At 39.5% G+C, this 72,089-nt stretch overlaps 1 long non-coding RNA gene across 2 annotated transcripts; it reads right to left on the bottom strand.

Moving 5' to 3' along the window:
* Positions 1-55,004: 55,004 nt before the first annotated feature.
* Positions 55,005-56,696, bottom strand: LOC145156219 (uncharacterized). 2 transcript variants are annotated; one of them, XR_013736544.1, is made up of 3 exons: positions 56,616-56,696; positions 55,712-55,775; positions 55,005-55,093 (listed from the first exon to the last, which is right to left on the bottom strand). It is a non-coding gene; the product is annotated as an uncharacterized LOC145156219 (long non-coding RNA). The 2 variants fall into 2 exon arrangements; XR_013736545.1 differs by having other exon boundaries at positions 55,712-55,806; positions 56,616-56,680.
* Positions 56,697-72,089: the final 15,393 nt, after the last annotated feature.

Raw genomic sequence — 72,089 nt, 5'->3', positions numbered from 1 at the left:
TAAAAGTTGTTCAAACCCATTGTAAAATTGTAATGATTTTTAATGCTATGGTTGGTGTTGTCTTTTAACTTTTGCTATGAAACCCTTTATACTGCCACGCCTCGTGTTTCCGCTTTAGCGGGGTGTGACAATACGTGTAGACGGGGTTGAAGGTGGTCAGCGGTTACGGTGGAAGGAATATCTACAATATCTGAAGATTCTGCGGTTGGGGACGGCAGTTCCCCTTGGACATGTGAGGAGCGCGCTGAATTTTCTTGAATTGGAAAGGTGGGATTTGGATCTTCTTGGACACATGATGGAGGTTCCCCCTGGATTGCGGACGGGAGTTCCCCTTGAACCTGAGAAGGTTCCCCCTGGATTGTTGGAAGTGTGATAATCCTTGGGTCAGTTCTTGTGTCAATGTTTTCTACATCTTCTTTAGATTTGGAAGAAACATTTGATGGTAAGGATTCTCTGCGGATAGGAACTAGAACTGCATCATCAAGTACTGGAACCTCGATGGTTGTCACTTGATCCGGAGTAGAGCTTTCCCCCTCAATCGGTGAGGTGGAGGTATTGAGTGATACTTCATTGGATAGAGATGGACCTGATAAGTCAGCATGCTGCTGTTGAGCTTCATGGGACAAATGGACTCCGGATAACTTGGCTGTTTCTACAGGATCGAAGAGATCGTCATAGTTTACTTCAACTATGTTTAGTGGACCCGAAGAGGCAGGAATATCACTTTCGAGGATTGCTTTGGTTTTAGTTGAAGGAGCAGTGTTGCGGACGTAATAGTCATCGAATATGACATCGAAGCTTTCGACTATTAGCCTTATGCGTCTAATGAGAACCCTATAAGCAACTTTGTTTGTTGAGTATCCAAGAAAGATGCCTTCATCAGACTTCGGTGCGAACTTGTTAAGATGATATCTGTTGTTGATCAAAAAACATCTACATCCAAAGATGTGGAAGAATCGGACATTTGGCTTGTGGTTGTTAAGGCCCTCATAAGGAGTTTTACTGAGACGCTTGCAGATGATGCTTCGGTTTTGAACAAAGCAAGTTGTGGCCACTGCTTCGGCCTAGAAGTGGAGAGGAAGGTGTGCGAAGTTAAGCATAGATCTGAATGCTTCTACCAGAGTTTGGTTTCTTCGCTCTACTACACCATTTTGTTGTGGTGTGTAGGGAGCTGAGAAATTGTGAGTGATACCCTTGGAAACCAAGAAATTGTTTAAGAGATGGTTGGTAAACTCGATTCCATTATCACTTCGGATGCGGCGTACTGGTAACTTGATTTGAAGTTCAATTTCTTTGATAAATATGATCAGTATCTGCGGTGTTTCAGATTTGAGTCTTAAGAAGAAGACCCAGGTGAAACGAGTGAAGTCATCGACTATAACCAGTATGTATTTCTTGTGATGAAGACTGGCTACGGTGGATGGACCGCAGAGATCAATGTGCAATAGTTCCAGTGGTTCAGAAATCGAGGAATCAATTACCATTGGGTGACTTTCTTTGGATTGCTTGCCACATTCACATGTAGGACAAAGTGTATCATTGCTGAATTTGAGAATTGGAAGACCTCGGACGAGTTCTCCGGTGACCAGATTATTGATGTATCTGAAGTTAAGATGCGCTAGCTTGCGGTGCCATAGCCAGCTGACTTCAGATACTTCTTTTGATAGAAAGCATAATTGCGGTTTCCCAATGATCAGAGAGTCGTCCAGAGGATACATGGTCTCTTCGTACTTGGATTTGATCAAACAAGTGCTTCTATCGCTGGTCATAACATAGCAGTATTCATTGTCAAATTCAACCATGTGGCCTGCTTTGCATAGTTGGCCTACACTGATGAGATTGTGTTTAAGGCTTTCTACATAAGCAACCTTTTGAATTGAGAAGTTTCCCGTAGTAAGAATACCATAACCTCGTATTATCCCATTCGCATTGTTGCCAAATGTAACGTTTCCACCGTTGCAAATTGGCCTAAAATCCTGAAGGTATTCTAACCTTCCGGTCATGTGCAAGGAGCAGGCACTGTCGATTAACCATTCTTCTTCTTGTTCCTCCTTGCACAAAGCCTGAGAATTACATGGTTAATTTAGGCATCCAAACTAGTTTGGAGCCTAGGGTAACAGATGAGTTTCTGATTGATGTATGAACCGAGGTTCCAGGGACAGATTTCGTGTCAACTTTTAGGCCTAGTCCTGGGTGTTTGTGAGTGTTATTTTGTTTATCTGTGAGTACTCACCAACTATTTTTATAGTTGACGCTCGTTTTACATGCTTTTTCAGGAATCATCGAGTAAGTGGCACTTAGGGACACTTCACTTTTAGGAGCATTCGCATGTGTTGTATTTCAATTTACATTGTAATTTCTTTTAAAAGTTGTTCAAACCCATTGTAAAATTGTAATGATTTTTAATACTATGGTTGGTGTTGTCTTTTAACTTTTGCTATGAAACCCTTTATACTGCCACGCCTCGTGTTTCCGCTTTAGCGGGGTGTGACAATACGTGTAGACGGGGTTGAAGGTGGTCAGCTGTTGCGGTGGAAGGAATATCTACAATATCTGAAGATTCTGCGGTTGGGGACGGCAGTTCCCCTTGGACATGTGAGGAGCGCGCTGAATTTTCTTGAATTGGAAAGGTGGGATTTGGATCTTCTTGGACACATGATGGAGGTTCCCCCTGGATTGCGGACGGGAGTTCCCCTTGAACCTGAGAAGGTTCCCCCTGGATTGTTGGAAGTGTGATAATCCTTGGGTCAGTTCTTGTGTCAATGTTTTCTACATCTTCTTTAGAGTCGGAAGAAACATTTGATGGTAAGGATTCTCTACGGATAGGAACTAGAACTGCATCATCAAGTACTGGAACCTCGATGGTTGTCACTTGATCCGGAGTAGAGCTTTCCCCCTCAATCGGCGAGGTGGAGGAATTGAGTGATACTTCATTGGATAGAGATGGACCCGATAAGTCAGCATGCTGCTGTTGAGCTTCATGGGACACAAGGACTCCGGATAACTTGGCTGTTTCTACAAGATCGAAGAGATCGTCATAGTTTACTTCAACTATGTTTAGTGGACCCTAAGAGGCAGGAATATCACTTTCGAGGATTGCTTTGGTTTCAGTTGAAGGAGCAGTGTTGCGGACGTAATAGTCATCGAATATGACATCGAAGCTTTCGACTATTAGCCTTATGCGTCTAATGAGAACCCTATAAGCAACTTTGTTTGTTGAGTATCCAAGAAAGATGCCTTCATCAGACTTCGGTGCGAACTTGTTAAGATGATATCTGTTGTTGATCACAAAACATCTACATCCAAAGATGTGGAAGAATCGGACATTTGGCTTGTGGTTGTTAAGGCCCTCATAAGGAGTTTTACTGAGACGCTTGCAGATGATGCTTCGGCTTTGAACAAAGCAAGCTGTGGCCACTGCTTCGGCCTAAAAGTGGAGAGGAAGGTGTGCGAAGTTAAGCATATATCTTGATGCTTCTACCAGAGTTTGGTTTCTTCGCTCTACTACACCATTTTGTTGCGGTGTGTAGGGAGCTGAGAAATTGTGAGTGATACCCTTGGAAACCAAGAAATTGTTTAAGAGATGGTTGGTAAACTCGATTCCACTATCACTTCGGATGCGGCGTACTCGTAACTTGATTTGAAGTTCAATTTCTTTGATAAATATGATCAGTATCTGCGGGGTTTCAGATTTGAGTCTTAAGAAGAAGACCCAGGTGAAACGAGTGAAGTCATCGACTATAACCAGTATGTATTTCTTGTGATGAAGACTGGCTACGGTGGATGGACCGCAGAGATCAATGTGCAATAGTTCCAGTGGTTCAGAAATCGAGGAATCAATTACCATTGGGTGACTTTCTTTGGATTGCTTGCCATATTCACATGCAGGACAAAGTGTATCATTGCTGAATTTGAGAATTGGAAGACCTCGGACGAGTTCTCCGGTGACCAGATTATTGATGTATCTGAAGTTAAGATGCGCTAGCTTGCGGTGCCATAGCCAGCTGACTTCAGATACTTCTTTTGATAGAAAGCATAATTGTGGTTTCCCAATGATCAGAGAGTCGTCCAGAGGATACATGGTCCCTTCGTACTTGGATTTGATCAAACAAGTGCTTCTATCGCTGGTCATAACATAGCAGTATTCATTGTAAAATTCAACCATGTGGCCTGCTTTGCATAGTTGGCCTACACTGATGAGATTGTGTTTAAGGCTTTCTACATAAGCAACCTTTTGAATTGAGAATTTTCCCGTAGTAAGAATACCATAACCTCGTATTATCCCATTCGCATTGTTGCCAAATGTAACGTTTCCACCGTTGCAAATTGGCCTAAAATCCCGAAGGTATTCTAACCTTCCGGTCATGTGCAAGGAGCGGGCACTGTCGATTAACCATTCTTCTTCTTGTTCCTCCTTGCACAAAGCCTGAGAATTACATGGTTAATTTAGGCATCCAAACTAGTTTGGAGCCTAGGGTAACATATGAGTTTCTGATTGATGTATGAACCGAGGTTCCAGGGACAGATTTCGTGTCAACTTTTAGGCCTAGTCCTGGGTGTTTGTGAGTGTTATTTTGTTTATCTGTGAGTACTCACCAACTATTTTTATAGTTGACGCTCGTTTTACATGCTTTTTCAGGAATCATCGAGTAAGTGGCACTTAGGGACACTTCACTTTTAGGAGCATTCGCATGTGTTGTATTTCAATTTACATTGTAATTTCTTTTAAAAGTTGTTCAAACCCATTGTAAAATTGTAATGATTTTTAATACTATGGTTGGTGTTGTCTTTTAACTTTTGCTATGAAACCCTTTATACTGCCACGCCTCGTGTTTCCGCTTTAGCGGGGTGTGACAATACGTGTAGACAGGGTTGAAGGTGGTCAGCTGTTGCGGTGGAAGGAATATCTACAATATCTGAAGATTCTGCGGTTGGGGACGGCAGTTCCCCTTGGACATGTGAGGAGCGCGCTGAATTTTCTTGAATTGGAAAGGTGGGATTTGGATCTTCTTGGACACATGATGGAGGTTCCCCCTGGATTGCGGACGTGAGTTCCCCTTGAACCTGAGAAGGTTCCCCCTGGATTGTTGGAAGTGTGATAATCCTTGGGTCAGTTCTTGTGTCAATGTTTTCTACATCTTCTTTAGAGTCGGAAGAAACATTTGATGGTAAGGATTCTCTGCGGATAGGAACTAGAACTGCATCATCAAGTACTGGAACCTCGATGGTTGTCACTTGATCCGGAGTAGAGCTTTCCCCCTCAATCGGCGAGGTGGAGGTATTGAGTGATACTTCATTGGATAGAGATGGACCTGATAAGTCAGCATGCTGCTGTTGAGATTCATGGGACACAAGGACTCCGGATAACTTGGCTGTTTCTACAGGATCGAAGAGATCGTCATAGTTTACTTTAACTATGTTTAGTGGACCCGAAGAGGCAGGAATATCACTTTCGAGGATTGCTTTGGTTTCAGTTGAAGGAGCAGTGTTGCGGACGTAATAGTCATCGAATATGACATCGAAGCTTTCGACTATTAGCCTTATGCGTCTAATGAGAACCCTATAAGCAACTTTGTTTGTTGAGTATCCAAGAAAGATGCCTTCATCAGACTTCGGTGCGAACTTGTTAAGATGATATCTGTTGTTGATCACAAAACATCTACATCCAAAGATGTGGAAGAATCGGACATTTGGCTTGTGGTTGTTAAGGCCCTCATAAGGAGTTTTACTGAGACGCTTGCAGATGATGCTTCGGTTTTGAACAAAGCAAGCTGTGGCCATTGCTTCGGCCCAGAAGTGGAGAGGAAGGTGTGCGAAGTTAAGCATAGATCTGGATGATTCTACCAGAGTTTGGTTTCTTCGCTCTACTACACCATTCTGTTGCGGTGTGTAGGGAGCTGAGAAATTGTGAGTGATACCCTTGGAAACCAAGAAATTGTTTAAGAGATGGTTGGTAAACTCGATTCCATTATCACTTTGGATGCGGCATACTGGTAACTTGATTTGAAGTTCAATTTCTTTGATAAATATGATCAGTATCTGCGGGGTTTCAGATTTGAGTCTTAAGAAGAAGACCCAGGTGAAACGAGTGAAGTCATCGACTATAACCAGTATGTATTTCTTGTGATGAAGACTTGCTACGGTGGATGGACCGCAGAGATCAATGTGCAATAGTTCCAGTGGTTCAGAAATCGAGGAATCAATTACCATTGGGTGACTTTCTTTGGATTGCTTGCCACACTCACATGTAGGACAAAGTGTATCATTGCTGAATTTGAGAATTGGAAGACCTCGGACGAGTTCTCCGGTGACCAGATTATTGATGTATCTGAAGTTAAGATGCGCTAGCTTGCGGTGCCATAGCCAGCTGACTTCAGATACTTCTTTTGATAGAAAGCATAATTGCGGTTTCCCAATGATCAGAGAGTCGTCCAGAGGATACATGGTCTCTTCGTACTTGGATTTGATCAAACAAGTGCTTCTATCGCTGGTCATAACATAGCAGTATTCATTGTCAAATTCAACCATGTGGCCTGCTTTGCATAGTTGGCCTACACTGATGAGATTGTGTTTAAGGCTTTCTACATAAGCAACCTTTTGAATTGAGAAGTTTCCCGTAGTAAGAATACCATAACCTCGTATTATCCCATTCGCATTGTTGCCAAATGTAACGTTTCCACCGTTGCAAATTGGCCTAAAATCCTGAAGGTATTCTAACCTTCCGGTCATGTGCAAGGAGCAGGCACTGTCGATTAACCATTCTTCTTCTTGTTCCTCCTTGCACAAAGCCTGAGAATTACATGGTTAATTTAGGCATCCAAACTAGTTTGGAGCCTAGGGTAACAGATGAGTTTCTGATTGATGTATGAACCGAGGTTCCAGGGACAGATTTCGTGTCAACTTTTAGGCCTAGTCCTGGGTGTTTGTGAGTGTTATTTTGTTTATCTGTGAGTACTCACCAACTATTTTTATAGTTGACGCTCGTTTTACATGCTTTTTCAGGAATCATCGAGTAAGTGGCACTTAGGGACACTTCACTTTTAGGAGCATTCGCATGTGTTGTATTTCAATTTACATTGTAATTTCTTTTAAAAGTTGTTCAAACCCATTGTAAAATTGTAATGATTTTTAATACTATGGTTGGTGTTGTCTTTTAACTTTTGCTATGAAACCCTTTATACTGCCACGCCTCGTGTTTCCGCTTTAGCGGGGTGTGACAATACGTGTAGACGGGGTTGAAGGTGGTCAGCTGTTGCGGTGGAAGGAATATCTACAATATCTGAAGATTCTGCGGTTGGGGACGGCAGTTCCCCTTGGACATGTGAGGAGCGCGCTGAATTTTCTTGAATTGGAAAGGTGGGATTTGGATCTTCTTGGACACATGATGGAGGTTCCCCCTGGATTGCGGACGGGAGTTCCCCTTGAACCTGAGAAGGTTCCCCCTGGATTGTTGGAAGTGTGATAATCCTTGGGTCAGTTCTTGTGTCAATGTTTTCTACATCTTCTTTAGAGTCGGAAGAAACATTTGATGGTAAGGATTCTCTACGGATAGGAACTAGAACTGCATCATCAAATACTGGAACCTCGATGGTTGTCACTTGATCCGGAGTAGAGCTTTCCCCCTCAATCGGCGAGGTGGAGGAATTGAGTGATACTTCATTGGATAGAGATGGACCCGATAAGTCAGCATGCTGCTGTTGAGCTTCATGGGACACAAGGACTCCGGATAACTTGGCTGTTTCTACAGGATCGAAGAGATCGTCATAGTTTACTTCAACTATGTTTAGTGGACCCTAAGAGGCAGGAATATCACTTTCGAGGATTGCTTTGGTTTCAGTTGAAGGAGCAGTGTTGCGGACGTAATAGTCATCGAATATGACATCGAAGCTTTCGACTATTAGCCTTATGCGTCTAATGAGAACCCTATAAGCAACTTTGTTTGTTGAGTATCCAAGAAAGATGCCTTCATCAGACTTCGGTGCGAACTTGTTAAGATGATATCTGTTGTTGATCACAAAACATCTACATCCAAAGATGTGGAAGAATCGGACATTTGGCTTGTGGTTGTTAAGGCCCTCATAAGGAGTTTTACTGAGACGCTTGCAGATGATGCTTCGGCTTTGAACAAAGCAAGCTGTGGCCACTGCTTCGGCCTAAAAGTGGAGAGGAAGGTGTGCGAAGTTAAGCATATATCTTGATGCTTCTACCAGAGTTTGGTTTCTTCGCTCTACTACACCATTTTGTTGCGGTGTGTAGGGAGCTGAGAAATTGTGAGTGATACCCTTGGAAACCAAGAAATTGTTTAAGAGATGGTTGGTAAACTCGATTCCACTATCACTTCGGATGCGGCGTACTCGTAACTTGATTTGAAGTTCAATTTCTTTGATAAATATGATCAGTATCTGCGGGGTTTCAGATTTGAGTCTTAAGAAGAAGACCCAGGTGAAACGAGTGAAGTCATCGACTATAACCAGTATGTATTTCTTGTGATGAAGACTGGCTACGGTGGATGGACCGCAGAGATCAATGTGCAATAGTTCCAGTGGTTCAGAAATCGAGGAATCAATTACCATTGGGTGACTTTCTTTGGATTGCTTGCCATATTCACATGCAGGACAAAGTGTATCATTGCTGAATTTGAGAATTGGAAGACCTCCGACGAGTTCTCCGGTGACCAGATTATTGATGTATCTGAAGTTAAGATGCGCTAGCTTGCGGTGCCATAGCCAGCTGACTTCAGATACTTCTTTTGATAGAAAGCATAATTGTGGTTTCCCAATGATCAGAGAGTCGTCCAGAGGATACATGGTCCCTTCGTACTTGGATTTGATCAAACAAGTGCTTCTATCGCTGGTCATAACATAGCAGTATTCATTGTAAAATTCAACCATGTGGCCTGCTTTGCATAGTTGGCCTACACTGATGAGATTGTGTTTAAGGCTTTCTACATAAGCAACCTTTTGAATTGAGAATTTTCCCGTAGTAAGAATACCATAACCTCGTATTATCCCATTCGCATTGTTGCCAAATGTAACGTTTCCACCGTTGCAAATTGGCCTAAAATCCCGAAGGTATTCTAACCTTCCGGTCATGTGCAAGGAGCGGGCACTGTCGATTAACCATTCTTCTTCTTGTTCCTCCTTGCACAAAGCCTGAGAATTACATGGTTAATTTAGGCATCCAAACTAGTTTGGAGCCTAGGGTAACATATGAGTTTCTGATTGATGTATGAACCGAGGTTCCAGGGACAGATTTCGTGTCAACTTTTAGGCCTAGTCCTGGGTGTTTGTGAGTGTTATTTTGTTTATCTGTGAGTACTCACCAACTATTTTTATAGTTGACGCTCGTTTTACATGCTTTTTCAGGAATCATCGAGTAAGTGGCACTTAGGGACACTTCACTTTTAGGAGCATTCGCATGTGTTGTATTTCAATTTACATTGTAATTTCTTTTAAAAGTTGTTCAAACCCATTGTAAAATTGTAATGATTTTTAATACTATGGTTGGTGTTGTCTTTTAACTTTTGCTATGAAACCCTTTATACTGCCACGCCTCGTGTTTCCGCTTTAGCGGGGTGTGACAATACGTGTAGACAGGGTTGAAGGTGGTCAGCTGTTGCGGTGGAAGGAATATCTACAATATCTGAAGATTCTGCGGTTGGGGACGGCAGTTCCCCTTGGACATGTGAGGAGCGCGCTGAATTTTCTTGAATTGGAAAGGTGGGATTTGGATCTTCTTGGACACATGATGGAGGTTCCCCCTGGATTGCGGACGTGAGTTCCCCTTGAACCTGAGAAGGTTCCCCCTGGATTGTTGGAAGTGTGATAATCCTTGGGTCAGTTCTTGTGTCAATGTTTTCTACATCTTCTTTAGAGTCGGAAGAAACATTTGATGGTAAGGATTCTCTGCGGATAGGAACTAGAACTGCATCATCAAGTACTGGAACCTCGATGGTTGTCACTTGATCCGGAGTAGAGCTTTCCCCCTCAATCGGCGAGGTGGAGGTATTGAGTGATACTTCATTGGATAGAGATGGACCTGATAAGTCAGCATGCTGCTGTTGAGATTCATGGGACACAAGGACTCCGGATAACTTGGCTGTTTCTACAGGATCGAAGAGATCGTCATAGTTTACTTTAACTATGTTTAGTGGACCCGAAGAGGCAGGAATATCACTTTCGAGGATTGCTTTGGTTTCAGTTGAAGGAGCAGTGTTGCGGACGTAATAGTCATCGAATATGACATCGAAGCTTTCGACTATTAGCCTTATGCGTCTAATGAGAACCCTATAAGCAACTTTGTTTGTTGAGTATCCAAGAAAGATGCCTTCATCAGACTTCGGTGCGAACTTGTTAAGATGATATCTCTTGTTGATCACAAAACATCTACATCCAAAGATGTGGAAGAATCAGACATTTGGCTTGTGGTTGTTAAGGCCCTCATAAGGAGTTTTACTGAGACGCTTGCAGATGATGCTTCGGTTTTGAACAAAGCAAGCTGTGGCCATTGCTTCGGCCCAGAAGTGGAGAGGAAGGTGTGCGAAGTTAAGCATAGATCTGGATGATTCTACCAGAGTTTGGTTTCTTCGCTCTACTACACCATTCTGTTGCGGTGTGTAGGGAGCTGAGAAATTGTGAGTGATACCCTTGGAAACCAAGAAATTGTTTAAGAGATGGTTGGTAAACTCGATTCCATTATCACTTTGGATGCGGCATACTGGTAACTTGATTTGAAGTTCAATTTCTTTGATAAATATGATCAGTATCTGCGGGGTTTCAGATTTGAGTCTTAAGAAGAAGACCCAGGTGAAACGAGTGAAGTCATCGACTATAACCAGTATGTATTTCTTGTGATGAAGACTTGCTACGGTGGATGGACCGCAGAGATCAATGTGCAATAGTTCCAGTGGTTCAGAAATCGAGGAATCAATTACCATTGGGTGACTTTCTTTGGATTGCTTGCCACATTCACATGTAGGACAAAGTGTATCATTGCTGAATTTGAGAATTGGAAGACCTCGGACGAGTTCTCCGGTGACCAGATTATTGATGTATCTGAAGTTAAGATGCGCTAGCTTGCGGTGCCATAGCCAGCTGACTTCAGATACTTCTTTTGATAGAAAGCATAATTGCGGTTTCCCAATGATCAGAGAGTCGTCCAGAGGATACATGGTCTCTTCGTACTTGGATTTGATCAAACAAGTGCTTCTATCGCTGGTCATAACATAGCAGTATTCATTGTCAAATTCAACCATGTGGCCTGCTTTGCATAGTTGGCCTACACTGATGAGATTGTGTTTAAGGCTTTCTACATAAGCAACCTTTTGAATTGAGAAGTTTCCCGTAGTAAGAATACCATAACCTCGTATTATCCCATTCGCATTGTTGCCAAATGTAACGTTTCCACCGTTGCAAATTGGCCTAAAATCCTGAAGGTATTCTAACCTTCCGGTCATGTGCAAGGAGCAGGCACTGTCGATTAACCATTCTTCTTCTTGTTCCTCCTTGCACAAAGCCTGAGAATTACATGGTTAATTTAGGCATCCAAACTAGTTTGGAGCCTAGGGTAACAGATGAGTTTCTGATTGATGTATGAACCGAGGTTCCAGGGACAGATTTCGTGTCAACTTTTAGGCCTAGTCCTGGGTGTTTGTGAGTGTTATTTTGTTTATCTGTGAGTACTCACCAACTATTTTTATAGTTGACGCTCGTTTTACATGCTTTTTCAGGAATCATCGAGTAAGTGGCACTTAGGGACACTTCACTTTTAGGAGCATTCGCATGTGTTGTATTTCAATTTACATTGTAATTTCTTTTAAAAGTTGTTCAAACCCATTGTAAAATTGTAATGATTTTTAATACTATGGTTGGTGTTGTCTTTTAACTTTTGCTATGAAACCCTTTATACTGCCACGCCTCGTGTTTCCGCTTTAGCGGGGTGTGACAATACGTGTAGACGGGGTTGAAGGTGGTCAGCTGTTGCGGTGGAAGGAATATCTACAATATCTGAAGATTCTGCGGTTGGGGACGGCAGTTCCCCTTGGACATGTGAGGAGCGCGCTGAATTTTCTTGAATTGGAAAGGTGGGATTTGGATCTTCTTGGACACATGATGGAGGTTCCCCCTGGATTGCGGACGGGAGTTCCCCTTGAACCTGAGAAGGTTCCCCCTGGATTGTTGGAAGTGTGATAATCCTTGGGTCAGTTCTTGTGTCAATGTTTTCTACATCTTCTTTAGAGTCGGAAGAAACATTTGATGGTAAGGATTCTCTACGGATAGGAACTAGAACTGCATCATCAAGTACTGGAACCTCGATGGTTGTCACTTGATCCGGAGTAGAGCTTTCCCCCTCAATCGGCGAGGTGGAGGAATTGAGTGATACTTCATTGGATAGAGATGGACCCGATAAGTCAGCATGCTGCTGTTGAGCTTCATGGGACACAAGGACTCCGGATAACTTGGCTGTTTCTACAGGATCGAAGAGATCGTCATAGTTTACTTCAACTATGTTTAGTGGACCCTAAGAGGCAGGAATATCACTTTCGAGGATTGCTTTGGTTTCAGTTGAAGGAGCAGTGTTGCGGACGTAATAGTCATCGAATATGACATCGAAGCTTTCGACTATTAGCCTTATGCGTCTAATGAGAACCCTATAAGCAACTTTGTTTGTTGAGTATCCAAGAAAGATGCCTTCATCAGACTTCGGTGCGAACTTGTTAAGATGATATCTGTTGTTGATCACAAAACATCTACATCCAAAGATGTGGAAGAATCGGACATTTGGCTTGTGGTTGTTAAGGCCCTCATAAGGAGTTTTACTGAGACGCTTGCAGATGATGCTTCGGCTTTGAACAAAGCAAGCTGTGGCCACTGCTTCGGCCTAAAAGTGGAGAGGAAGGTGTGCGAAGTTAAGCATATATCTTGATGCTTCTACCAGAGTTTGGTTTCTTCGCTCTACTACACCATTTTGTTGCGGTGTGTAGGGAGCTGAGAAATTGTGAGTGATACCCTTGGAAACCAAGAAATTGTTTAAGAGATGGTTGGTAAACTCGATTCCACTATCACTTCGGATGCGGCGTACTCGTAACTTGATTTGAAGTTCAATTTCTTTGATAAATATGATCAGTATCTGCGGGGTTTCAGATTTGAGTCTTAAGAAGAAGACCCAGGTGAAACGAGTGAAGTCATCGACTATAACCAGTATGTATTTCTTGTGATGAAGACTGGCTACGGTGGATGGACCGCAGAGATCAATGTGCAATAGTTCCAGTGGTTCAGAAATCGAGGAATCAATTACCATTGGGTGACTTTCTTTGGATTGCTTGCCATATTCACATGCAGGACAAAGTGTATCATTGCTGAATTTGAGAATTGGAAGACCTCGGACGAGTTCTCCGGTGACCAGATTATTGATGTATCTGAAGTTAAGATGCGCTAGCTTGCGGTGCCATAGCCAGCTGACTTCAGATACTTCTTTTGATAGAAAGCATAATTGTGGTTTCCCAATGATCAGAGAGTCGTCCAGAGGATACATGGTCCCTTCGTACTTGGATTTGATCAAACAAGTGCTTCTATCGCTGGTCATAACATAGCAGTATTCATTGTAAAATTCAACCATGTGGCCTGCTTTGCATAGTTGGCCTACACTGATGAGATTGTGTTTAAGGCTTTCTACATAAGCAACCTTTTGAATTGAGAATTTTCCCGTAGTAAGAATACCATAACCTCGTATTATCCCATTCGCATTGTTGCCAAATGTAACGTTTCCACCGTTGCAAATTGGCCTAAAATCCCGAAGGTATTCTAACCTTCCGGTCATGTGCAAGGAGCGGGCACTGTCGATTAACCATTCTTCTTCTTGTTCCTCCTTGCACAAAGCCTGAGAATTACATGGTTAATTTAGGCATCCAAACTAGTTTGGAGCCTAGGGTAACATATGAGTTTCTGATTGATGTATGAACCGAGGTTCCAGGGACAGATTTCGTGTCAACTTTTAGGCCTAGTCCTGGGTGTTTGTGAGTGTTATTTTGTTTATCTGTGAGTACTCACCAACTATTTTTATAGTTGACGCTCGTTTTACATGCTTTTTCAGGAATCATCGAGTAAGTGGCACTTAGGGACACTTCACTTTTAGGAGCATTCGCATGTGTTGTATTTCAATTTACATTGTAATTTCTTTTAAAAGTTGTTCAAACCCATTGTAAAATTGTAATGATTTTTAATACTATGGTTGGTGTTGTCTTTTAACTTTTGCTATGAAACCCTTTATACTGCCACGCCTCGTGTTTCCGCTTTAGCGGGGTGTGACAATACGTGTAGACAGGGTTGAAGGTGGTCAGCTGTTGCGGTGGAAGGAATATCTACAATATCTGAAGATTCTGCGGTTGGGGACGGCAGTTCCCCTTGGACATGTGAGGAGCGCGCTGAATTTTCTTGAATTGGAAAGGTGGGATTTGGATCTTCTTGGACACATGATGGAGGTTCCCCCTGGATTGCGGACGTGAGTTCCCCTTGAACCTGAGAAGGTTCCCCCTGGATTGTTGGAAGTGTGATAATCCTTGGGTCAGTTCTTGTGTCAATGTTTTCTACATCTTCTTTAGAGTCGGAAGAAACATTTGATGGTAAGGATTCTCTGCGGATAGGAACTAGAACTGCATCATCAAGTACTGGAACCTCGATGGTTGTCACTTGATCCGGAGTAGAGCTTTCCCCCTCAATCGGCGAGGTGGAGGTATTGAGTGATACTTCATTGGATAGAGATGGACCTGATAAGTCAGCATGCTGCTGTTGAGATTCATGGGACACAAGGACTCCGGATAACTTGGCTGTTTCTACAGGATCGAAGAGATCGTCATAGTTTACTTTAACTATGTTTAGTGGACCCGAAGAGGCAGGAATATCACTTTCGAGGATTGCTTTGGTTTCAGTTGAAGGAGCAGTGTTGCGGACGTAATAGTCATCGAATATGACATCGAAGCTTTCGACTATTAGCCTTATGCGTCTAATGAGAACCCTATAAGCAACTTTGTTTGTTGAGTATCCAAGAAAGATGCCTTCATCAGACTTCGGTGCGAACTTGTTAAGATGATATCTCTTGTTGATCACAAAACATCTACATCCAAAGATGTGGAAGAATCGGACATTTGGCTTGTGGTTGTTAAGGCCCTCATAAGGAGTTTTACTGAGACGCTTGCAGATGATGCTTCGGTTTTGAACAAAGCAAGCTGTGGCCATTGCTTCGGCCCAGAAGTGGAGAGGAAGGTGTGCGAAGTTAAGCATAGATCTGGATGATTCTACCAGAGTTTGGTTTCTTCGCTCTACTACACCATTCTGTTGCGGTGTGTAGGGAGCTGAGAAATTGTGAGTGATACCCTTGGAAACCAAGAAATTGTTTAAGAGATGGTTGGTAAACTCGATTCCATTATCACTTTGGATGCGGCATACTGGTAACTTGATTTGAAGTTCAATTTCTTTGATAAATATGATCAGTATCTGCGGGGTTTCAGATTTGAGTCTTAAGAAGAAGACCCAGGTGAAACGAGTGAAGTCATCGACTATAACCAGTATGTATTTCTTGTGATGAAGACTTGCTACGGTGGATGGACCGCAGAGATCAATGTGCAATAGTTCCAGTGGTTCAGAAATCGAGGAATCAATTACCATTGGGTGACTTTCTTTGGATTGCTTGCCACATTCACATGCAGGACAAAGTGTATCATTGCTGAGTTTGAGAATTGGAAGACCTCGGACGAGTTCTCCGGTGACTAGATTATTGATGTATCTGAAGTTAAGATGCGCTAGCTTGCGGTGCCATAGCCATCTGACTTCAGATACTTCTTTTGATAGAAAACATAATTGCGGTTTCCCAATGATCAGAGAGTCGTCCAGAGGATACATGGTCCCTTCGGACTTGGATTTGATCAAACAAGTGCTTCTATCGCTGGTCATAACATAGCAGTATTCATTGTCAAATTCAACCATGTGGCCTGCTTTGCATAGTTGGCCTACACTGATGAGATTGTGTTTAAGGCTTTCTACATAAGCAACCTTTTGAATTGAGAAGTTTCCCGTAGTAAGAATACCATAACCTCGTATTATCCCATTCGCATTGTTTCCAAATGTAACGTTTCCACCTTTGCAAATTGGCCTAAAATCCCGAAGGTATTCTAACCTTCCGGTCATGTGAAAGGAGCAGGCGCTGTCGATTAACCATTCTTCTTCTTGTTCCTCCTTGCACAAAGCCTGAGAATTACATGGTTAATTTAGGCATCCAAACTAGTTTGGAGCCTAGGGTAACAGATGAGTTTCTGATTGATGCATGAACAGAGGTTCCAGGGACAGATTTCGTGTCAACTTTTAGGCCTAGTCCTGGGTGTTTGTGAGTGTTGTGAGATTTAGTAAAGTTACGAGACTTTTGAGAAGAACCAGATTTGACATGAGATGAACCCTTTTGACAATGACACTGACATACACAAATTTTGTCATTTACCCTGACATTTTGTTTGGTCAGCGGTCTAAATCACGAGGTAGGCTCGTGACCAGTCCGAGAGTGGTGAGATCTGACATTGTTGGTGTTGGTATTTGAAAAAGTACGTTTTGCAGATGTGAAAGTACGGAAGGATTTCTTGGAAAGTGATTTCTGAAAACTTTGATGTGATTTTAAAAGTGTTGGAGTTGGTAAAATCCCTTTCCATTTTGGGTTATCTGAGAAATAGATTTGAAAACCGTTACTGTGAAAAGACTTTACTTTCTTTTGTGTTGTGTCAGATGTTTTTGAAATGGCTGTTGAAACTGTACATTTCTTTTTGTTTATTTTCTTGATTGGAGAGTTTTTTGAAAAATAATGTAAGAAAACAAGCTTTTCTGGACTCTTAGACTTTGGAAATCTAACATGCTTTTTGTTTTTTGAAAAGATTTCCCGATTTTTGCCTCGGGATCGAATTTCCTCTTTGAAAGCCTTTTTGGCCTCGGTTTTTGGAGAACCGCAATCATTGGTGTTCAGCTGCGGTTTCCTGGAAACCTCTGAATTTTTTTGAAAACGAGGGCTAGATTCATCCGAACTAGAGGATTCAGAACTTTGAGAGCATTGAGCCACTTCAAAGTTTTCTATGTGTAATTCATGATGAATTGGCTGAAGAGTCACAGAGCTTTTGACTGAGGGTTGCGGTAAAGAGGATTTGACTACTGCAGAATAAGACTGAGTTGGGACTTCTGTGGAATCTTTGTGGGACTTCTGAGGTTCATGATTGCAGTAAGAGTCACTGCGATCTGAAGGCAGAGATGGAAAGTCCTCAGAGACTTCGGGACTCTCTATGACAATTTCCTCATCAACAACTGATGAAGTCTGAGAATCGGGGTTTTGATCACTAGAGTGACTAGGAAATTCAGGCAAAATTTCCTCAATGACACAGTTATTACTTAGATTATGAAGTCTACCAAAGTGAGTTCTGATGTCTTCGGGAAAGGTTTTTTCATTAACTGGGAAATGGAACTCTTGATCAGGAGGGACATAAAGTCGATCTTTGTTAAACCGGGGTGAGGAATCCTTTGCGGTAGGATATCCATTGGACCAACCCCAATTATAGGTGTTATCTACGGTTCCATTGTTCACCAAATTTTCAATAGCTTCACTTTCATTGAACAGTTTTTCTATTAAAAGATTTAGTCGTACAATATCACTCTGAGCTAAGTCTCTTTGGTTCAAAGCTATCTCTAGTTGTGTTTCACTCAACATTCTCGCATCTTTTTCTAACTCTATGTCCTTTTCTAACATAGCTAATTTGAGTCTTTTGTTATCCAGTCGTCCTCTTACATGAAACATCTCTTGGGATGTATGTTCTTCTCATCTAGAGCTTTGTTATAGTCTGTAAGGACGGCACCACATGTGTCATTAAGATTGTCTATGAAGGGTTGACAGTCATGCATGCTATAGTTTAGAGTTTGAATCATGAGTTTTACCTGTTCGACAATGCTTAGAGTTCCATCCTTTGCCATGTAGCAGTAGTTCTTTTCTAGCTTTATAGACCCATCGTCATCCGTAGTTTCCAGCATGCAAATCTTGCCTTTTCCTTTGATGTTGCTGATTTCCTCATCTTCATCTCCGGATGACCAAACTTGATGGTCTCTTTTTACGTGGGCTACGTATGCCCTTGCCTTTTCCTTTTCCTCCAATTCTTGAGCCATTCTAAGATAGAATGCTCTGTCTTTCACTATATTAGCCTTGAAGTCTTTTGCAAAATGATTCTTCTTGTTGCACTTGTGACAAATTACAAAATCACTTTTATCTTCTGAAGAGGTACCGGAGTCAGTTGGATTGATGGGCTTCGGTGCCTCTTTGGGTTCAGTAGTCTGAGGTTGCGGTGGTGGGTGAGAACCTTTGAGATATCGAGAGTGGTTGTTCTGCGGGTTGAAGTTGCGGTTGAATGGAGGTTTGTTGAACTGTTGATTCTTACGAAAAGAGGGTGGTAGCCGGTTGAACTGTTGGCTAACAAGAACAATAGCCTTCTGAAATTCTTCCTCATCATCATACTCTGAGTAAGATTCGTATGCCTGCGGAGGATTGTCATACGAGGGAGAGTAGGATTGAGTGTGTGGGGCTTGTGCTATAAGAGCAAGTGGTCCTCCGAAGTCAGCACAATCTTTGAGTACAGTGGATTCTTGTGCTTGCAATTCCCCGTAGAGCTTGTAGAGAGACAGAGAGTGAATCTTTCTATCTCCTTAGACTATCATCTTAGCAGTAGTCCAGTGTCTTCCCAAACCATTTAGAAACTAAAGATTTGTTTCATGGTTACTGCGGATGGTGCCAGCATTAGATAACTTAGTGACTATTATGTTGAACCTTTTGAAGGAGTCTTACAAACTTTCGCCAGTATGAGCTTTGAAGTTGTTGAACTCATTGAGTGCAGTTGTGAGCTTCTTATCTTGAGCTTGTTCTGAGCCTTCATACAGGTTTTTGAGAACATCCCATATCTCTTTTGCTGATTTGCAGTTTATGATAATGTCGAAGTTGTCAGGAGCAACTCCACAAGAGATCTCATAAAAAGCAACAACATCATTTTCCATTTTATCGAGATCGTGTTTGGTGGAACGATTCATGACTGGTTGACCTCCTCCTAGTCTGGCTGTGGCGCCGTCAGTTTGAACTGGTGTAAGAACAGGGACATGTGGTCCTTCTTCTACAGATCGCCATACATCTCTACCAAGTCTCCTTAAGTATCTTTCCATTCTCTGAGACCAGTGATGATATTCATTTGCCACTGAAATTGGGGCTCTATTAGAACCACCAACACTGTTGGAAACATTGAGAGATAAAGCTCGTGCCATATTTCCTTGTTTTTTTTAAAGATTTTTCTTGTTTTTTTTAAGAAGTGAGCTCTAGTGGTATAGAAGGCCTTTTGAAAATCAGAGTTTTGCTTCAAAAAGCAACCACTTTGGCTCTGATACCAATTGTTGAGAGAAAAACTTGAGAGACACACTTAAACAAACGTTAGAACAAGTTGATATTGCGGAAATTAAAGTTAATCTGAAAGGATCTTAAAGCTCAACAATAATATAAGTTAGAGTTAGAGAGTTAGATGATTAGTTGCGGAAAGATAAGGAAATATAAAAGACAGCAAGTATTATATCAAGTAAACACTTAAGTTGATTCTTAACAAGGAATGCAATCAGACCAAGTTAGTGAGTGAGATCAAGCTTAGTGATTAAGTCTAGAAAAGACTTGCTCTACAAGAGAGATTACAAGGAGTTAAGATTATGTTTGAGTGATAAGATAGTAAAGAGAGAAGAGTAATAAGATTCAAGATGCGTAAGAGAGGTGTTTTCATTGAGAAATGGAGAACTCTATTTATAGAGTCTCGAAGATTACATACAGCCTAATCAGTTTGAGTTGCCACGCAGGGCACTACGGATAAAAGAACGTACTTATACAAGGAACATATAAAAGACTGAATCTTAGAACTGATGACATTGACTACGGATGCTGATCTGACTACGGGTAGAAATTGATTGCGGTTCCATAAGCATCTTCAGATTTCTTCTAAGTTTAAGAGGGTCACTTTTAAAGTTCCAACAGTTCCTTTTGATCGCTAAATTAATTCTTGATCAATACTAATTAAATAATATGATTCCATATTAATATATTAGAACTGATAATATATTAATATAAATCATAAACATAGTATTCTCAAAAGACTGTCCATATAAATTGTTCCGGTGAAGTGCAACCCAAATGGACCATGCCAAATCGGGTCAAGTACATACCAATTATAGTTATGGGCTTAGACACTAATCCAACAGTCTCCCACTTGGATAAGTCTAAAACTATTATTGCGTATGACTTCAAAACCCGACTAGCAATCGTAGCTCTTAAAAGCTGTTGTCGAACTCTGAACAAATCAATGACGCGTCCATTAGATAAGGGATCATATATTCCTCCATTCTAGATATCATATGGACTGAGACATGGATTATAATCATTCTCTCTGTCCATTTGTTGTTTCCCGATTTCCGATTTATGACGACCGACTAATTGAACAAATCAAATCAGTCCAGGCTTGGCCAAGCACTTCGGGGTGTCATCACTAAATCATCGAGGGGCCCACAGATATCGCTTTTATCCCTTTAAGGGTAAAAGGAATGGATAAACTTCGACTCATATGCTTGTTCTACTAATTGTTGAATCATACACAAAGGCACGTTTTATAAAATCGAGTTACCAAATGTGTTTTCGTGCAATCAATGTATAACCAACTCATAGGCAATAGCTCATATCTCTAGGTTTGAAGAATATAAGATATTATCATCTCATGATCACTCATGAAAAAATCCATGAAGTGAGTCAAATGAGTGTGGGTTTAATCCAATACTCAGTGTTGGGTCAAAAATATGGTTTATACTTTACTTTTCTAGGCATTAATAGTTTTTGGTCGTGTAATATGTTTTTGCAGTTGTATTTACGGCCCAATGGGTGTTTACGGCCGTAAACCCATTTATGGCCCATATTCCCCAAGTATATATATAGGTGTTAGGTGGTTGAGGAGGGATTGATGAACAGAAAAGGAGTGTATGGCCAAGAGAGAAAGAAAGAAGCTTTAGTGTGTGTTAGTGTGTGTGAATCTTGTATCTGGATCTTTATTGTAATCAAATCATACAAGATTCATCATCTTCTTCTTCTCCTTCTCTTCTATTTTGATCTGACATCATCCAATTGATTGGGATTCCGCACCATCAATTGGATCTGATTGATACATAAGCATATTTGGGGACTTACAATTGGTATCAGAGCTTGGATTGTATCAGTCAATTTTGTCAGATCTGGAGCTTATTTGATCTTATTTCAAAGGGATTTTTGCGTTTTTGGATAGATCTTGGAAAAATAAGGGGGGTTTGTTCTTCGCTTTTTTGACAAAAACGAGTTTTTGATCGAGTTTTGGAGCAAAAAGAGGTGAAAAACGCTGTTTTTCACGTAATATGCGAAGAGTTTACGGCCTTTGAAGGGTTTACGGTCGGCGGCGGCGGAGTTTACGGCCGGTGAGTTTGCGGCCGGACTTTACAGTCACCGGAGTTTACGGCCAGTGTTTGCGGTCCTTGGAGTTTGCGGTCCAGCAGCTTTTACGGTTCACACCTCGCCTCGTTCAGCAGCCTCGGTCTCGCGCCTCGCACCTCGTCCTCGGAAGCAGAAGCTTCGTCCTCGCATCAGCTTCGCATTAAAAAACTAAGGAAATCGCATTGGAGGTGCCGGGGATCGAACCCGGGTCTATTGCTTCCTCAACAACACGCCTTACCAACTCAGCTAGGCTACCTGTTGATACTCCCCTCCCGATTTTAATTCAAAAATCCTCCTTCTCGCTTCTAGTTTCGCAAATTTGTCACTTCTGGCCCAAAATTCAAATTTCTTTTATTTTAAAATTACATTTTCAACCAAAAATTTTAGTTTTTAATTTTTGACTTTTATTTTTGACTTCTTTCTTAAAATTTTGACTTTGACTTTTAAACTTTGACCTTTGACTTTCTCATTTAACTTTTAAATTTTCAAATTTAGCTTTTCAGTTTGACTTTTGAGTTTTTAGTCAAAGAATTTAAAAAAAAATGAGTTCCGAATCCATTCCGGTAAATGAAGTTTCATGTACTCCAGCTTGTGAAACTACGATTAACTTTCTTCGGGAACAAATTGATTTATTAAAAAGAGAAGTTGAGGACCTGAGATATGATGGTTATCAACTCAGGAAAGGACAGAAACCCCTAAAGGCTCAGTTAGAAACAAAAATAAAGGACTTTAGGAAACTTCAGGAAGACTACATTAACAAATGTGAAAATTATGATTATATCAAGAGACAGAATGTTGAGGTAATTACTGAGCTTGATACATTAAAAGGGCAATTTGAAACTGCAAATTTGGATTTTAAAAGGTTTGATGTATCAAGCGAAGTAGTTGCGAACATGATAGACCATTTTTTGCAATTTAAAAATAACCAGCAAAAGGGTTTAGGATACGATAAAGTGCCTCCTCCTTTCAATCATACTTATCAGTATCACCCTGTGTCTAAAGAGGAGATTGCCAAAGAACCATTCATGGTTTATGGCAAACCAGCTGGTTTTGTTTCAGGAGGCATTATTAATGTTGAAAATACTAATGTTTCTACTTCCCATGCAGATCAATCCTTAAATCAATCAAAGCAAGAAGTTGTAGGATATGTTTTTGAAAATAAAAATGTTTCTGAACCTGTTGTTTCTGTTTCAAATGATAACTCTTTTGTTTCCGATGTTAAAATCAATGATACATCTTGTGATGCTTCTGCTCCGGATCATGTTGAGTTAAATTTTTTTGACATATTTGATGATTTGTTTGAAAATACTGATGTTCATGTTTCTAGCACATCTACTTCATTTGCAGGTAAAGTAGCAGAGGATGAGAACAAGGAGAACACCATTGAACAAACCACCATCTCCTTGAACTCTGAATCTGTTGCTTCGAACTCAGCTGTTTCTGATCAACCTGCTGTTGAGAAATACATGCCACCAATTCCAGTGAAACAGAGTGCCTGTTGTAATTATGCTTGTGGGAAAAATAAGAGACAAGGCAAGGACACGCCACCAGGGGCAGGAAGAAACAACTTCACAATGAAGAAAAAGACATGTTTTCACTGTGGAACACCTGGACACATTGCCAGAAATTGTCCTAATCGTGCATACGTTCCCTACTATGCACAAGGATGGCAAAACGCGCCAAGAGGGAGATACTTCAAAAGAAACCCCTCAAGGTCACATTCAGACCATGGTGACTGGAATGCACAGAAGGCCAAGAATCCAACTCAAGAAGGGATTGCCAGCCAAGAAGTCCAATCCAAGAGATGCTCCAGCGAAACCAAGACCGGCTAGGTCAAAGTCATCTCGGCGATCGGCTTCGAGTTCAAAAGCAAGTACTGAGCCACCCATCAGATCGAAAAAGAAATGGGTTAAACCCAACTACAAATGGGTTCCAAAGGCTCACTCTCCCAAATCTTCTAACAATTCTAATATTTCTTCATCTTCTGCTTGTGATAAACAGGATATGTCATGGGAGAGAGTACCGTGCAAAGATGAAAAAGGTCAACCCAGTTTCAAAATGGATTGGGTTCCAAAGACCAACTAATCCTGCTCTGTGTCGGAGCAGCTATGGAGGCATATCATCAGACTTCGGTTTGTTGGTAGTGGTTGTTCCTGGCACATGATTGGAGGCATCTCTCAACTGTGCAACACTCAGAACTTTGTTTGAGAGTATGTGTCCTTTTGCGGGAAAGGAGGAAAGGAAGAGATCACAAACGGGGTTAGTGCTTAACGATATGAAGAATTTTCGGATCTGTTCTGAGATTACGCGTGCGTTCTCAGAACTTCTGGATGCAAATTCAATCGGTGACTTACAGTTTGAGTTTTCTTCTCTATACTCCTGAATTTTTCTTAAGCTGATTCGCTTTAAAGACTAATTTTTGTTTTAGGATAGTTTAAATTTGCGCATTTACTTTTGTTTCTCTCCTATGCACAAATTTAGGGGGAGAAATAAAAACAAAACAAAAATTAGAAATTTTTTTAAAAAAAAAACATTAGAAAATCAGAAAATCTAAAAATATGGTGTTAATGAAATGTGCTTGAGGGAGATGTTTTGGGAAGTGATATAATCATGTGATAACAGGCAATTTGACTCTGTGTAAGGGTCTGAATCTAAATTGTCTAGGCTCTGTGTTCGATGCGCTGGTAGGCACGAAAGATTAAAATGGACTTGACTAGGCATTAATGAACTTATTGAATCTAGAGACTTGAAAAATCTTGACCTAGATAGATCCATTTAGCCTTACAATACAACGCCCATATAGGTTGAGCAGAGAGATATACATGATAATCCACCGGTCACACTAAAATAATCTGTATCTAGAACCGTGGTTTAACTCTTCCTCAATGTACGAACTTTGTCCATAATTCCGTTATTGATGGGGCGACTGGGGAATTCCGATAAAGTAGGTTTGTAGGAAATTATTTTCTTGCTTTCTTTCTGTTAGTCATATGTTGCCTCCTCTGCGTGATTGAAATACATTCGACCTGGACTGTAACATATACAATTCTATTTCTCTGCATCTTATATCTATGAAATTCTTCCTGTCTGTTAGTCATATGATGTCTCCTTTGCGTGATTGAAATACATCCGACCTGGTACACAGCATATGCACCATTTTACTTCTTAATCCTTCTAAATCTGGTTAGTCATATGTTTCACCCTCTGCAAGATTGGAAGAGATCCGACCTGGGTGTATAGCATATGCATTCTAAATCTGACTTCTCTCATAATAATTGTCTGCTCACCTAAAGTAAGGAGTACTTTGGAAGTTCCTGATTATTGGGGTATGTCAGGAAGCGGGAAACATGTTCTAGTACATTTAAAATTAAACAATCACTAGGTTGTCTGTAGATCTCGCTGCTCAATTTAGGTGGACAACAATATCTTTGGTCGTCGTCAGCTGAATGGTCCTTAAGGAATATTATCTAGGATCTTAGGATCACATTGTCTTGTCACTTATAGTATGTCCTAATTTTGTCACAATCTATCGTGTTTAAGTGGACCACAATATCGGCGATTGACCAGATCTATTCATGAAGGGAGAGGTACTGATAGACGGATAAAGGCTGTTTAACAACTTTGATCCCAAATATTTTTGTTTTTGTTAAATTTGGTCATAGTTTTTCTCTATGCACAAATTTAGGGGGAGAATTAAAAAATTCAAAAACAAAAAAACAAACAAAAATCAGAAATTTAAAAAATCCAAAAATAGTGTTATTTCTATTTTATTTCTTGTTCGGAAAAATCAAAAATCCAAAAATATTGTGTGCTAAGTTTTCTTCTAGTTTTGTTTTGTCTTGATAAGTGAATTCAAATGTAGATGAGACTCATGGAGACTGTATCGAGATTTTCTGAGCCAAGGCTTCATCCGTGAGCATCGAAGAATTCTCATTCGAAGGAACAAAAAATGAAGATTATTCTTTCAACATTCAATCTTTCAACCCTAGTAGCAAGGTCAAGCAATTGAAGATTATGTGACGGATTGCATTGAAGCCTCCTCAATCAGTCTGCTGCTATCTATGAACCTGCTGAAGTGATCCAGAAGATTTGTTCTCTCTAATATTCTCTCTGAAGATTCTCAAACTGAAAGCACTATCTCTCAGAATCTTTTCAAGAATCCTTCTCACCCAATGTGCGTTCAATGTCAAATTCTGAAGAAAATCCCAACTGCTCAAGATGAATTCATTCATTGAAGATTCATCAAGTTCATCTTGAAGTTGTGAAGAATTTGAAGATTAATGCTGACGCCAAGCTCTCGATGAAGATTGACAAGAAAAGTCAGCTACTTTTTAGGGGGAGCTTGTTGGGTCAATTAAGAAAAGAAAGCTATAAACCAAGGGGGGGATTGTTGGGTCAAAAATATGGTTTATACTTTACTTTTCTAGGCATTAATAGTTTTTGGCCGTGTAATATATTTTTGCAGTTGTATTTACGGCCCAATGGGTGTTTACGGTTGTAAACCCATTTATGGCCCATATTCCACAAGTATATATATATAGGTGTTAGGTGGTTGAGGAGGGATTGATGAACAGAAAAGGAGTGTACGGCCAAGAGAGAAAGAAAGGATCTTTAATGTGTGTTAGTGTGTGTGAATCTTGTATCTGGATCTTCATTGTAATCAAATCATAGAAGATTCATCATCTTCTTCTTCTCCTTCTATTCTATTTTGATCTGACATCATCCAATTGATTGGGATTCCGCACCATCAATTGGATCTGATTGATACACAAGCATATTTGGGGACTTACACTCAGAACTTATGAGCACTCATGAATGTTGCAGCAACTCTTGGTATGTCCAATACCTTGGACATCTATAAACCAGCTTCATGACAGTCTTGCCTTAATACATACTTCCAACGTATTATCGACTGTGGATGGTTTGAACAACTTAGTCATTCAGGAAGAACGACCTAGTTATTCTGGAAGTCAAAACATGCAAAGTGAAACACAAGAATAATCGAATCCAATATGGTCTCAGAACTTATGAATATAAATAGAACACCTTTTGTTTATCACCATATTGATTACACATTATTCACTGCATACTGTTTCAAATTATCAACTTTATACTTGAATTAAAACAATATTTGTCACATGCTCCAAGCATGTACACTATGTTTTCTAAACACTAGTCATGCCATACACCAAGTATGCACACTATGTTTGTCCAAACATTAGTTATGCCATACACCAAGTATACACACTAAGTTTGTCTATGATCTTTACTTTGTGAAATAGATCGATTGAACATAATTCCAATGATTCTCATTTCACAGTCCCAAATCCTTACCGCAAATGCAAGAATACCAAATTCCTGCCATTTACCGAAATCTGTTAGATTTTAAACTTATATGCACTGATCCTCTTGTAATAATTATGAACAAAGTCACAAAGACTTGTCAACAGTCATTACAGAGTATTCCAATGGAGATCAACTCCATGGAAACGAAGTCTCAAATTCAAAGTACATTGCTTTGAACATCCTTTTTGCATTAAGTTTCCTAATCTTACAAAAATTTAATGCATAACTTCCACCTATGGGAATATTTCCATATTCTCATTTTGACTATCATTTCTGAACAAGAGTTGCCTCTTTTCAGAATATGTAAATATGGTTCTCTCCAAAAATTTACACCATACTTCCAACTGTCCCTGAGCAACCAATCTTTGGTAAACCTTAGATTGTCCTCGACAGTTGCTTAATCAAATTAGTCATATCCAGTTCTAGTACTTTTTCCCTCTTAATGCTCTAGGCATTTGGAAAAATCTAGAACAGATGAATATTATAGCACACGCAATCGATCCTATATCCGAAGCATATGGGACACGATTCATGATGTCTTACATAAAGACATGATACTAGACCAGTCGTTTGCTACAATTTCTATTTCTATTTGCCATGTTCTCATAATTCAGATTATAAAAAGGGATGTCGTAAGCGCAATCAAATTTTAGAACGCATTTATTGTTCCCATATATAGAATTTCCTTATGTTGAACCATTCCAACATAACATTCATATATATACTTGACTAAATTTGATTAAAATCTCACGATCTAAGCTTTTAGATTTCAAATGAAGTATAATTTCCTCTGCCTTAATTATAGCAAAACAACTTTTCCCAATTGAAACTTTTTTTCTATAATTAACATTGCTAACTTGCAACACTTATCATAATTATCATGCTCCCACTAACATGAGAATTATCAGCCTAACACTTATGCTCCCACTAGCTTTGACATGTACTCTGAAATCAGCTGGACTTCTAGAAATCAATACTTTATTGACTTTCTTACCAAAGTTCAGACTTCTGATACGAGATGCTTTGATAAAAACTTATCAAAATCATACACCTTTCCATAGATAGCACGCATGTGTGTCTAAAAAATTTCATAACTATGAAAAAGGATGTCGTAATCATAGTCTCAATTGTTTAGACCTTTGCCATTCCTCACAAGTCCATGTTAGTGTGCCGGTTAACCACACACGCTCTACTAACGACTTTGAGAATGCAAATATCATAATTGCTATCTACTTAAAATCACTTAGTGAAAGCGTTTCCTCACCATCATTTTCATGAATCGGAGAGAAACCTTATGACACTTAGATTTTATGGTTTATGTGTTCCTATCCATGTGAATTTGTCAAAGCCATAATCACAAGACACAGTTAATGACAAATCCAAACTCATATGGACTGAACTTGTGCAGTCTTAACTTCTTGCCACCTGGCAGCACAAGGGCCTGCCATTGCTTCCAAGTTGTTATGCAACCATTTGAGAACTCTCAGAACTCATATGCAAAGCCAACTTTAACTAGAATGGGCATAGAAATAGGAATATGTCAACACGATAGGTTATAGACCTCACGTCGTGTGCTAGTGATAAACTACAGGTTTTTATTCTTGAATATATCTTGAAGCTTTTTCAAGATCTTTAAGACTCCCACTGTCCTCTTAACATATAAGACTCTCTTGCCAAGACCCATTCCTTGACAAACAAATATTCAAGAGATAGTGCAGATTCTTATTAAGATAAACACTTCACACAATTGGCCTAAGTTGGTCTCTGTTTTATCCAAGACATGACAACTTACCAGTTTCAAATGTATAAGAGTAGGATACATTTTACTCTTACATTTGACAAGTGATATAAACCTTTTTTTTAAGATGTGTCACTCAAGTTACAATCTTGGAGTATGACTAAGAATTGTTCTGGAACGAAGTATGACTCGTCTTCTTGATTTAACCATTTCAACAATTCACGATTCCTCTTCTTAGCCATAGGAATGCACTAAGATGTCCTTAGAGGACCAATTGTGATATGGTTTCTTAACCATTAAGATGATCACAAAACATGATACTATAGTACTCTCCCATCTTTTCATATTTGAGAAACTTTTATCTTTCTGCCTAATTTGATTCTTCTTATTCGTTCTGCCATACATCGAAACTTTTCCAATGTTCCAGAATTATACTTAAACTTATAAGTATAACCATATTTACTAAGCTTTAGTAAATCATGACGAATAGTCTTATCGATCTTTCGTGGTAGACTTGACCAGTGCACACGAATGTGTACTTGATCCCTTAGTCCTTCACTTGACTCATATATGCATATGAACAAGGAATTAGTCTTAATTTTCCAAAGATGAAAATTCTCATTCATCATACTATACAACTTGCATAATTCCAAGTTTTGGTCCAATTGAAAACTTGGGTGATGAGAATCTTTCCTTATTTGGTGAATTTAGACATTACCACAAATGAAAGAATCAAATTCACATTTCCATTATTGCTAGAAACATACAAACATCAATTTTCATAAATGCCATTGCAAGGAGATATAAAATAAAATAAAACAAAATTTTATTTATTTATAAAATGCGGAAAAAACTTTTTCCTTACAATGCAAATTTAAATGAAAACAATGATATTACATATTTTCTAGCAATCTATCATAACTCCTAAGTAGTAGCTCAAGAATCCGATCTTCGAACGATGCGATTGAAATCCATCTTCGCGATCAGATTCAGCATACTCTTCCCTTAACTTTCCTTCCCTTTTATTGATCCTTCCATGCATCAAAATGTATTAATAATCTTCAAATAGGAACTTAAGAGAGTTAGATAGTGGACTTACTTGAAGTAGAGTCAAACTTTTTGACTTGACCTTCTCTCAGAACTTTCAGGTAGTTAGGGCAGCTTCGCAACCAATGCCCCTTCCTTTGGCAACAGAAACATATGGACCCTTTAGGAATGGTACACGGGACTATCTCAGACTTAGCCTTTCTCTTTACCATTGGGTCAACCGATTTGGCTATAGCCGATCCCTTTCCATTGGGAAGAGAAAGCTTTTCTGGACTTCCAATGTTACCATTGTCAACGTCCATGGTATTTTGGGAAGTTGATCTTCTAAAAAAATTTGCTTTACCAGTCCTCCAAATCATTGCTGATTCAGCAGCACCAAGTAAATAGATAAGATCATTAAGGGTCATGTCATAGTATGTTTCATAGTAGTCCCAAAGCAAACTCATTATGTAACTTAGAAAGTGATTGAACAACCAACTTTCTCAAGACTTTGACACCCAACTCTCCCGGTTTGTCAATATGTGACTTCGTCTCCAAGATGTGAGCACACATAAACCTTGCTTGCCAATAGGGCTTGAGTGACCTTGAACTATTAAAGAACTTGTGGGTTAGGGAGAATAATTGGAGAAGGTGGAGGAAATGAAGTATGATTTCCATTATCCAACCAAGGAACATCATCTTCATCAGGAGAGCTTGTTCCATGAGATTTGGGAAGATCATAATTGTCTGAACCAGACATTTACACTGGGAGAAATTCAAGTTAGTTGATTTAAAGTCCTTAATATAACACCCAATATGAAATATTAAGGCTAGGACCCAACACAATATTTTATAACTTCGAAAAGGGATGCCGTAATCCAAGCTATAAAATATTTGAAGGTAGGCGAATGACGATTCACCAATTTCCACCATGAAAAACGAAATAATTTATTAGGTTTTAATTGGATTTGAAACTCCTAGATCTTTTGAGATTCATTGAACTTTTCAATGGCATGTTTCAATCTCGATTGTGCCCTCTCAAGTTTGTGACTGGGATGCCGAGGATCACAAACAAGGTGTGAATAACCATGCAAATATACTTGGTACCCTTAATATTTATCACTTAATCGATGTGCCGGTTAACCATACGTGATCCACCGATCCTATGATAAACATTAAGTTACCCTTTGCCTACCTTGTTAAATCCAAGTTAGTGTGCCGGTTAACCACACGCGCTCCACTAACGACGTAAGCAAGGTGCAAAGAGTAATTTCATGGGTTAGCACCAAATTCACATTTTCCTAAGTAACTAAGATTGGAAATTTATAAGTGTTTACTTACTTAGTATTTATCATTATACTTATAATGAGAATTATAGTCCCTGTCCTACCCGTTCGGCTAACGACCCTCCACCAGTCAAGGAAGCGGTGGGTGAGAGTGGACACCCATTAAACTGTCATTTTATAGGTAGTAACCTTATACCCCCCTTATAGACCGGCTTCGTGAATGAGGCCTACTAACGGTAAGACTGACTTTGTTCTTATACATATATATTATATATATATATATATATATATATATATATATATATATATATATATATATATTATTAACTTATAATACTATAAAGTATAAGGGTTGAATTTTAACTTTACAACTCTAGGGTGTGGAATTAAAGTGTGTGTGAGACTTTAGAAATTCCAAAACTTGAGGGCAAGTTTTGAACAATTCAAAAAACTTTTGGTTTCCATAACTTATGAGTTTAATATGGTTTTTGATGAAAAACTTTTCAAGTTACATAACTTGAGGACAAGTTATGGAAGACGTAAAAAACATTTTATGATGACATTAAAATTAGAGACTCTTCCATTTTCATAACCTATGACTTTTAATGACACTTTAAAAGAAAAACTCTTCATTTTCCATAACTTGAGGACAAGTTATGGAGTTCATAAAAACCATTAAGATCAAATTACCAATTAACACAATAATCAAGTAATTTTTCTATGAACAAGATCAAACTCATAAGTGAAGATAATTCATATCAACAATTTTCAAGAACTTAGCTAATAACATAAACTGAAACAAGTCTTGAAACTTTGACAATTATCATTTATTTGGATGAGAATAAACATTACCATAACATCAAAATCAAGTTTTATGAACAAAAACACTTTGTGGTAATGATTCTAATCCAAAACAGGCCAAAAAACTAAATTTTGTTTTCACTGAACAGTCGCCACCTCGTGGTAAATTTTACCACCTCGTGGTGAACTGGCAGATTCCAAAAAAAAAATTGATTTTCTTGCAAATAGCATCAGGTATAATTGAAAACAAGCCTAGGCTCTGATACCACTAAAGGGTTTTGATCATTCTAACACTCCTATGGTGTACATGCAACCCTATAAACCTTGTATCTATGTTTTCTCTATTATACATGCAAATACTCAATATTCCAAGGTTTCATCCTAACTAGCATAACATAAAGCAACTATACTACAAAAGTCTAGTTAGATAACATACCTTTTGATGAAGCTTGAAGTCTTGAACTTTAAGAGCTTAGCCCCAATAGTGTGGAAGCCTCAAATGGAATCACAAATCACCAAAACCACCTTGGAAAACTTGAGAGAATGGTAAGCACACTAGAAATTGGCCCACTCATGTATCCTCACACACTAGTGTCATTTCATGTGCCAAAGACCACTTTATATAGTATGGAGGATTAGGGTTACATTCATGTAAACCCTAATACCCATGACCTTTCATTTCTATAGGATCCATGGGTTAAAAACTCCATGGACTATCCATGCAAGCTTAGCCCAACCTAAATGAACTTGGCCCATACTATATATATAAGAGTCCATATTTAATTAGTTCCTTTTGATCACTAAATTAATTCTAAATTAATTCTTGATCAATACTAATTAAATAATATGATTCCATATTAATATATTAGAACTTATAATATATTAATATAAATCATAAACATACTATTCTCAAAAGACTATCCATATAAATTTTTCCGGTGAAGTGCAACCCAAATGGACCATGCCATATCGGGTCAAGTACATACCAATTATAGTTATGGGCTTAGACACTAATCCAACAGTTAATTGATGGATTGGATTGTCGTTTTGTAGGTCAAGGATTGTGCTCTCTCAGTTTTTCGAGCTCGAAGGAGTGAGCATGCTTGTGACCCCAGGATCAGGCTGTATTCCAGCTCGGGGACAGTGGGTTGCAGGAATAGGCAACATTATTTCAGCGCCGGTGAGCGCAGGTGGGTCGACGTGGCATAAGTATTTGTGAGGTCCGGCTTGCCTTGGATCTCTTGTAACGAACGGTAAGGATTGATTGTGCGACCTATTACATTTTTGGGATTGTAGACTACGTCTTGGTAGTAGTTGTAGCCCGGTTTAGGGCAAATGTTGTTTCAGCTGTGGATGTTTGAGCTGGTAAGTGAGTCAGGGTGCGAACCCTGAATGGAATGATCTCTAGAGCCCGAGAGCGGGAGACTTGTTTGGATCACCTTTGGAAAAGGGCATTATGTGGGAAGTCTACGGATAGGGTCCCACAAAAGGGTTATTCAGCATTGTCAGGAATCAGTGGTCTTAGCAACCATTCATGATTGACGGACGAAAGTGCCAAGGGAAGTGGTTCGTTGTCGAGGTATTAGTTGGAGCATTTATCTTTTGGTCTTCAGTACATGAGTGTGGGGTCATTCAAGAATTAGTGGTTGTTGGTTTCACTAGGATTTAGGAAGTGTTCATCTGGTTCTTAGAAGTGTGTGATCAATTGGGACTAACTAGTAATGGAGCACTAGTGGGAAAGAGTTGGTTGTCATCGGATCGATCGTTGGGAAGTGAGAAGGATTAGGTATTCTCCAATTTTCATGTATTATGAAGGCTTAGTCGAATCTAAGTGGGCGAGAGTTACCCCAAGATACGGAAGTGGGAGAGGTTTTGTGTGACATCCCCAAATTTAGGGCCAGAAAAGACCGATTTAATTTATGCTTTTAAAATAATTCAGAGTAATCCTTTGATTAAAAGAGTTGCGGAATTTGTTCCCAAAACAAAATATGATAAAAATTTATCAAAGCATTTCTTAAAGAAATGTATTTTCATTATATAACAAAATCTCGGGATGTCATGTTTCGATACAGACCAAAAGCCTAAACAGTACAAAATAGACCTTACAATAGTTATTTTCAACTACTGGTCTATAATCCAAAATATCTTGATAAGTCATCCAACTTATGCTCTGGTGCCACTACCTATAATACAAAGAAAACTGAGTGGGTCAGGCTTGCGAGTCTGGTGAGTGTAACATCTGGTTTGAGCATTGGTTGGAAACTTGCCAAAGGAGAGGTTTCATGCATGGACTCGGCGAGTTGGGAGCTCAACTCGTCGAGAAGGGTCGTATTTCAGGGGCACGAATCAGAAGTGACTCGGCGAGTCAGAAGGCTGACTCGACGAGTCAGGGTTGTTTAATGAAAAACCCTAATTTTGGGGTTTATCCCTATATAAGCCTCATTAAACACTCTTACAGCCTCCCTTAACATCATAAGAGACTGTGTACGGCCGCAAACTCCGTGGTGTGTAAAGAGTGTGCACTTGAGAGCTTGACTTTGGGAATTTGGGAAGGAATCCAAGCTTGGAGAAGAAGAATCAAGGGGAAAACATTGGATCTAGCATCTAGTTCGTCTTGGGTATTGATTTAAGGTATGAATCTGTTATCTTAAGCATAAATTCTATTTGAGAGTTGTGACCAACTTTGAGGAAACGGAAGCAAGCTTAGATGTGGACCTATCACAAGGATATGGTTCCAGATCTGGACCTTTTTAGGCCCCGAATATAATAAAGTTGCATCTTTCATTGAGCTCATTCCCTTTCCTTGTTTGAATGTTAGTTTTAGTGTTATGGCCACGTGAGGCTATGCATGCACGTAAAGTTTGCAACTTTACGTGATATCTTTACTTTGAAAGTATGGATCTGAAGTTTGAAACCTTAAATCCCACTGGAAAGAACTGATTACGTGAGAGCTCGTCGAGTCCCTCTCGTGACTCGGCGAGTCGAGAGGGTTCACGGCCAAGGGTGTACGGTCAGGGGTTTACGGTCAAAATTGTACGGTTGGTGGTTTACGGCCGTAAACACCAAGGAACTCGACGAGTCCCTCGGGTGACTTGGCGAGTCGACGAGTTAAGAAGGGAACCCGACGAGTGAATGGTTGTACTCGACGAGTCAAAGTCAATATGGACTATTGACCTTGACTATAGACTTTGACTTTGACCAGGGTTGATCTCGGGGGTATTCTTGGAATTATGTTGAGTTATTTATTCATCGAATATGGACAGTTCAGAAGGAGCAGCGTGTGGAATATACTTAACTTCAGCTTACCAGTTCAACGTTCGAGAGGTGAGTCTTCTCACCATACCAATGGGTCTAAGGCACCAAGGTTGGCCCATTTTATGATAGTTGGTATACTTGTTATGTAAGGATGTATGATATGAATGTATGCGGTAGAGATAGCCTTTGTGGCTAATGGTAGAGACAGCCTTATGGCTGAGGGTAGAGATAGCCTTGTGGCTAATGGTAGAGATAGCCTTTGTGGCTAACTGTGACAACCCGAAATTTCTATTTAGTACAACCATTCACTTCAATAGAAGTCAAAACTGTTTATGCTAACTTTCAAGCTTTTTGGAATAAGTTTGAGTGTTTTAAAGTTAGTACTTTTGGAGATATCAGGAGAGAGGATTCCCTAGGGTTTATTGTGCACCAATAATGTCCCAAAACTCCAAGAGTTTGGATTTTACAGCCTAAACAAGGTGTTTATGGCCGTAAACCCCAGGGGTATAAATATGGCACTTAGCCATTTTTACCACTTTTTCACATTTTCAAGATCCAAACTCAAATCCTCTCAAGTATCATCCGATTTTCCTTCTTGATCTTCAACTTTGTAAGTGTTTCTTACCCTAATAAGTTGATATCTATCTTAATCTAGTGATCTTACATGATTCCATCCGTGAAATCATTCCAAATGTGTAGATCTTCAAGTTTCACCAAGAACACACACTAGTGTTCTTGGACTTTTAGCACCTTTTCAAGCTTCTACCTAGTAAGTACTCCTACCCTAGTGTATTGTAAGACTTTTTACACTTCTAATCATCAAGAAAACACCAAAGAAACACAAGATCAAAGGTGTTTACGGTCCAAGATGTTCTTGGACCGTAAACCCTAACAAAGGGGCCAAAGTGTGCCCTAGTCCCTTACCAAGCCTTGGAAACTAGTCTAGATCCCTTCCTTGATGTGAATAGGACTTAAAACAACAAAAAGACCATAAACCATTTGGGTTTACGGCCGTAAACCCAAAGAGAAGTGGTCCAAGGACCGTAAACTCCACAAAGGAGTGAAATGGTGCCCTAATCTCTTCCAAAGTCTTAGACATGAAGTAGGAATGCTTCTAATGACTTGTAAAGCTTCAAAACACATCATGGTAAAAGTACCATGAGTTTACGGCCATAAAATCATGGGTTTACGACCGTAAACTCAAGGGGTGATGGTCACAAAACCGTAAACTCCAAAGGAGTTTACCCTTGAACCCTAAACTCAAATGCAAGGTCCTACCACCCTTAGATGCAATCCTTAGGACTTATAGCGCTTAAATAAAGTGTTTTACACATCTTAGGATGTCTTAAACTTGGTTAACTAGTTGTTTTATGACTAATTGCATACATATATGTGTTATTATATGTTAACTAGGATCATTGTGTGTGTTCAAGTCTTCACTTGACACTTAGCATCCTACACCATCCGTTCAACCAAACCACCCACTACAGGTGAGTTCATACCCCTTAATCAATCTATTAAATGATTTTAAATGCTTTTATGGGGGGAATACAAGTAGAAAACATGAAGTTATAGAATCAATCACATGTGATTTATAACTGTGTTTTCAACCAACTGATTTCACATACTTCAAAATGTGGTAAATACAATGGTTTTCAGTTATTTTACTTTGTTATCAACAAACTATTTTTGAATCATTTTATAAACTGACATCAAGTCATTATTATTTATTGTTCAAAACTCTTAAATGTTTTACAAAACCTCTTTCAATTTATTGTTAAAAACCATATCTATACACTTATGTTTCATGTATATATATGTATTGATATGAGAGCTTTCATTCTTGATTCAGTTCCAACACTCTTGAGTAGCAAGGGTGTATAAACCTACTTGGACATTCAATCCACATTCCAGTAAACTATTATAGGTATAGTTTAGGAGATCAAATTACTATTCCTAGTACAAGGAATTACACAAGAGTTAGTTCATTCATGAGTCTATAAAAATATACTTAATACTATATGAAGAGATACTATTACATGTTATACAGAGAGAAATACTATATCTATACAGAGAGAAATACTATATATACTATATGGGACTGACCATCCTACACCTGGCTGCTAGCTACAGCGGGACCTGTTCATTGACGGATGTTCTTGGTTGTACTGTTTGGCGAGTTTCCATGTCGTGTTTATCCTAGTACCAAAGGATACAATTTCAATGATTTTATAATTTTCCCTATTACTTTTATTTTGTGACACATTCACATAAACGGTGAGGTAGACTATATTTTTATAATAATAGTTATGCAAGGGAAAAACCTTCATTGATACAGAAATGCAAACTTTCAAAGCATTCAGGTCTTGGTAGAAGACTACCTTTTATACTAGTAGGAAATATGGGATTTTCTAGGGTTTTCACACTTATACTAAATGTTTCATTAAACATTTACAAGTCTTTCATAACAGCTTTTCAAAGCAATGACACTAAAATACTTATGAATTCACCAGCTTTATGCTGATCTACACTTTCAAAATAACTTGTATTCTCAGGTCACCAGTAGACAGGTACGATGTCCAGGTTTTGAGAAGACGGAGCAGACAAGACTCGTCTTTTATTTTGATTACATATTTTGGTGTCTTATTACTATGAAAGAACACACATGTATTAAAACTTTACTTTTAATGCAATGGATGATGTTGTTGCTTGTTTACTACTTTGCACTGTTATGATACTTTACATGACGTCCTCCACCCCTGAACGTTTCTGCTGTTCTTGGTTTTGGGGTGTGACACTAACGGTAGAGATGGGTTGTATAGCTGATTGATATGTGCCAATGGTAGAGATAGATTTTATAGCTAACTGACATGTGATATGTGGTAGAGGTAGCTTTATAGCTAATGTGATATGTGGTTTGTGTAGGGTATGCTTTGGGGGACTCACTAAGCTTTCAGCATACCGTTTGTCGATTTGTTTCATGTACCTCGGAGCCCAAGGGCAAGGGAAAGGCGTGATGATGCAGCGTGCACTCTATCTCTCTTTTCCGATATTGTTTGGGGGAAACTCTGATGATTTGAAAATAATAATGTATAATGTTGATGGCTTTGAAAACGATTGTTGGAATCTTTATGTTTTATGAAAAATGGTTGACTAGCTAAAAATGAAAAATTTTCTTTGTAAAATTTGGGTCATTACAAGTTGGTATCAGAGCCTTCGTTTGAGGGATCCGGGCATACCCGTGGGTGTGTCAGGACTCAAACTAAGGAAATGGTAAAAATTGTTTTCAAAAATAACATAAAAAGCTTTTGAAAGGAAAAGATGAGAGTGCGACGCGCGTGATCAGCCGAGCCGAGTAAGTGATTCCCTAATGTGCTAGCCATGTTATTCTGATATTTGAGGCTTGTTGATTACATGGGACTTGCTATGTGTATGCTTTTAAAATTGTATACGGTTAGGAGCTTATAGCCTCAGAATGATTGATTTGGCATTTTTCCTGTTCCTCGTATGGTTGTGGTCCTAGGGTAGAATCTTTTGTTCGAAAGTCTATTTGATCCTTTTTCTGTGTACAATTTGCATGCATAAAGGCAACCTGTTATGATTGGTCTATTTGATGTGAGTAGAGAAAATCTTAGAACCGCCTAGGATTTGGGTTATGCGGTGGTTGGTAGTACATGGTTTATTTGGGGCAAATTGGGGTTATCAGGTAGAACAGTGGGGAAAGGTACAGGTAGGTGGGGAAGGTAGTATTGGGCCCATACTACTGGAAGCACAGGACCTGTACCCGAACCAATGTTATATCTGACAACTTCAAGGAGGGACGGTGTGGAGAGATCCGTTTTATGAAAATCCTCATCGTTATGATTTGTGATATTCCAGTTCAGCATGGTAGTGACACGTTTCGGGGCGGGAGGATCAGGATCGGGATCTGGATCCGGGAATGGATTGGGTGACACCACAGACGGCATAGATGAGAGGTTGTGCAAGCTTATTGCAGCCAAGGTTATCCAGGGTATCCTTGATGCTACCCCAGTCATTTTTGGGATGGTCAAGGAGGGCATAATTGAGATCATGGAGGACAGACTCAGATCATTCAGGACTGAGATTGCTGCGGGCCAGTTGGGGGCCCGAACTCCCTCGTTTCGAGAGTTCAAGGCATGTGGGGCGCCGGAGTTCTTCGGGGTCAGGGACCCCATAGTCAGCTGACGCTGGGTGGCGGATATCGAAAACGCCCAGTGCATGAGTTCTTGCCCGGATGTGGCAAAGGTTGGGTTTGCTTATTGCATGCTAAGAGACAGAGCCCGGGATTGGTGGTGTCACACCCCCAAACCAAGGATGGCGGAAACGTCCAGGGGTGGATGTCACACCCCCAAACCAAGGATGGCGGAAACGTTCGGGGGTGGAGGACTTCATGTATAGTATCATAACAGCAATTGTAATAGTAATTCAAGCAAACACAACCAACATATATATAATTGAAAAAATTTACATCATTGTATGAATTACATGTTTACGAATCAATTACAATATATTGATAAAATATGAAATAGTAGACGCCTTAGCGTCCCATCCTCAAAAGCACTTGATTACCTGTTTAATGATTTCCTGAGAATACAAGTTGTTTGAAAAAGTGTCAACACAAAGGTTGGTGAGTTCATAAGCTTCTGTTTGGTATTATTAAAAGCCTTTCGTTTGTAAAAGTAGTATTTGTGTTAGAAAAATCCAATATTTTCCTTAATGTGTAAATGTAGTCTTAAAACCCAAAGACAGAAATGTACAAGTAATTTGTCATATTTATAGTAAAAGAATACAAGTTTAAATCGACATAAACTCGTTAAATTTTAATGAAGTTCCCGTAAATTCCAATGTTTATTAATACTTTATGTGAGTTTATTATAACCATACTATGACCAAGGATGCCTGAAACGACGTTCTTCAGGCGTCGGAAATGTTATGACATTTGTCACCCCAGACCTATCGGTCTAACTGTTGCATGCAGTTTAGGTGTGGGTTTGTCAAACCCAATATAGATCTATACACAAGTATCACGCTCTCCCTCAAGGAGACTCTGGTTACAATACAGGACTTAATGGTAATTTGAAGTAAATGTCTCACAAAGTCATTAACGGAATTACATGTTATGAAAACTTGGTACCGTATGGCCGTACCTTGCTTAATGAAAATATCATTTGTATAAATGTACCCTTTTTAAATGTATGTGTTATGTAATGTATCATAAACTATACTTATTATAGTTTATCAACCAAGGGTAGTACGTGGTAATGTATGCAAACTATATTCAAAATAGTTTATTTAATGTTTGAATGTATCGATTGTACTTTGATTATAATCTCTTGTTATTCTTTATATTTTATATGACCAAATCCATTTGTAAACTGATGTGTGTCTAAATATTAAGATAAAATGTCATATATTGCAGTAACATATAGTCACATAAAGATATACACCTTGCTCAACATGTTACAAGGTGAAATGAAATTAACAGCAACTTTTCGTTAAAAACAGTTTCTGTTACCGTTCTTAGAAAATTTATAGAAAAATCATCACAGCTCTAAATCTAAATCCGCAAATTTTGAGAGTTTGGAATATGAGTCTAGTTTGTTCGCAAATTTTATCATGATTTTTAGTGATCTCTAACAGAGGTGAAAATGTTCATAATCACAGACTGGTCCGGGTTTGCCTCTGAAATGACAGGCAGTTTTGTAAAAATCACCATTAATTGTAGAATCATCATCTGGAGATGTGCAAGTAGTCATTTTAAAGCTAAGAGTTTGGACTACTTGCACCTGAAACAGTTTTGAAAACTAAAATATTTAAGTTGACCAAAACAGTCCCTGATTAACGTCCATCTTTTCTGATGCAATCTGTTAGAAAACGTTTAATTGTGTTCTTGATGATTTTACTGGTATTTCCCCCTTAAAACTTAAGAAAAACATGTAAATGTATGGGTATGAACTCACCTTATGTGGTTTCAGTAGATGAAAGTAAGAGAGAGGAAGTGTTCAACTCAAGAACACTAAGAAGATGTCTTGATGATTCGAAAATCTAACACCGAATAAGATGGAACTTGTGTAAGATATCAATGATTTGAGTAGAATGGAGTTTAATAATTATGTGAATGATGAAGATACTTACTAATTGAAGAAAGAAATCCCTGGAGAGGGCCTTGAAGTTCTTGAAGTTGAGAGAAAAGATGAGAGAATTTTGGAGAGTGTTCTTGGTTGCTAAGTGTAGAATGAAAGAGTTTTATGGAGAATAAGGAGAGAGAATCAATCCTCCAGCTCTTAGAACGTGGGAAGAGCTGGAGATTGGCTGTAAAGGTCCACTAAGGAGACAAGGGGTAGTGGGAAAGAGTGGCTGATCATAGAGTGAGGTGGTAGTGGGTTGCTTTTGCCATAAATTAAGGAAAAGCAAATATTCCCTCAATAATTAGTTCAATCACCAATTCTTTTAATATATTTTATAAAAACCCTGTAGATTTATATATTTTGGGGCCTTAGTTTATAAAATAAAGTTTTGGGTGAAAATCCCACGTTAAAATAATGAAAAACGGAGTTAAAACGAAGTCGTAGTCGAAAAACCGGTAAAAAGGGGCTGTCTGCGGGACCCTCGGACCCTGCGAGGCTTCGGACCCTGCGAGGCTTCGGACCCTGCGAGGCTTTGGTTTCGGATCAGAGGCCTCGGATGCGAGGCTTCGGTCCTGAAGCTTCGGTTTCGGATCCTTAAAGCTATTTTACTCGTTTTTACCCCGTTTCAAGCGATTTTTAACTCGGTTAAGGGTCGAGATGACCCAAATGATTACAAAAAGTTAAAGTAACTTTTGAGAGAGATTTGGGAGAGATTTGGGAGAGATTTCAAATAGAAAGAGATAGAGTGAAAACGATTTAGAGAGGTTTCGTTTGTGATTAATTTGAGTGTCCGGCTTCACAACGCAAGGTTCGTAAACCCCGTTAAACCGTGTTTTAGTGTCGTACACAATCCCGATGATTGTGCAATAGTGTTTTATCGCTTTGGTTCGTTGTTTAGCACTGTTAAGGCTAAGGAAAGTCAAACACATGAACTTTTCAAATGATGAATTCTCATTAAAATAGCGAATTGTATAGTGATTACATAACGTAAACCCTAGCATACAAGGGTTATTGGAGTTGACCGGTTTGACTTGTTGACTTTGAATTGACCGAAATTTGACGGTTGTCACATCATCCCCCCGTTAGAAGGAATTTCGTCCTGAAATTTTTTTCGTTAACTTTGATTTCGTCGAGTGGTATTACGAGTGTCTCATCAGACAAACACTTCTTTAGGTTTGACACGTGAAACGTGGGATGTACTTTGTCGAGTTCCTGAGGTAATCGAAGTTTGTATGCTACTGACCCAATCCTAGCAAGGATTTCGAATGGCCCGATGTACCTTGGATTTAGTTTCCCGCGTTTGCCGAATCGTATCATTCCTTTCCAAGGGGAAACTTTTGGTAGTACTCTATCACCCACCTGGAATTCCAAGGGTTTGCGTCGTTTGTCTGCGTAACTCTTTTGCCGATCGCGAGACGCTTTCAGTCTCTCTCGAATTTGAACGATCTTTTCTGTGGTTTCCCTTATGATTTCAGGGCCAGTGAGGGTGCTATTAGAGACTTGCCCTCTAGCTAGCTGTGTATCCCCCACCTCAGCCCAACACAGGGGTGATCTGCATTTGCGACCGTAAAGAGCTTCGAATGGAGCGACTTTGATGCTAGTATGATAGCTGTTATTGTAGGAGAATTCGATAAGCGGTAGATGGGTATCCCATGCTTTACCGAAGTCTATCACACAAGCTCTTAACATGTCTTCCAACGTTTGAATGGTTCGTTCGCTCTGTCTGTCGGTTTGTGGGTGGTACGCCGTACTCATGTCAAGCCTAGTTCCCAATGATTTTTGTAGAGACTGCCAAAACCGTGAGGTAAATCTACTATCTCTATCGGAGATAATGGATATCGGCACACCATGGAGTCGTACAATCTCTCTGATGTACGTTCTACTCAGCTTCTCCATCTTGTCGGTTTCTTTTATTGGTAGAAAGTGTGCTGATTTGGTCAATCTGTCTACAATTACCCATATTGTGTCAAGACCGCCCGATGTCTTAGGCAGCTTGGTTATGAAGTCCATTGTTATTCGTTCCCACTTCCACTCAGGTATATCCGGCTGTTGTAATAGCCCGGATGGTTTCTGGTATTCGGTTTTGACCTTAGCGCAAGTCAGGCACTTGCTCACATAGGTAGCAATCTCAGCTTTCATGTTCGGCCACCAGTATAATTTCTTGAGGTCCAGATACATCTTATCCGACCCGGGATGGATGGAGTATCGAGTCTTGTGTGCTTCATTCATGACGACATCTCGGAGTCCACCGAACTTCGGTGTCCAAATCCGGTTCATGATATAACGTGCTCCATCATCCTTGACTTCTAAGTTTTTATCCATTACTCTTAATGTCTCTCCTGCCACCTTTTCTGGTTTCAAAGCTTCCAGTTGAGCTTCCTTGATTTGTATGGTCACGTGGGAATGGATTGTCATTGTTAAGGATTTTACTCGGCGGCCCGAGTACTCCTTCCTGCTTAGAGCATCGGCCACTACATTGGCCTTGCCCAGATGATAACGAATTTCGCACTCGTAGTCATTCAGCAACTCCACCCATCTCCTCTGTCGCATGTTGAGCTCTTTCTGATTGAGGATATGCTGAAGACTTTCGTGATCAGTGAAGATAGTGCATTTCGTGCCGTAGAGGTACTGTCTCCAGATCTTCAAAGCGAATACCACTGCTCCTAATTCCAGGTCGTGCGTAGTATAATTAACATCGTGCGTCTTAAGCTGTCTTGATGCATACGCGATAACCTTCCCTCTCTGCATGAGCACACATCCGAGGCCTTGATTCGAAGCATCACAGTACACTACGAAGTCCTCGGTTCCCTCTGGGAGAGACAAGATCGGTGCGCTGCATAGGGCTTGTTTTAATGTTTGGAAAGCAGTTTCTTGTTTATTTTCCCACTTGAATATCACACCTTTCTGCGTCAAGGTGGTGAGTGGTTTCGCAATCTTGGAGAAGTTTTGTATAAATCTTCGGTAGTAGCCAGCAAGCCCAAGGAATTGTTGAATTTCGGTTGGCGTCTTGGGTGCTGACCAATTCTCGATTGCCTTGATCTTGGAGGGGTCCACATGTATGCCTTTCTCACTTACCACATGTCCAAGGAAATCCACTTCTCTAATCCAGAATTCACACTTAGAGAACTTAGCATAAAGCTTCTCCGCTCTTAGCGTCTCTAGCACTTGGCGTAGATGTAGGCGATGCTCTTCTTCGCTTCGCGAGTAGATCAAGATATCGTCGATGAATACGATTACAAACTTGTCTAGGTAGGGTCGACACACTCTATTCATTAGGTCCATGAATACCGCAGGTGCGTTTGTTAAACCGAAGGACATCACCACAAACTCGTAGTGCCCATAACGAGTTCTGAATGCAGTTTTGGGAATATCTTCTTCTTGAACTCGTAGCTGATGGTAGCCTGACCTTAGGTCGATCTTTGAGAAGAAATTTGCTCCTTGGAGTTGGTCGAAAAGGTCGTCGATTCGGGGCAGAGGATATCGGTTTTTGATGGTGAGCTTGTTTAGTTCCCGATAGTCGATGCACATGCGAAAGGATCCGTCCTTCTTCTTTACAAAAAGGAGTGGTGCTCCCCAAGGTGAGAAGCTTGGTCTGATGAACCCTTTGTTCAAAAGCTCGGTCAACTGACTGGACAACTCCTGCATTTCTGATGGTGCGAGGCGGTATGGAGCTCTGGCTACGGGGGTAGCTCCGGGTATTAAGTCAATTCTGAAATCGACTTGTCGTGCGAATGGTACACTAGGAATATCTTCTGGGAACACATCCGGGAAGTTACACACTTCGGGGATGTCTTTGATGTCTTTCACGTCTTGTTTCTTGTCTACTACATGGGCTAAGAAGGCGTGGTACTCCTTCCGGAGATACTTTTGGGCTTTGATGCATGAGATGATTTGTAAATTCGCACTAGGTTTGTCACCATAGATGATAAGGGTTTCGTCATTTGGTAGATTGAGGCGAACGGCCCTTTCGTAACATAGAATATCGGCACGGTGAGGAACTAACCAATCCATCCCGATGATTACGTCGAAGCTTTTTATGGTGACTGGCATCAGGTCAATTTTAAATGTATGGTTGTCTAGAGTGAGAGTACATTCTGAGTATATATCGCTAGTGCGTTCTACTTTCCCATTTGCCATTTCTATTACATAAGTATCCTTTAGTGATTGGGGATTTTGTTCAAGTAAATATTTATATTGGTGGCTCACGAAACTCCTCTCCGCTCCACTATCGAATAGTACGCATGCATAAGAGTTATTGAGGAGAAACGTACCGGTAACCACCGTGGGATCCTCGACTGCTTCCCCATGTCCTATTGCCAGGACTCTTCCTACTCCACCAGCATTAGGGGCTTGTGCTTTGGGGCAGTCTCTTTTGAAGTGACCTGCGTCTCCACAGTTGTAGCAGGTCCGGGTTGCCCCCGTACTGGCGACTTGGTTGATTGGTTGAGCCGGCGCTTTACAGAAACGAGCAGTGTGCCCCTTCCTGTCGCAGTTGTTACAGTGCATCTCCCTACAAGCACCATTGTGGTGAAAGTTGCACTTGTTGCACTTAGGTAGTTTTCCCGCATATGGCTTCGGTGGTGCTGGAGTGGTAGCAGTAGTGGCAGCATTAGTGGCAGCATGGACAGCAACAATTTGTTGCTTCTTAGCGGGGTCCTGTGCTAGTTGGCTCTTCTTTTCGTTCCAGAACTTCCTTTTGTTGTTTCCCCCTTTTGATTTATCAGTGGTGGTGGTTGTAGTATTATGACCGGCTCGGTGGTCAACAAGTTGTTGTGCCAGCTCCCTGGCACTGTCAAAAGTAGTTGGCCTTGAAGCCAGGACACTACTTTGCACGTGGAGAGACAGTCCCCAAAGGTATCGCTCCACCTTTTTCTCCTCCGGAGTAACCATTGTTGGGCAGAGGAGAGCCAATTCATTGAATCGGGTGGTGTAGGTTTCAAGGTCAGAGCCCGTCATCCTGAGGTTCCAGAGTTCTTGTTCCAGCTTTTGAATTTTACCTCTCGGGCAGTACTCCTTCATCATCAACGTTTTTAGTTCTGCCCAGGTTATGGAGCTAGCCACTTCGAGAGTAAGTGACTTAACCCGGCAGTTCCACCAAGTAAGGGCCCGGCCGGTGAAGGTTAAGGTTGCGAACTTAACTTTGCTCGCTTCGGGGCAGGAGCACACCTGAAAGACTACTTCGGTCTTTTCAAACCATTGCATCAACGTGATGACTCCCCCGCTTCCATTGAAGTTGTCGGGTTTGCCATTTGTGAAGTCTTTGTATGAACACTCTTTTGCACGCCACGTACTGTCTCCGTGGTTAGAGTGTGTAGCTCCCGATCCCGAACCACCAGCTCCGTTGGTCCCTATATGCGACATTGCGGCCGCTACGGCTGCTGTTACTGCAGCCTGGAACATCGCGGGATCAAACTGTGGAGGCGGCGGCGGAGGAGGTGTTGCTGTGTTGCTGGAAGGTCTTGGTCTTCTTCTTGGCGGCATGGTTCTGTCATAAGTCGTAAACCAATGTACCTTTAGTAAAAGTGTATTTATAGGGAGAGAAATCTTTTATACATAAAGTATATTATTACGTTGTTTTCCGGTATGTTTACGATACATACGATTTTATACTTTTTATTGACCCAATACATTGGGTTATGAGGTAAAATGAAAGTATAAAAAAAATATTTTTATTATAGTAACACAAAATACTCCTATAGTATTTGTAAATGTTTAGTTTTGAGTTCTTAAAGCATTTAGTTACTTTATAATATTCATCATACTTTTAATGAGAATTTATAAGTCCTTGTCTTACCCGTTCGGCTAACGACCCTCCACCGATCAAGGAAGCGGTGGGTGAGAGTGGACACCCATTAAGTTGCCATTTTATAGGCAACAACCTTATACCCCCCTTATAGACCGGCTTCGTGAATGAGGCGTACTAGCGGTAGGACGAGTTTGTTAGATTTGTTGTCCATCCTGACCATCCCCCGGTATATGCAAGTCAATTCCCGGACAGATATAGTTGATCAGGCTATATCCTTCCCAGACTTGATTTACATATACCAAGGCATACCCATAATGTACAACTCCTCTTCTTTTATTTTATGTTCTTCTAGTTATGACACTATGTGAGCATGTATGCATGTATCTATACTTTTTAATAAAAAGAATCATTTATTTTCTAAAAGTATATTTATTTGAAAAATGCACAAATCAGAGACTATTAGTCCCAATTGTGTTTATAGTTTGTATATCTTATGTGGTTTGATATACTTAATTCACTATAAACTGCGCTCTGATACCAATCTGTCACACCCCCAAACCAAGGATGGCGGAAACGTCCGGGGGTGGAGGACTTCATGTATAGTATCATAACAGCAATTGTAATAGTAATTCAAGCAAACACAACCAACATATATATAATTGAAAAAATTTACATCATTGTATGAATTACATGTTTACGAATCAATTACAATATATTGATAAAATATGAAATAGTAGACGCCTTAGCGTCCCATCCTCAAAAGCACTTGATTACCTGTTTAATGATTTCCTGAGAATACAAGTTGTTTGAAAAAGTGTCAACACAAAGGTTGGTGAGTTCATAAGCTTCTGTTTGGTATTATTAAAAGCCTTTCGTTTGTAAAAGTAGTATTTGTGTTAGAAAAATCCAATATTTTCCTTAATGTGTAAATGTAGTCTTAAAACCCAAAGACAGAAATGTACAAGTAATTTGTCATATTTATAGTAAAACAATACAAGTTTAAATCGACATAAACTCGTTAAATTTTAATGAAGTTCCCGTAAATTCCAATGTTTATTAATACTTTATGTGAGTTTATTATAACCATACTATGACCAAGGTTGCCTGAAACGACGTTCTTCAGGCGTCGGAAATGTTATGACATTTGTCACCCCAGACCTATCGGTCTAACTGTTGCATGCAGTTTAGGTGTGGGTTTGTCAAACCCAATATAAATCTATACACAAGTATCACGCTCTCCCTCAAGGAGACTCTGGTTACAATACAGGACTTAATGGTAATTTGAAGTAAATGTCTCACAAAGTCATTAACGGAATTACGTGTTATGAAAACTTGGTACCGTATGGCCGTACCTTGCTTAATGAAAATATCCTTTGTATAAATGTACCCTTTTTAAATGTATGTGTTATGTAATGTATCATAAACTATACTTATTATAGTTTATCAACCAAGGGTAGTACGTGGTAATGTATGCAAACTATATTCAAAATAGTTTATTTAATGTTTGAATGTATCGATTGTACTTTGATTATAATCTCTTGTTATTCTTTATATTTTATATGACCAAATCCATTTGCAAACTGATGTGTGTCTAAATATTAAGATAAAATGTCATATATTGCAGTAACATATAGTCACATAAAGATATACACCTTGCTCAACATGTTACAAGGTGAAATGAAATTAACAGCAACTTTTCGTTAAAAACAGTTTCTGTTACCGTTCTTAGAAAATTTATAGAAAAATCATCACAGCTCTAAATCCAAATCCGCAAATTTTGAGAGTTTGGAATATGAGTGTAGTTTGTTCGTAAATTTTATCATGATTTTTAGTGATCTCTAACAGAGGTGAAAATGTTCATAATCACAGACTGGTCCGGGTTTGCCTCTGAAATGACAGACAGTTTTGTAAAAATCACCATTAATTGTAGCAAAATCATCTGGAGATGTGTAAGTAGTCATTTTAAAGCTAAGAGTTTGAACTACTTGCACCTGAAACCGTTTTGAAAACTAAAATTTTTAAGTTGACCAAAACAGTCCGTGATTAACGTCCATCTTTTCTGATGCAATCTGTTAGAAAAAGTTTAATTGTGTTCTTGATGATTTTACTTGTATTTCCCCCTTAAAACTTAAGAAAAACATGTAAATGTATGGGTATGAACTCACCTTATATGGTTTCAGTAGATGAAAGTGAGAGAGAGGAAGTGTTCAACTCAAGAACACTAAGAAGATGTCTTGATGATTCGAGAATCTAACACCGAATAAGATGGAACTTGTGTAAGATATCAATGATTTGAGTAGAATGGAGTTTAGTAATTATGTGAATGATGAAGATACTTACTAATTGAAGAAAGAAATCCCTGGATAGGGCCTTGAAGTTCTTGAAGTTGAGAGAAAAGATGAGAGAATTTTGGAGAGTGTTCTTGGTTGCTAAGTGTAGAATGAAAGAGTTTTATGGAGAATGAGGAGAGAGGATCAATCCTCCAGCTCTTAGAACGTGGGAAGAGCTGGAGATTGGCTGTAAATGTCCACTAAGGAGACAAGGGGTAGTGGGAAAGAGTGGCTGATCATAGAGTGAGGTAGTAGTGAGTTGCTTTTGCCATAAATTAAGGAAAAGCAAATATTCCCTCAATAATTAGTTCAATCACCAATTCTTTTAATATATTTTATAAAAACCCTGGAGATTTATATATTTTGGGGCCTTAGTTTATAAAATAAAGTTTTTGGTGAAAATCCCACGTTAAAATAATGAAAAACGGAGTTAAAACGAAGTCGTAGTCGAAAAACCGGTAAAAAGGGGCTGTCTGCGAGACCCTCGGACCCTGCGAGGCTTCGGACCCTGCGAGGCTTTGGTTTCGGATCAGAGGCCTCGGATGCGAGGCTTCGGTCCTGAAGCTTCGGTTTCGGATCCTTAAAGCTATTTTACTCATTTTTACCCCGTTTCAAGCGATTTTTGACTCGGTTAAGGGTCGAGATGACCCAAATGATTACAAAAAGTTAAAGTAACTTTTGAGAGAGATTTGGGAGTGATTTCAAATAGAAAGAGATAGAGTGAAAACGATTTAGAGAGGTTTCGTTTGTGATTAATTTGAGTGTCCGGCTTCACAACGCAAGGTTCGTAAACCCCGTTAAACCGTGTTTTAGTGTCGTACACAATCCCGATGATTGTGCAATAGTGTTTTATCGCTTTGGTTCGTTGTTTAGCACTGTTAAGGCTAAGGAAAGTCAAACACATGAACTTTTCAAATGATGAATTCTCATTAAAATAGCGAATTGTATAGTGATTACATAACGTAAACCCTAGCATACAAGGGTTATTGGAGTTGACCGGTTTGACTTGTTGACTTTGAATTGACCGAAATTTGACGGTTGTCACATCATCCCCCCGTTAGAAGGAATTTCGTCCTGAAATTTTTTTCGTTAACTTTGATTTCGTCGAGTGGTATTACGAGTGTCTCATCAGACAAACACTTCTTTAGGTTTGACACGTGAAACGTGGGATATACTTTGTCGAGTTCCTGAGGTAATCGAAGTTTGTATGCTACTGACCCAATCCTAGCAAGGATTTCGAATGGCCCGATGTACCTTGGATTTAGTTTCCCGCGTTTGCCGAATCGTATCATTCCTTTCCAAGGGGAAACTTTTAGTAGTACTCTATCACCCACCTGGAATTCCAAGGGTTTGCGTCGTTTGTCTGCGTAACTCTTTTGCCGATCGCGAGACGCTTTCAGTCTCTCTCGAATTTGAACGATCTTTTCTGTGGTTTCCCTTATGATTTCAGGGCCAGTGAGGGTGCTATTAGAGACTTGCCCTCTAGCTAGCTGTGTATCCCCCACCTCAGCCCAACACAGGGGTGATCTGCATTTGCGACCGTAAAGAGCTTCGAATGGAGCGACTTTGATGCTAGTATGATAGCTGTTATTGTAGGAGAATTCGATAAGCGGTAGATGGGTATCCCATGCTTTACCGAAGTCTATCACACAAGCTCTTAACATGTCTTCCAACGTTTGAATGGTTCGTTCGCTCTGTCTGTCGGTTTGTGGGTGGTACGCCGTACTCATGTCAAGCCTAGTTCCCAATGATTTTTGTAGAGACTGCCAAAACCGTGAGGTAAATCTACTATCTCTATCGGAGATAATGGATATCGGCACACCATGGAGTCGTACAATCTCTCTGATGTACGTTCTAGTCAGCTTCTCCATCTTGTCGGTTTCTTTTATTGGTAGAAAGTGTGCTGATTTGGTCAATCTGTCTACAATTACCCATATTGTGTCAAGACCGCCCGATGTCTTAGGCAGCTTGGTTATGAAGTCCATTGTTATTCGTTCCCACTTCCACTCAGGTATATCCGGCTGTTGTAATAGCCCGGATGGTTTCTGGTATTCGGTTTTGACCTTAGCGCAAGTCAGGCACTTGCTCACATAGGTAGCAATCTCAGCTTTCATGTTCGGCCACCAGTATAATTTCTTGAGGTCCAGATACATCTTATCCGACCCGGGATGGATGGAGTATCGAGTCTTGTGTGCTTCATTCATGACGACATCTCGGAGTCCACCGAACTTCGGTGTCCAAATCCGGTTCATGATATAACGTGCTCCATCATCCTTGACTTCTAAGTTTTTATCCATTACTCTTAATGTCTCTCCTGCCACCTTTTCTGGTTTCAAAGCTTCCAGTTGAGCTTCCTTGATTTGTATGGTCACGTGGGAATGGATTGTCATTGTTAAGGATTTTACTCGGCGGCCCGAGTACTCCTTCCTGCTTAGAGCATCGGCCACTACATTGGCCTTGCCCAGATGATAATGAATTTCGCACTCGTAGTCATTCAGCAACTCCACCCATCTCCTCTGTCGCATGTTGAGCTCTTTCTGATTGAGGATATGCTGAAGACTTTTGTGATCAGTGAAGATAGTGCATTTCGTGCCGTAGAGGTACTGTCTCCAGATCTTCAAAGCGAATACCACTGCTCCTAATTCCAGGTCGTGCGTAGTATAATTAACATCGTGCGTCTTAAGCTGTCTTGATGCATACGCGATAACCTTCCCTCTCTGCATGAGCACACATCCGAGGCCTTGATTCGAAGCATCACAGTACACTACGAAGTCCTCGGTTCCCTCTGGGAGAGACAAGATCGGTGCGCTGCATAGGGCTTGTTTTAATGTTTGGAAAGCAGTTTCTTGTTTATTTTCCCACTTGAATATCACACCTTTCTGCGTCAAGGTGGTGAGTGGTTTCGCAATCTTGGAGAAGTTTTGTATAAATCTTCGGTAGTAGCCAGCAAGCCCAAGGAATTGTTGAATTTCGGTTGGCGTCTTGGGTGCTGACCAATTCTCGATTGCCTTGATCTTGGAGGGGTCCACATATATGCCTTTCTCACTTACCACATGTCCAAGGAAATCCACTTCTCTAATCCAGAATTCACACTTAGAGAACTTAGCATAAAGCTTCTCCGCTCTTAGCGTCTCTAGCACTTGGCGTAGATGTAGGCGATGCTCTTCTTCGCTTCGCGAGTAGATCAAGATATCGTCGATGAATACGATTACAAACTTGTCTAGGTAGGGTCGACACACTCTATTCATTAGGTCCATGAATACCGCAGGTGCGTTTGTTAAACCGAAGGACATCACCACAAACTCGTAGTGCCCATAGCGAGTTCTGAATGCAGTTTTGGGAAAACTAAAATTTTTAAGTTGACCAAAACAGTCCGTGATTAACGTCCATCTTTTCTGATGCAATCTGTTAGAAAACGTTTAATTGTGTTCTTGATGATTTTACTTGTATTTCCCCCTTAAAACATAAGAAAAACATGTAAATGTATGGGTATGAACTCACCTTATGTGGTTTCAGTAGATGAAAGTGAGAGAGAGGAAGTGTTCAACTCAAGAACACTAAGAAGATGTCTTGATGATTCGAGAATCTAACACCGAATAAGATGGAACTTGTGTAAGATATCAATGATTTGAGTAGAATGGAGTTTAGTAATTATGTGAATGATGAAGATACTTACTAATTGAAGAAAGAAATCCCTGGATAGGGCCTTGAAGTTCTTGAAGTTGAGAGAAAAGATGAGAGAATTTTGGAGAGTGTTCTTGGTTGCTAAGTGTAGAATGAAAGAGTTTTATGGAGAATGAGGAGAGAGGATCAATCCTCCAGCTCTTAGAACGTGGGAAGAGCTGGAGATTGGCTGTAAATGTCCACTAAGGAGACAAGGGGTAGTGGGAAAGAGTGGCTGATCATAGAGTGAGGTAGTAGTGGGTTGCTTTTGCCATAAATTAAGGAAAAGCAAATATTCCCTCAATAATTAGTTCAATCACCAATTCTTTTAATATATTTTATAAAAACCCTGGAGATTTATATATTTTGGGGCCTTAGTTTATAAAATAAAGTTTTGGGTGAAAATCCCACGTTAAAATAATGAAAAACGGAGTTAAAACGAAGTCGTAGTCGAAAAACCGGTAAAAAGGGGCTGTCTGCGAGACCCTCGGACCCTGCGAGGCTTCGGACCCTGCGAGGCTTTGGTTTCGGATCAGAGGCCTCGGATGCGAGGCTTCGGTCCTGAAGCTTCGGTTTCGGATCCTTAAAGCAATTTTACTCGTTTTTACCCCGTTTCAAGCGATTTTTGACTCGGTTAAGGGTCGAGATGACCCAAATGATTACAAAAAGTTAAAGTAACTTTTGAGAGAGATTTGGGAGTGATTTCAAATAGAAAGAGATAGAGTGAAAACGATTTAGAGAGGTTTCGTTTGTGATTAATTTGAGTGTCCGGCTTCACAACGCAAGGTTCGTAAACCCCGTTAAACCGTGTTTTAGTGTCGTACACAATCCCGATGATTGTGCAATAGTGTTTTATCGCTTTGGTTCGTTGTTTAGCACTGTTAAGGCTAAGGAAAGTCAAACACATGAACTTTTCAAATGATGAATTCTCATTAAAATAGCGAATTGTATAGTGATTACATAACGTAAACCCTAGCATACAAGGGTTATTGGAGTTGACCGGTTTGACTTGTTGACTTTGAATTGACCGAAATTTGACGGTTGTCACATCATCCCCCCGTTAGAAGGAATTTCGTCCTGAAATTTTTTTCGTTAACTTTGATTTCGTCGAGTGGTATTACGAGTGTCTCATCAGACAAACACTTCTTTAGGTTTGACACGTGAAACGTGGGATATACTTTGTCGAGTTCCTGAGGTAATCGAAGTTTGTATGCTACTGACCCAATCCTAGCAAGGATTTCGAATGGCCCGATGTACCTTGGATTTAGTTTCCCGCGTTTGCCGAATCGTATCATTCCTTTCCAAGGGGAAACTTTTAGTAGTACTCTATCACCCACCTGGAATTCCAAGGGTTTGCGTCGTTTGTCTGCGTAACTCTTTTGCCGATCGCGAGACGCTTTCAGTCTCTCTCGAATTTGAACGATCTTTTCTGTGGTTTCCCTTATGATTTCAGGGCCAGTGAGGGTGCTATTAGAGACTTGCCCTCTAGCTAGCTGTGTATCCCCCACCTCAGCCCAACACAGGGGTGATCTGCATTTGCGACCGTAAAGAGCTTCGAATGGAGCGACTTTGATGCTAGTATGATAGCTGTTATTGTAGGAGAATTCGATAAGCGGTAGATGGGTATCCCATGCTTTACCGAAGTCTATCACACAAGCTCTTAACATGTCTTCCAACGTTTGAATGGTTCGTTCGCTCTGTCTGTCGGTTTGTGGGTGGTACGCCGTACTCATGTCAAGCCTAGTTCCCAATGATTTTTGTAGAGACTGCCAAAACCGTGAGGTAAATCTACTATCTCTATCGGAGATAATGGATATCGGCACACCATGGAGTCGTACAATCTCTCTGATGTACGTTCTAGTCAGCTTCTCCATCTTGCCGGTTTCTTTTATTGGTAGAAAGTGTGCTGATTTGGTCAATCTGTCTACAATTACCCATATTGTGTCAAGACCGCCCGATGTCTTAGGCAGCTTGGTTATTGTCACACCCCGATCCTTGTCGGAATCGATCAAGGCGTGATATATTGTTCAAAGTCTCATGACAACTATGTTATAATATGATTAGATTCAATTAAGTAATAAGTATGCAAACAAGAATCACAACATACAAATACATATCCAAATACGAACAACATTTATTACATCAAATTTAAATTGTCTTGTGGATTTCTAAGGCGCAACCTATTTTTCATCATTCTTCATTCTTCAAATCTGCATCATGGGTAAAAACAGGTCAACTACGAGATTTGGTGAGTAATCAAATTTTAGTAGAGAAAATTGTGAAGTTGAAACATTTATAATTTGAAATTTGTTTTCTTTTGAAGTCGCCAAACAATTGTATTTGAGATAAATGTTTATAAATCAAAAATTGATTAACAATTGATAACAACAACAATAAGTCCTCACCCTATATATATATATATATATATATATATATATATATATATATATATATATATATATATATATATATATATATATATATAAATATATATAGGATGGAGCGTCTAATCATCATACACACTCAACCACGTGTGATCAATCACCTTAGCGTCCCAAGGCGGGGTGGTCAACCCAATAGCGCTATTATTGTCCATAATGTACCTCAAGAATACGGGCATAGTCATGGAGATTAGACTAAAAATGATAATGCACTACAAGTACATGTAGCGTAAACAAACAATAGTTATACAATTAATGATTCACGTATAAATGTCCCAACAATGTCTCAATTGTGATAAAACAATAAAATGAAGTTGAAATATATTAGAACCACATGATACACCCCAAAAGTATTGAAAATTATAAAGTATGGGGTAGATTACTCACTTTAGTCCAAAAACGAAATGCGTGTGTCGTACGATAGACGATTCGGGTCAAAATGGCGTAGAACCTAATATAATTAATAGTTTTTGGTTTAGGAACTGCTAAACAAGAATGAAATATTAATACAAATAATTAGACACGTATTCTTATATTAGATGAATTAACAATAATTCATTTTGATTCTAATATTAAGGTATTTATTTGTTAAATGAATTTTAAATTGAATTACTTACTTTGCATAATTAATTTATATTTTCAATTTAGGCTAGATTTTAATAATTTCTTATTAAAATAATAACTTGCCTAATTATAATTATTTATAGATTTTAACAATTATTTATATGAAATAATCATTATTTCATACAATATGAATTACTGTAAAATTTGTATATTTTTCTGAACTGTTTTAGTATTTATTTAATATTTTAATGATTAAACAACACAAAATTCGGGAAAAATAGTAAATGATTCTCAAAAAATCTGTAAAATTAACCATAGTTTTATAACATGATGTAGAGCCCAGTGTATAAGTTTCAGATATTTGTTACTATGGGAAGTATTTTTTATATATTTCATTATTAATTAATCAATAAAATCATAAATAATAGTAAACAGTAATATAAATGCATGAAACTTCATATATCATGTTTAATCAGTATACAAGTCGTCCCAGAATTTTCTCAGAATTTATTGAATGCAACAAGTATTTTATGTGAATTATTGCCCTACTTTATTGAAATAATTATGATAATTCAATAAAAATAAGTTATTTTCTGAAAATTTCCAGAACTTCTTATTTTATTGATGGTATTCTGAGAAAAATCAGGTTTATGAAAAAAATGAGTTTTAGATATTTTGGTGGATTTAATTTGTTTCTTGTATGAATTTGAAACTTTTAACAACATACCTTGATGAATGCTTCAAGAGGGATGAAGATTTGAGTATAATAGATTGTTCTTGGATGGAATATGAGTATTCTTGGAGGAAATTTCGAGATTGAGAGTGAGAGAAAGAATAGAGAAGATTTAAGTGGTGAAGAGAATAATGTGTTGGGAGAAAAAGGAAAGGAAAGTGGATGGGAGGTGTGAGTGGGAGACCATGGGAATAATCTTTTTGCTTTTGGTGGTCTTCATAATTTCCCACTAACACAAGCATCTTTTACATAATTAATATATGAGTTTTATAAAATTTAAAGTAAAGTTTATAAAAAATAGAGTTTTATAAAATTTAATGTAAAGTTTATAAAAATGGAGTTTTATAAAAGATAGGTTATTATTTGATTATAACAATCTACTTTGATTTGAAGTTTAATTAGAGAATTCAAGTTTGATTCTTTTAATTTAATTAGAGCATTATACTTTGATTTTATTTTAATATGGTATCATAATTTACTTTGATTATAGTTATAACGTTGTACAATACTATGTTGCTATTAACGTCAAGTTATATCGTATTGCATGGGTTTTGATCCTATTAGCGTCAAGTAATCTTGAGTAGGGTTTATTAAATTTCCAACTGGGTTGGGTTGACCCGAATCCATTTTAGGCGGATGTCACAGTCTCCCCTACTTTAGGAAATTTCGTCCTGAAATTTAAGAAGAGAGTACCTTAAGAGAAAATTTGTGGGTATTTGGTACGCATATGATCCTCACGCTCCCATGTATACTCAGGTCCACGTGCCGACTGCCACCTGACCTTAACCAGGGGAATGCGACTTCTTTTGAGTTGCTTTTCCTTTCGGTCGGCAATTTCCAAGGGTTTCTCGGTAAATTGCATTGTCTCGTCGATTTGGATATCCTCGAGAGGAACATGAAGATTCTCGTCTGCTAAACACTTCTTGAGGTTGGCTATATGAAATACTGGGTGAACTTTCTTAAGCTCTGTTGGTAGATCCAACTCGTAGGCTACTGGTCCGATCCTTTTTATGATCTTAAACGGGCCTACGTAGCGTGGTGCCAATTTACCCTTGCGTCCAAATCGAACCACACCTTTCCATGGGGACACTTTTAACATGACCATGTCACCTACGGTAAATTCAAGCGGTTTGCGTCGCTTATCGGCATAACTCTTTTGTCGGCTACGAGATGTGAGAAGGTTATCGCAAATCTGAGTGATTTTGTCGGTTGTTTCCTGGATAAGCTCAGGACCAACGATTGGAGAATCCACTGTTGCGCGAATCACGTGGGACTCACCGATTTCATGCCAGCAAATAGGAGATCGGCATTTACGGCCATACAATGCCTCAAATGGTGGCATCTTGATGCTAGAATGATAACTGTTATTATAGGAGAATTCCACCAACGGTAAATGAGAGTCCCAGTTTCCTCCGAAATCCAAGACACACGCCCTCAACATATCTTCGAGTGTTTGAATTGTCCTCTCAGATTGACCATCGGTCTGAGGATGATAGGCGGTACTGAGATCGAGGCGGGTTCTCATGGCTGTTTGAAGTGATTGCCAAAACCGTGAGAGAAATCTCCCATCACGATCTGAAATGATGCTGAGAGGAATGCCATGCCGACTAACTATCTCGTTGATGTAAATCCGAGCAAGTTTTTCGACTTTGAAATTTTCCCGGATGGGAAGGAAATGAGCAGATTTGGTCAAACGGTCAATGATTATCCAAATGTTGTCGTGTCCTTTTGTGGTACGGGGAAGTTTGGTTACGAAATCCATGGCGATCGCTTCCCATTTCCACCTGGGGATTTCTGGTTGGACCAATAGTCCGGAGGGTCGTTGATGTTCTACTTTGACCCTGGAACATGTAAGACATTTGGCCACGAATAAAGCAATATCCTTTTTCATTCCCGACCACCAATAATTAGTTCTCAGACCATGATACATCTTGTCAGTGCCCGGATGAATGGAATATCGGGTTTTATGGATTTCTTCCATCAGGAATATGCGAAGATTGTCACGATCTGGGATCCAGATGCGATCTTGATAATAGAAAATACCATCAGATTTGGTTTCCAACTCCCCATCAATTCCCGTGGGCATGTCATTTTCGGTAATTGCCGAGTGTTGAGCTCCTCGAATTCGGTCGCTGAGATTGGACAAGATAGGAAAACATATTAGATGAAATGCATGGGCATGTTCTTTTCGGCTTAACGCGTCGGCTACGACGTTTGCCTTGCCCGGATGATAGCGTATTTCACACTCGTAATCATTTAGGAGTTCGACCCATCGTCTTTGCCTCATATTGAGTTCCTTTTGATTAAGAATATGTTGCAAGCTCTTATGGTCGGTGAAAATTACGCATTTAGTGTCGTAAAGGTAATGCCTCCAAATTTTAAGAGCGAAAATCACGGCACCGAGCTCCAAATCATGAGTCGTATAATTCCTTTCGTGGATTTTGAGTTATCGTGATGCGTAAGCTATAACCTTTCCCCTTTGCATCAAAACACAACCTAGACCGAGATTGGAGGCATCGCAGAATACCATGAAATCTTCAGATCCTTCAGGGAGTGTAAGAATCGGAGCGTCACACAAACTTTGTTTAAGGGTTTGGAAAGCGTATTCCTGCTTGGGTCCCCAATCAAATGGTGTACCCTTGCAAGTGAGAGAAGTAAGCGGTAAAGCAATCTTTGAGAAATTTGAAATGAAACGCCGGTAATAGCCGGCTAAACCAAGGAAGGACCGAATTTCCTTGGGGGTACGGGGGGCTTTCCAATTTTGGACTGCTTCAACTTTTGCGGGATCGAATAAAATACCCTTGTCACTTACAATATGACCAAGGAATTGTACCTCATTTAACCAAAACTCACATTTCGAAAATTTGGCGTAGAGCCGATTTCCTTGCAACGTTTGGAGAGTTAGGCGAAGGTGTCTTTCATGATCTGCCCTTGTCTTGGAGTAAATGAGGATGTCATCAATAAAGACGATAACAAAATGGTCAAGATAAGGTTTAAATACCCGATTCATCAAGTCCATGAATACGGCAGGGGCATTTGTTAGGCCGAAAGGCATAACGGTGAACTCGTAATGACCATAGCGGGTTCGGAAAGCGGTTTTGGGGATGTCTTCTTCCCGTACTCGAAGTTGGTGATAACCTGAGCGAAGGTCAATTTTTTAGAAGCATGAAGCTCCTTGAAGCTGATCAAAAAGGTCGTCGATCCGAGGTAACGGATATCGGTTCTTGATGGTTAATTTATTTAACTCCCGATAATCGATACACATACGAAACGAACCATCTTTCTTTTTGATGAAGAGAACCGGGGCTCCCCAGGGTGAAGTACTAGGGCGGATAAATCCCTTATCGGTTAGTTCTTGGAGCTGACTTGCCAATTCTTGCATCTCGGTTGGAGCCAACCGATATGGAGACTTGTCTATGGGAGTAGCCTCAGGAACAAGTTCGATGCGGAACTCTAGCTCACGTACTGGAGGGAGTCCAGATACATCATCAGGAAAGACGTCGGGAAAGTCTCGTACTATCGGAATATCTTCGATCTTCTTTTCTTTGACCTCTGTTTCCACCACATGGGCTAAGAAAGCCATATATTCTTTTCGTAGATATGATCGAGCTTGAGTACATGACATAAGACTAAGCTTTTTCGAATGAGTCTCGCCATAAATACGAAGACTTTGACCGTCGGCGAGAGGAATACGAATGAACTTATCATAACATACTATTTCAGCATGGTTTTGGGATAGCCAATCCATTCCTACGATGATGTCGAAGCTACCAAGTTCCATAGGAACTAAATTGACAGAAAATTTATGACCGGAAAAATCGAAAGTGCAATCTTGGATGACTGCATTGAGTGAAACGTATTTTCCATCGGCGACTTCTACGGTAAAGTACTCATTAAGAATCGTGCGAGGTGTGTGAAGTATGGGCTCAAATTCCAAAGACACAAAACTTTTATCGGCACCTGAATCAAAAAGTACTGACGCGTAGCAGTTATTTATGAGAAACGTACCATTTACGACCTTGTTATCGGTCTTTGCTTGGGTTGCGGTAATGACAAAGGCTCGACCTTTGGGAGCTGGAACCTGCATTGTTGGATTTGCCTGGGCTTGGGTGTTGATGATATTGACTAGCCTAGGACACGCGTTTTTGAAATGGGTGGGGTCACCACAGTTGAAGCATGTTCCAGTTGGATACCGGGTTTGTGTTTGTTGATTTGAGGGTAGATAGAGTGGTCGCTGAGTTTTTGGTGCACGACATGTTTCCGCCAAGTGGCCATAACGACCACAATTCGTACAGAGGCGACACGGGCTAGTGGTCATATGGTGATAGTTACAGTGGTTACAGAGGGGGTGAGGTCCGGTATACGGCTTTTTATTTGGTTGGGCTGGTGGGGTGACTTGGGTGATAGGAGTAGCAGGGGTAATAACAGCATGGTTGTGGTGATGACATTTCCGCTTCTTTTTGTCATGTCGGTGGGAGGACTCGGACTTGACAATTTGGGGGGTCTCAGGGGTCGACTTTTCAGTTGACACCTTTGAACCCTTGCGTGGGAGGACACCATCGTTCACATTGTCCTCGTTGAGTTGACCTGCTATTTCAATGGCAGATTCTAGGGTAGATGGCCTGCTGCTGGTCACCGAATCACGGATCTGGCGTGGGAACCCTTTGATGTAGCGGCGTATTGCAGTTTTCATAGGTTGAACCATGTGTGGTAGGAGTCTCGAGAGATCATGGAATCTATTGGTGTAGGTCGCGTTGTCGCCTCCCTCCTGTTTCAGATTCCAGAATTCATCCTCGAGAGTTTTCAATTCGCTGTCAGGGCAGAACTTCTCCATCATGCGTTCTTTTAGTTTTGACCAGGTCATTCCCAAGGCAACAGCCTCTCCCTTTGCCCGTTTTTCTAGGTTCCACCATGTGAGAGCATGACCTAGGAGGCACCCTGTAGCATGACGGACCATCAGGTCCTCAGGACACTCGCTATGGATGAAAGTACTCTCCATTTCTTCAATCCATGTGAGGAGTGCGGTGGCACCATCGGTGCCTTTGAAGTAAGGCGGATTGCAGTTACGAAAGTGCTTAAACGAGCAACGAGGAGTTGTTGCTGGAGCTTGTGGCTGAAGAGAATGAAGTTGGGTTGCAATTGTTGGGATGACGTTTGCTACCTCCTTGGCGACCAGGGCAGCTAGCCTTCTGCTGTTGCGAGCAGCGTATGGGGGTCGTAATGCCATCTACGAGAAACACGCATATGGACTTGTGAGTTATTTGTAAATTGATTATGGAAATAAAGTTTTTTTAGACATTGTTGGGTAAAATAATTGTAAAACACTTGTTGGGCCATGGTTAGGAGTGTTGGGCACCTTTTGGGCTTTCCATGGTTACTAAATGTGAAACATGTAGCACTTGCGTGGGCCCCCACAAAACTAAGTTTTCACATTTCTTTCCCACTTCTAGGCCCATTAGGGAACTTAATAGTCCAATGAGTTAGCCATTTTTGAGTGTATCCTTTCGGATACGTTTGATAAGGTCGGGTATTTTGATGGCTCAAAAGTAATGTGAATGACGCGCTTTGGCCTATAGGTTTGGGAACTCTCGCCTTTGGTCCCCAGATAAGCAAACTGGTCCCTCGGTTGATTGGGATGTATACGAATGCTTACCTAGTCAGGACTTTCGGGCTACCGGCACCTCCCCCTTCCAGTTACTACGCGTCCATTACTATGATCCTACCCAACTAGAGTGGATGACTTTGAATTTCCTATGAGCTCTAAGGAATACATATAAGTATATACATTTTGTTAAACAACTTGAGTATGTGTGTGATTTTCAAAGAAAGTGGAGAATATTCACAAGTGTATACACACATATAAGTGTCAGGAGTAATACGTATGCACATAAGGGAGCAATTAACACACAAAGGTATTCCTAGGATTTTCTAAGTGCGAATTGCATACAGTTGTGTGTGCATTTTATAAACTAGCATACGAGAGGACCCTAGAGGCTATAGACTAGGTCAAGGCAATTAACCTAATTCCCTATAGTCAAGGGCTCTGATACCAATCTGTCACACCCCGATCCTTGTCGGAATCGATCAAGGCGTGATATATTGTTCAAAGTCTCATGACAACTATGTTATAATATGATTAGATTCAATTAAGTAATAAGTATGCAAACAAGAATCACAACATACAAATACATATCCAAATACGAACAACATTTATTACATCAAATTTAAATTGTCTTGTGGATTTCTAAGGCGCAACCTATTTTTCATCATTCTTCATTCTTCAAATCTGCATCATGGGTAAAAACAGGTCAACTACGAGAGTTGGTGAGTAATCAAATTTTAGTAGAGAAAATTGTGAAGTTGAAACATTTATAATTTGAAATTTGTTTTCTTTTGAAGTCGCCAAACAATTGTATTTGAGATAAATGTTTATAAATCAAAAATTGATTAACAATTGATAACAACAACAATAAGTCCTCACCCTATATATATATATATATATATATATATATATATATATATATATATATATATATATATATATATATATATATATATATATATATATATATATATATATATATATAATATATATAGGATGGAGCGTCTAATCATCATACACACTCAACCACGTGTGATCAATCACCTTAGCGTCCCAAGGCGGGGTGGTCAACCCAATAGCGCTATTATTGTCCATAACGTACCTCAAGAATACGGGCATAGTGATGGAGATTAGACTAAAAATGATAATGCACTACAAGTACATGTAGCGTAAACAAACAATAGTTATACAATTAATGATTCACGTATAAATGTCCCAACAATGTCTCAATTGTGATAAAACAATAAAATGAAGTTGAAATATATTAGAACCACATGATACACCCCAAAAGTATTGAAAATTATAAAGTATGGGGTAGATTACTCACTTTAGTCCAAAAACGAAATGCGTGTGTCGTACGATAGACGATTCGGGTCAAAATGGCGTAGAACCAAATATAATTAATAGTTTTTGGTTTAGGAACTGCTAAACAAGAATGAAATATTAATACAAATAATTAGACACGTATTCTTATATTAGATGAATTAACAATAATTCATTTTGATTCTAATATTAAGGTATTTATTTGTTAAATGAATTTTAAATTGAATTACTTACTTTGCATAATTAATTTATATTTTCAATTTAGGCTAGATTTTAATAATTTCTTATTAAAATAATAACTTGCCTAATTATAATTATTTATAGATTTTAACAATTATTTATATGAAATAATCATTATTTCATACAATATGAATTACTGTAAAATTTGTATATTTTTCTGAACTGTTTTAGTATGTATTTAATATTTTAATGATTAAACAACACAAAATTCGGGAAAAATAGTAAATGATTCTCAAAAAATCTGTAAAATTAACCATAGTTTTATAACATGATGTAGAGCCCAGTGTATAAGTTTCAGATATTTGTTACTATGGGAAGTATTTTTTATATATTTCATTATTAATTAATCAATAAAATCATAAATAATAGTAAACAGTAATATAAATGCATGAAACTTCATATATCATGTTTAATCAGTATACAAGTCGTCCCAGAATTTTCTCAGAATTTATTGAATGCAACAAGTATTTTATGTGAATTATTGCCCTACTTTATTGAAATAATTATGATAATTCAATAAAAATAAGTTATTTTCTGAAAATTTCCAGAACTTCTTATTTTATTGATGGTATTCTGAGAAAAATCAGGTTTATGAAAAAAATGAGTTTTAGATATTTTGGTGGATTTAATTTGTTTCTTGTATGAATTTGAAACTTTTAACAACATACCTTGATGAATGCTTCAAGAGGGATGAAGATTTGAGTATAATAGATTGTTCTTGGATGGAATATGAGTATTCTTGGAGGAAATTTCGAGATTGAGAGTGAGAGAAACAATAGAGAAGATTTAAGTGGTGAAGAGAATAATGTGTTGGGAGAAAAAGGAAAGGAAAGTGGATGGCAGGTGTGAGTGGGAGACCATGGGAATAATCTTTTTGCTTTTGGTGGTCTTCATAATTTCCCACTAACACAAGCATCTTTTACATAATTAATATATGAGTTTTATAAAATTTAAAGTAAAGTTTATAAAAAATAGAGTTTTATAAAATTTAATGTAAAGTTTATAAAAATGAAGTTTTATAAAAGATAGGTTATTATTTGATTATAACAATCTACTTTGATTTGAAGTTTAATTAGAGAATTCAAGTTTGATTCTTTTAATTTAATTAGAGCATTATACTTTGATTTTATTTTAATATGGTATCATAATTTACTTTGATTATAGTTATAACGTTGTACAATACTATGTTGCTATTAACGTCAAGTTATATCGTATTGCATGGGTTTTGATCCTATTAGCGTCAAGTAATCTTGAGTAGGGTTTATTAAATTTCCAATTGGGTTGGGTTGACCCGAATCCATTTTAGGCGGATGTCACAGTTATGAAGTCCATTGTTATTCGTTCCCACTTCCACTCAGGTATATCCGGCTGTTGTAATAGCCCGGATGGTTTCTGGTATTCGGTTTTGACCTTAGCGCAAGTCAGGCACTTGCTCACATAGGTAGCAATCTCAGCTTTCATGTTCGGCCACCAGTATAATTTCTTGAGGTCCAGATACATCTTATCCGACCCGGGATGGATGGAGTATCGAGTCTTGTGTGCTTCATTCATGACGACATCTCGGAGTCCACCGAACTTCGGTGTCCAAATCCGGTTCATGATATAACGTGCTCCATCATCCTTGACTTCTAAGTTTTTATCCATTACTCTTAATGTCTCTCCTGCCACCTTTTCTGGTTTCAAAGCTTCCAGTTGAGCTTCCTTGATTTGTATGGTCACGTGGGAATGGATTGTCATTGTTAAGGATTTTACTCGGCGGCCCGAGTACTCCTTCCTGCTTAGAGCATCGGCCACTACATTGGCCTTGCCCAGATGATAACGAATTTCGCACTCGTAGTCATTCAGCAACTCCACCCATCTCCTCTGTCGCATGTTGAGCTCTTTCTGATTGAGGATATGCTGAAGACTTTTGTGATCAGTGAAGATAGTGCATTTCGTGTCGTAGAGGTACTGTCTCCAGATCTTCAAAGCGAATACCACTACTCCTAATTCCAGGTCGTGCGTAGTATAATTAACATCGTGCGTCTTAAGCTGTCTTGATGCATACGCGATAACCTTCCCTCTCTGCATGAGCACACATCCGAGGCCTTGATTCGAAGCATCACAGTACACTACGAAGTCCTCGGTTCCCTCTGGGAGAGACAAGATCGGTGCGCTGCATAGGGCTTGTTTTAATGTTTGGAAAGAAGTTTCTTGTTTATTTTCCCACTTGACTATCACACCTTTCTGCGTCAAGGTGGTGAGTGGTTTCGCAATCTTGGAGAAGTTTTGTATAAATCTTCGGTAGTAGCCAGCAAGCCCAAGGAATTGTTGAATTTCGGTTGGCGTCTTGGGTGCTGACCAATTCTCGATTGCCTTGATCTTGGAGGGGTCCACATGTATGCCTTTCTCACTTACCACATGTCCAAGGAAATCCACTTCTCTAATCCAGAATTCACACTTAGAGAACTTAGCATAAAGCTTCTCCGCTCTTAGCGTCTCTAGCACTTGGCGTAGATGTAGGCGATGCTCTTCTTCGCTTCACGAGTAGATCAAGATATCGTCGATGAATACGATTACAAACTTGTCTAGGTAGGGTCGACACACTCTATTCATTAGGTCCATGAATACCGCAGGTGCATTTGTTAAACCGAAGGACATCACCACAAACTCGTAGTGCCCATAGCGAGTTCTGAATGCAGTTTTGGGAAAACTAAAATTTTTAAGTTGACCAAAACAGTCCGTGATTAACGTCCATCTTTTCTGATGCAATCTGTTAGAAAACGTTTAATTGTGTTCTTGATGATTTTACTTGTATTTCCCCCTTAAAACTTAAGAAAAACATGTAAATGTATGGGTATGAACTCACCTTATGTGGTTTCAGTAGATGAAAGTGAGAGAGAGGAAGTGTTCAACTCAAGAACACTAAGAAGATGTCTTGATGATTCGAGAATCTAACACCGAATAAGATGGAACTTGTGTAAGATATCAATGATTTGAGTAGAATAGAGTTTAGTAATTATGTGAATGATGAAGATACTTACTAATTGAAGAAAGAAATCCCTGGATAGGGCCTTGAAGTTCTTGAAGTTGAGAGAAAAGATGAGAGAATTTTGGAGAGTGTTCTTGGTTGCTAAGTGTAGAATGAAAGAGTTTTATGGAGAATGAGGAGAGAGGATCAATCCTCCAGCTCTTAGAACGTGGGAAGAGCTGGAGATTGGCTGTAAATGTCCACTAAGGAGACAAGGGGTAGTGGGAAAGAGTGGCTGATCATAGAGTGAGGTAGTAGTGGGTTGCTTTTGCCATAAATTAAGGAAAAGCAAATATTCCCTCAATAATTAGTTCAATCACCAATTCTTTTAATATATTTTATAAAAACCCTGGAGATTTATATATTTTGGGGCCTTAGTTTATAAAATAAAGTTTTGGGTGAAAATCCCACGTTAAAATAATGAAAAACGGAGTTAAAACGAAGTCGTAGTCGAAAAACCGGTAAAAAGGGGCTGTCTGCGAGACCCTCGGACCCTGCGAGGCTTCGGACCCTGTGAGGCTTCGGACCCTGCGAGGCTTTGGTTTCGGATCAGAGGCCTCGGATGCGAGGCTTCGGTCCTGAAGCTTCGGTTTCGGATCCTTAAAGCTATTTTACTCGTTTTTACCCCGTTTCAAGCGATTTTTGACTCGGTTAAGGGTCGAGATGACCCAAATGATTACAAAAAGTTAAAGTAACTTTTGAGAGAGATTTGGGAGTGATTTCAAATAGAAAGAGATAGAGTGAAAACGATTTAGAGAGGTTTCGTTTGTGATTAATTTGAGTGTCCGGCTTCACAACGCAAGGTTCGTAAACCCCGTTAAACCGTGTTTTAGTGTCGTACACAATCCCGATGATTGTGCAATAGTGTTTTATCGCTTTGGTTCGTTGTTTAGCACTGTTAAGGCTAAGGAAAGTCAAACACATGAACTTTTCAAATGATGAATTCTCATTAAAATAGCGAATTGTATAGTGATTACATAACGTAAACCCTAGCATACAAGGGTTATTGGAGTTGACCGGTTTGACTTGTTGACTTTGAATTGACCAAAATTTGACGGTTGTCACAGTGGAGGACTTCTTGTATAGTATCATAACAACAATTGTAATAGTAATTGAAGCAAACACAACCAACATATATATAATTGAAAAAGTTACATCATTGTATGAATTACATGTTTACGAATCAATTACAATATGTTGACAAAATATGAAATAGTAGACGCCTTAGCGCCCCATCCTCAAAAGCACTTGGTTGCCTGTTTAATGATTTCCTGAGAATACAAGTTGTTTTGAAAGAGTGTCAACACAAAGGTTGGTGAGTTCATAAGCTTTTGTTTGGTATTATTAAAAGCCTTTCGTTTGTAAAAGTAGTATTTGTGTTAGCAAATCCAATATTTTCCTTAAAATGTATATGTAGTCTTAAATTCAAAGACGGAAATGTATAAGTAACTTTTCTTAGTTATAATAAATAATGTAAGTTTAAATCGACATAGATTCGTTAAATTTTAATGAAGTTCCCGTAAATTCCAATGTTTATTAATACTTTATGTGAGTTTATTATAACCATGCTATGACCAAGGTTGCCTAAAACGACGTTCTTCAGGCGTCGGAAATGTTATGACATTTGTCACCCCAGACCTATCGGTCTAACTGTTGCATGCAGTTTAGGTGTGGGTTTGTCAAACCCAATATAGATCTATACACAACTATCATGCTCTCCCTCAAGGAGACTCCGGTTACAATACAGGACTTAATGGTAATTTGAAGTAAATGTCTCACAAAGTCATTAACGGAATTACGTGTTATGAAAACTTGGTACTGTATGGCCGTACCTTGCTTAATGAAAATATCCTTTGTATAAATGTACCCTTTTTAAATGTATGTGTTATGTAATGTTTCATAAACTATACCTATTATAGTTTATCAACCAAGGGTAGTACGTAGTAATGTATGCAAACTATATTCAAAATAGTTTATTAAATGTTTGAATGTATCGGTTGTACTTTGATTATAATCACTTGTTATTCTTTATATTTTATATGTCCAAATCCACTTGTAAACTGATGTGTGTCTAAATATTAAAAAAAATGTCATATATTGCAATAACATATAATCACATAAAGATATACACCTTGCTCACATGTTACAAGGTGAAATGAAATTGACAGCAACTTTTTGTTGTATATAGTTTCTGTTACTATTAATAGAAAATTTATAGAAACATCATCAAAGCTCCAAATCCAAATCCACAAATTTTGAGAGTTTGGAATATGAGTCTAGTTTGTTCATAAATTTTATCATGATTTTTAGTGATCTCTAACAGAGGTCAAAATGTCCATAATCACAGACTGGTCCGGGTTTGCCTCTAAAATGATAGGCAGTTTTGTAAAAATCACCATAAATTGTAGAAACATCATATGGAGATGTGAAAGTAGCCATTTTAAAGCTAAGAGTTTGAACTACTTTCACCTGGAACAGTTTTGAAAACTAAAATATTTAAGTTGACCAAAATAGTCTGTGATTAAAGTCCATCTTTTCTGATGTAATCTGTTAGAAAAAGTTTAATTATGTTCTGGATGATTTTACTTGTATCCCCCCCTTAAAACTTAAGAAAACATGTAAATGTAGGGGTATGAACTCACCTTATGTGGTTTCAGTAGATGAAAGTGAGAGAGAGGAAGTATTCAACCCAAGAACACTAAGAAGATGTCTTGATGATTCGAGAATCTAACACCGAATAAGATGGAATTTGTGTAAGATATCATTGATTTGAGTATAATGGAGTGTAATAATTATATGAATGATGAAGATACTTACTAATTGAAGAAAGAAATCCCTGGAGAAAGCCTTGAAGTTAAGAGAAAAGATGAGAGAATTTTGGAGAGTGTTCTTTGGTTGTTAAGTGTAGAATGAAAGGACTTTATGGAGAATGAGGAGAGAGGATCAATCCTCCAGCTCTTAGAACGTGGGAAGAGCTGGAGATTGGGTGTAAAGGTCCACTAAGGTGACAAGGAGTAGTGGGAAAGAGTGGCTGATCATAGAGTGAGGTGGTGGTGGTTTGCTTTTGCCATAAATTAAGGAAAAGCAAATATTCCCTCAATAATTAGTTCAACCACTAATTCTTTTAATATATTTTTATAAAAGCCCTGGGGATTTATATATTTTGGGGCCTTAGTTTATAAAATAAAGTTTTGGGTGAAAATCCCACGTTAAAATAATGAAAAACAGAGTTAAAACGAAGTCGTAGTCGAAAACCGGGTGAAATGGGGCTGTCTGCGAGACCTCTCGCATGGAGCCGAACCTGAGAGGCTTCGCATGCGAGGCTTCGGTCCTGAAAGGCTTCTCATGATAGGCTTCGGTCCTGAGAGGCTTCTAAGAGGCTTCGCTTCTAATAGGAGGGTTTTGGTTCCTTAAGGTTATTTCACCCGTTTTTACCCCGTTTCAAGTGGTTTTTGACCCGGTTAAGGGTCGGGATGGTCCGAATGATTCCAAAAAGTTATGAGAACTTTTGAGAGAGATTTGGGAGAGATTTCAAATTGAAAGAGATAGAGTGAAAATGATTTAGAGAGGTTTTGTTTGTGATTAATTTGAGTGCCCGGTTTCACAACGCAAGGTTCGTAAACCCCGTTAAACCGTGTTTTAGTGTCGTACACACTCCCGATGAGTGTGCAATAATGTTTTATCGTTTTGGTTCAGTGTTTACTGCATTTGAGACTTAGGAAATTCAACACACGAACTTTCCAAATGATGTTTGTCTCATTAAAATATTGCATTGTACAGTAATTACATAGTGTAAACCGTAATATACAAGGGTTAATTGAATTGATTGGTTTTGACTTGTTGACTTTGTTTGACTTTGACTTGACTCAATTTTTGACGGTTGTCACAGGTGGGGCGAAGTTACTAGACAGGTGGGACCAGCCGGAGTGGCTGAGATGACGTGGGCCGAGTTTGTTCGGCGATTTGATCTGGAGTTTGCACCACCCATTGAGGTGCAACACTTAGTACGAGAGTTTCATGATTTGAAGTAGACCACCGAGACTATGGCGGAAATCACCGCCAAGTTTCGGGAACGAGCTTTGTTGATTCCACAATATGCTACTGATGAGGAAATGAGGCGGACCCAATATCATTCCATGTTGAGGGACAATATTCGGGAGTTTGTGAGCTGTGTGGGGTGTAAGACCCTGAATGAAATGGTGCAGAAGGCCCGGGAACGGGAAATAGAGCTGGAGTCCTACACGAAGCGGAAGCCTAAGCAGGCTCAGACAGTAGTAGGACAGGCTAAGAAGCCTAAGACAACAGACACTTCCAGTAAGGGTCAGCATGGTCGGGGCCGATGTGCCAAGTGTAGCCGGCTACATAATGGAGCTTGTCGTATTGCAGGATCAGGATGTTATGCATGTGGCCAACAGGGCCATATGAGCAGGGACTGCCCCATGAAGGGCTTAATCTATTTTTACTGCAACCAGACTGGCCACAAACGGGTCAACTGTCTGAAGTTGTAGGGGGAGGAGGAGCAATGGCGGCGCCTGCGCCCGCCACAATGATGATTACCGATGGTCGCCCTGCTAAGGCGGAAGCTCCAACAGTGAAGAGTCGTGCATTCCAGCTGACTACCGAAGAGGCACGCGCAGCGCCAGATGTAGTGGCTGGTACGTAATTATTCTTCCCTACTCTAGGTAACTGTCCCGTGAAGGGCTTAATCTATTTTCACTGCAACCAGACTGGCCACAAACGGGTCAACTGTCCGAAGTTGTAAGGGGAGGAGGAGCAGTGGCGGCACCTGCGCCCGCCACAATGATGATTACCGATGGTCGCCCTGCTAAGGCGGAAGCTCCAACAGTGAAGAGCCGTGCATTCCAGCTGACTACCGAAGAGGCACGCGCAGCGCCAGATGTAGTGGTTGGTACGTAATTATTCTTCCTTACTCTAGGTAACTGTTTCTCTTATGTCACACCCCCAAACCAGAATGGCGAAAACATTCGGGGGCGGATGACTTCATGTAGTATCATAACAGTTGAATATTTGTTAAGAAAGTAAACACAACCATCTTAAATATAATTTAAAAGTTACATTGTTGAATACAATACATGTCTCAAAATAAATTACAATATGATGATTTAATAAGTTTTAAGACTAACGTCTTAGTGTCCCTTTTCCAAAAGCTGAAGATTTACTGAATCCCTGAGAATACAAGCAGTTTTGAAAGACTATCAGCATAAAGCTGGTGAGTTCATAAGCATTTAGTTTTGGTGGAAAATGTTCTTTGATCCTTTTGAAAAGTGTTCCT

Source organism: Lactuca virosa, chromosome 2, assembly GCF_052849685.1.
Source record: "Lactuca virosa cultivar CGN04683 chromosome 2, Lactuca_virosa_CGN04683_v6, whole genome shotgun sequence".
In the NCBI taxonomy this organism is placed as follows: domain Eukaryota; kingdom Viridiplantae; phylum Streptophyta; class Magnoliopsida; order Asterales; family Asteraceae; genus Lactuca; species Lactuca virosa.
The sequence above is the reverse complement of the archived record's forward strand: the minus strand, read 5'-3'. Positions and strand labels throughout refer to the sequence as shown.